This window comes from Clupea harengus, chromosome 4, assembly GCF_900700415.2.
Source record: "Clupea harengus chromosome 4, Ch_v2.0.2, whole genome shotgun sequence".
Lineage (NCBI taxonomy): Eukaryota > Metazoa > Chordata > Actinopteri > Clupeiformes > Clupeidae > Clupea > Clupea harengus.
Window position 1 is genome coordinate 9,049,789 of NC_045155.1, and position 71,535 is coordinate 9,121,323.

The following is a 71,535-nucleotide window of genomic DNA, read 5'->3' on the forward strand; positions in this document are numbered from 1 at the left end:
TAATCATTACAGTCTGAATATGTGAAATGTTATATCCCAAAAGGTTGAGTTAAACTGCATCCGCATGTGTTCTTACCCCCTATGACACTGAAAGACATAGCACATTAATGTTAAATAGTGAAACTTGGCACAGGGCACAGTCAAAACAAAGAGAACACTTTGCATTTTACATTATTCTTCAAGTAACCTTATTTCCCACTGAACCCTAAGCAAGTCTTCACATGTCTGCTCCAAGCAGCTAAGTTTACGTTGACCTTTCACACGTGTGGCACAGAACAAGTTTTCAAAGCCACTCAGGTTAGGAAAGACTAGCTGAAAGGCAATAGGCGGGCATCCAGTAACAACCCTGTAAACTTTATATTTATAAGCACAACAGACAGATGGCTCATGAGAAAGAAATCCCCAGAAGAAGCCCTCTATACACATCATTACAGAAATAGATACACAAATAAAAAAGAAGTAACTGCATTGCTATTTGCATGTGCGAAATCCCCCTCAGGAAACGCGTTCAGGAAAAGCCCATACAGGAAAACTCTTAGGAAAGCCCTAAGAAAACTGCTGTAGAGGAAGTAGCTTTTTACCATCACACAAATCATCCCTCCACACCCTGCTGTCTGCCGCCTGTACCCCCCCCTTCCTCTGAAGCCGGGCTTCAGGATGTGCTGAAGGACAACTGTGCTTAACATGAATGTTCTGTCTCTCACACACACATACAACCATGTGAACACAATCACGACTGGACATCTATACACTTGTTGTCATAACCACTAGCTTTTTTACACCCGCATCACTGGGTGCACGTATTCACTCTTTAATGAGAAAACACAAATATATGCACCCACAGAAATTAAAACACACCCCACTTAACACTACTTCTCACATGTTTAGCTGGACTCTCACAAACTATGCAGCCTCCTGTGCCTCTAACCCTAATACACACAAAAGCATTCCCAAGCCACACTCACACCTCCCACTGCCACCCCATATCCCCCCCCCCCCCACCCCACACACACACACACACACACACACACACACACCTCACACACTCCCCATAGCAAATAACCTCCTCATTGCACACACACACACACTCCTTATTTCACACACATCTCTGAGTGGTTGCTTGAGTCTGCAGTGCCTTGTGAGTGATTGTTATGTCTTCCTTATGCTACACAGATAGGGCATGAGATGGGTCTCGCCCACTGCTTATCTCTCGAGTGAAAAAAGCCAGTCCACTCTGTATCGCCAGCCCAAACTCAACATGTGCAGTACAAAACACATTTCCAGAATCCTCTACATGTGTGTGTGTGTGTGTGTGTGTGTGTGTGTGTGTGTGTGTGTGTGTGTGTGTGTGTGTGTGTGTGTGTGTGTGTGTGTCTGTGTGATCAGTAATCTCGCTTTCGCAGTGAAACTCTTTAACCTGAGGGTATAGAAATTCCTCAGTTCTCTATTAGTGGGACGGGGAATCTGCAGGGCAGGCTCGGGCTTGCCTCTGCCTAGCTAGGCATGGATGGGACAGGATGGAGGTTCTGGCCTTAGAACCCCCTGTCAGGGAGGGCAAAAACATGGCCTTATAGAACACTTCTCAAAACACAAGACTGCAAAGTGTCGGTCAAGCTTTCCTAAAACTTATCTTTTTTTTCATGTCTATAAAAGCCATTCCCTCTTTTCTTTTTTCTTGCTCTTTCTTTCATGCACTCACTCATTCATTCTCTTTCTTTCTCTTTCGCTCCAGGCTGAGGTATTCTGAGAGGATAAGGTATGAAGGCACATAGGCCTGCTCCACTCTGCATGACAATACAGCGCACTGCCGAACAATGGGGTGAGGCATTCAAGGGGAGTTCAAGTCAATGCAAGCCCAAAAGAAAGGATCAAAGATCTGAGGGAAGACAGACACCATAGGAACATTAAAGGAGGTGGGAAGGTCCATAAGGTGCCTCCGCATGTGTGTGATTCATGGACAGGCTGGCGGGGATAAAGGTGGCAGCCTTCTATTCAGAGAATCTGTCTTTAAAAACCACAGTTTGCACACTGGGTCCCAAAACACATCGCATCTCAATGCAGACTCTTTTATATCCCCTTAAGGTTCACATCAGTGCAGCTTGATGTGCCTCTGTTTGTTCACACATGTGAGCAACTGGGAGTGTTTGTGTACTTGTGTACACACACTACGTATGGGTGTTCAGTGTGTGTGTGTGTGTGTGTGTGTGTGTGTGTGTGTGTGTGTGTGTTTTCTGCAATGCCCCCAGTATGCACCCTCAAGTCTGCACATGCAGCCACTGCCGCCCCAGCTGAGGCACAGCTGTGTTGTCTCTGTCTCTCTCTCACACACATACACACAAAAGCTTAAGGTCTTTCTCTCTCTCTTTTTCACTCACCCTCACACACACACACTTGAACATAGCCACACAGGTTTACAGTCTCTTTCAATAGCCCACCCATACATGCACACACCATCGGTCACAGCTTTGACATAGATGAAAGGCCTAGACTCCAACAGCAGTTCCACAGGTTGCCCGCACCCAGGAGGGTGGATCTACCAACACACACCCACACATACACACACAATCACCCGCAGTCACAGAGCTGAAGGTGTATGACCCACATCAGAAGCGGCGTGTGATTTCCTGCAATAGGAAACAGGCCCAAACTCAGAGGAGTCCAACACAAAAGGGTCGCCAACAGCCAGTGAGATTCCCAGTAGATAACCACACGTACCAGATTTCAGATGTCGCACACCTACACCTTCCCTAGTAGACTACAGATCTCCTAGACTAGAGGACTCAATCACTCTCTGTCTCCCCTGTAAGCGCTCTCACTGAGAGAGGGATCTGCAACTGGTCAACTACAGGCAAAGCAGTACTGATAACTGCTCGAGTGCATCCATACTGAGTGAATACAATTTGTGTGGATGAATGTGCTGTGTGACTAGTTCATGGGTCAGTTTGTAAATCTGAGTTTGAGTAGGTGAGAAAGAAAGAGAGAAAGAAACTATATGCACATCTTTGCATCCAGGCAGAGATGGGTATTCCTGAGTCGGGCATGTTCATATGTCCATCACCAGTTTAAAATAAGCACCGCTGTGATATGGGAATGACATTGGGCTGAGTTCAGGACACGAGTGTTTACTCAGTGCATCTCGTGGTTTGGAGAACAGAGGCTATAAGGAGATGCTGGGTCCGATACGTAGGGACCTGGAGGCGTGTGTCTCACAAAAAAAGCTTTGTGACAAACACTTCATCTGTATAAGGCCAGAGGAATCCAGCCTACTCCCCCCATCTCTGCGGCGCAGTGAAGTCACAGAACACTTATGCACTTCTATCCTGGGAGGGACCTCTGGTCCAAAATAGCCAGCAGTACTTCCAGCAGTGCAGGAAGACAAACACAGACAAGGCAACTCTCAGACCACGGCCACTAATCAGAGACTAAACTGATAAGAGTCAATTGATCTGTCTCATACAGTTACCCAATACAAAATCAATAAAGAAATCTATTACTCTTGCCTCACTCCATTAGTAAGCAATTTGGCAAATCTTGTTGTTTGTCTGAAACGTAAGGGACACATTGATTACCCTAAAATTCCAACCGCTCAAGAATTGCTAGACAATGTACAAAATGTATGCAACTCCAAACTATTACGTAGTTCAATCATTAAATCGTTTAATATTATGTAATTATAGACATTTGCCATGTGTTCAGTATTCAGGCATTTGGTAAGCCTATGACTTTTAAATTGGTGTCTGTGTTATTCAATTCATGATGTGGGGGCTAAAGCACATACTGGGAAACTGATGTCATGGTGGCGGATGCAGTGCTGAGAGCAGTCTTGGCAGAGGCCTTCCATCCGCGAGCTGGAGGAGCCGGAGGAACCAGCTTGGGTGAATCATCTCAGCCTTAGTTCAAGTGTGAGGGCCGGCTATGGGAACAGCAGCTGTTGCCTGACTAAGAGCGTCCCCTCCCCACTGTTTCCCAGAGAAACCACAGCTGGAATCATGGGAACTTCACTAATGGCCTCCCGCTCCAGCCATCGCCGAAAACATGACTAGTGGCTAATGATGGACGATAAAGTGTCCCTATACTTAGTCATTGATGTACCTACACTGGTGTCAAGGGTGATAAGGGGTCAAGGGGAGGAGTGGAGAAGGCAGTAGTAGGAAGAGTGTTTTATGGCGCAGGTCAGTTAAACGCCTAATAAAGGCTTTGTGTGGTTTCTTTCAAGGGTTTTGTTAGGGCTGATTGATACTTAGGAGCCTGGGATTCCTGCTGGTCACTGGAGGGGAGGTGAATGGGGGGGGGGGGGTCTGGTCTAAAGCTGTAAGAGATGGGTCGGCAGGCCTAACAGCTCTGTTTGACTCCTGACGATAAAAACAGATGCTCGCAGTTCCAGATAATTCAATTATGGTCCCATTGTGTCACTCATGGTGGTCCCTAGACACAAGGGGCAGCCATGTCATGTTACCAATCCCAGCGAAGATGCTGGCGTGGGCAGGCTGGGGGAGTCTGGGGTTTGGGATTACCATGCCATGGACACTAGTTGGAGAAGACTTCTCATCATCATGTTATCTAAAGGACTTAGGCAGGGGGTCAATGGGTTATGAGGTTTTGGATCTGATGCACAGCGCATTGTCCAGAAAACGTTTCCCCCACCTCGCACTGACCCAAGCCCCCAACAGGTGCTACTCTCCAGGCTGGGCCACACTATCATCAGAGGGGAACGGAAGCCTGGACCTGGAAAAGTGCAGTCATCAACACCTCTGCCTTCACTGACAGCTATTTATACCATGTCTGCCAGGACTGTACTGGCTGAAGTCTGTTACACCAGAAACAAACAGTTCAAACACAATTTCCAACATCAGTCCAGTGAGATATGCAAGCTCGAGAGAGATAACCTCTCACAGATGTGCACATTCCAGCTCGACCTCATAACTGCCCTATATGAATCCCTCTGCGCCGTCACTCCCGACCGGATTCTCCAGTAGCGCAGGACCTTGGAGCTCAGCTGGACCCCAGGGTCTGCGTTAGGTGAAACACTCATTCAGAGGCTGATGTGGAGGTTGAGGCTCAGGAGAGTGTTTTCACTTGTTTTAAACGGTTATGGTTTTGTTAAACACATGGGATCATAGAAAAACAGAGAAAACATGTCCGATGTCTTAAATAAACCATACAGCAACATTAAGTCTACATGCTAAACTCTGCAAAATCTTGTCAACGTTTAACTTTCAGCCTGAATAAATATAGCCTAGATCATGGAGTAGATGTCGGAGAATTGGAGGTAAAGTTTCCGGACTTAATCTTAGTGTTAAAATTCTCAGATGTAGGCTTCCGCATTACCTGCGGAAACAACTCCTTTGAGTTAACTTCTTACAATCATAACATGAATGAATGATGAATGTGTTGAAATCAAGAAGCTGCAGCCATTAAGTTGGTGAAGTTTACGGACAAGCAGACGCCAGTAGGAGCAGCTATGAATAGTCTGGTTTCTAAGGACAAAATTAGATCCGAAAAGCTTTAGCCGAGAAAGATTACAGTTGAGGTAAGAAGAAATTGGGATTGGAGGTGTTTCTGTTGCAGAGGTTGGGTGCACAAAGCCCACAACCCTAAACACGTTCTTCTACGGAGAGGCTCAAAAGTTTCAGTATACGTCTTTTTCATCCATCTTAAACCTCTCTAATAGCCCTTCAGATTCGATAGGCCTACCTGTTGCCTATGTGAACACCATATTTGCACATCATATTCACGTAATTGTAAAAGTTCGGAGAGTTGTAATACAGCATTTTGCTTGAGGTAATAGAGTAGGTTAATGCACTTACATTGGTCAGATGAAACGTAAATATCAAAGAGATGAGGAGTCCGGACACTTTGTGGACATTCGTCCGAGTGCCCATTTTCTCCAGAGTTCGCTCAAGACCCACGCGCTAGAAGGAAAAAATCGAGGTCCCGCAATCACGAACTAATTTATAACACTTTCTTCTAAGGCAAGGCCGCAGTCTCTTTTCTGCCCCAGTCCCAGTAGGACTTCATTAAACTTTGCAGAAATCCAAGTGCAAAGAACCTATCTTTCATGTAATACCAAAATAACGCTGTGCAGTCTTTAAATAGTTATTCACCTCCCTCTCCCGTCTCAACTCTCTTCCCAACTCCGAAACTTCGACATACAATGCCAGCGCAAGACACTAGAAGTCCAGTGCAGTCGGGATGGGATCCGCGAGCGCTGGCCGCAGTAAAAAGCGGAATGGAATTCAGGGAGCGCGAGATGCCCCGCGAGGAGACACCACCTACTTCCTAGCAAGGGTTACTGATATTGACAAATAGGGCCAAGCAGTTATTTCTTTTTGGACAGAAGCGGGTGAATATTTATGCAACAGTTTGAAATTAAATAGCAAAGGCTTACCACTTCCAAGATAATTTTACTAATCTGTGACTACTCTAGATTCACGCTATATAAAAATGTATTTCACAGGAAGTGTACGGGGAGACTGTTATATTTTTAAGCTAGGGCGAAGTTTTATGTACTCTATTTGGCTGGAACTTTAAATTCCTCGATTATGCACATGTCCATAATTCAGTTCACTTTTTTGTCTTGAGAGGCAGGCTGCCTAGAAGAGAAATCGGATAGCCTACATTAGGCAGGAGGCACACGTTAACGTTGCAGCAGCGCTCTCTGGCGATTGCTTATATTTGTAATATAATATTACAGTCGCATACTCCTGAGCAATGGAACTACCACGCTGACCTCATATGTGCCTGTGATGAGTGAAGACATACAGAAATAGAATTACCATTCGCAGTCGGCACCGTCATCCTCACTGAACCCAGACACATAGAACCTGAATACCGAACTGTCTCAGACAAAGATGTCGGTCTGGATATGTTACAAAGAAGTCATGACATGAGTTGTATTTCATAATCAAAAGAAAAAGGTCAAAACTCTAATAAGGGAGTTAGTGTAACAATTGATACCAAGGTTAGCCCTATTCCAGTGCTGAAATGTGTTACACTTGAAAGAAAAAACTGATAGCCAAGGCCTCCTTGAAGTAGTTTCACAACAAACATATAATCAGAAAAAAAAACAAGCTGAGGATTGCACTCAAAGTTTTAGCCTTATTTGTCTCCCAGAGGACCATGGAGTGTAAGCCCCAGACGCTGTAGGTCAGTTGTGTAACACTCCCAGACTGAACGCTTCTCTCCCACTCGGCAACCCAAACAGAGCAGCACATAAACAAGCCACCCAACCCCCCTGTGCCTGTGAAGTTACCCACGTGTGTCTGTACCGGGTCTGTTTATGTGTCCAATCAGAGCCATAATTGGAATGAAGCGTGCCTGACTCTCAGAGTACACAGAGCAGCTGCCTTCAGTTAGAGACAGACAGAGAGGAACTGCAGCAGGCCTAGTGTGGTCTTATCATGAGATGAGAAAGTTTAACTTGGTTAGCTAAGTCTGAATGAATGGGACGTGTGAGCATCAGTGTGAAGCCACATAAGGCCTGACTGACATGCCTTTCAACCCTGTCTAGTGATGACCTTGGCCTTGGCCTCAACACTACTCAGTTCTACATTACAAAAGACTGTCACCTGTTATAACATGTTCATAACTGTGATTTGGCAATTAGGAATTCCCAAAAATTACAGCATCACAGATTACAGCTATTTTTGTATTTCTCTTGTGTATGAGAATTGGTGAATTTGTGTGTGTGTGTGTCTGAGTCTGAGTCTGTGTGGGCATACAGTATGTGTGTTAATGTAATGTTCTCTTATACTTGACAAACAAGGCGGTCACATTTTTTGAGCAAGTGATAACGTTTACTGAAAGTACTCTGAGATTATGTGCACACAGCCTTATCGTTCATCAACTTCACGAGGTTCTGCCCCATGTGTGTGTCTTACAGCCAAGCTACCCGTCACTGTCGCACTGCTCTCATAAACATACCATAATGTTGTACGCACCGTAAACATTACATCGCTCCTTTTTTTTCTTTTCGTTTCACAGCAAAACTATACTTGAACTTACATTATCACTTGCACTGAACATTATCCATAACTGATTTGCTTGCTTTCTTTAGTACAAAGTTGCCTGGCAAGCATAACTCAACGATACACACATTTCCTTCTAAATGCAAATGCGCAATTCAAAATTCAAATATCACATTGTTTCAGTCTTGTGTAGGAACGTTCACAGTCAGTCAAACTGCCAAATAACAGTCAAATGCATTTATTGATGCGCTATAAAAGTAGTTTGGAAAGGTAATTCAAATACATTCATTGGTAAAACTCAATATAAACGGTTTTGAAGACAGAACAGTCATTTTCAGACTTTCAACTAAACTCATAAATGCACTCAGTGTGAACAGTGTTAAAGATGGAACACTCTACTCATAGTCGTTGAGGTATGATGGGGGCTGCCGATTCACCTTGGGTCCTATGGTGCTGCAACAACAGCAGTGTCATCCTTATCAGGATCTGTTGAGGTGTCCCGTGTCTCAACACTGATCCTTTTGAAGAAGGAGGAGTTCCTTGTAATGGTGTGTCCATTTTGATAGTGATGTCAATAGTTTCACTTTCAATAGTTGTGGTGAGTATTGGGACCTTGGTGTGGATTTTGCACTGAAATATTAGTTCTGCAGGTGATGCTCCTGTGGTGCTGTGTGGTGTAGAGTGATACTCAAGGAGGAATGCGTTGAGTGTCTGTTTCCAAGGGATGCTGTCAGTCTCTGCTACATGGATGGCTTTCCCAAGCGTGCAGACGAAGCGTTCCGCTGTGGAATTTGCTTGGGGCCAGAGGGGTGTTATTTTCTGGTGATGGAAACCTAGATGGATTGCAAACTTAGAGAGCTGTTCACTGTTAAACGGGGGGCCATTATCTGGCTTTAGGACTCTAGGGATTCCAAACTTGGAGAACACAACTTATCTAAGGCTGGGATGACTGTGTTAGCTGAAGTGGATCACACAATTTCCAACTACTGGGTAATGTGTGTATTCGTCTATAATAACTAACAGGTATTCTCCAGTAGGGAGTGGGCCCAAGAAATCTACACTAACATTATGCCATGCTGCTTCTGGTAGTTCAGACATTTTCAGTGGTTCTGACTGTCATGGGTGTGTTGGTCTAGCAGGCTAGGGTTAGTGATCGGTGGTCTGTAGTGAGGGTGAAAGGGTTGCCGTAGAGGTATAAGTGGAAGTGTTCACAACTCCACACAATGGTCAGTGTGAGTAACGTCTTTCTACGTCGCTAAGTGCACGACTGCCGTATGATATGGTGCACCTCTCCCCATCTTTGTTCTATTGGTAGAGAATGGCACCCAGGCCGACTGGGCTGGCATCCACTACGAGCTTTGTCTCTTTACTTGGGAGGAAGTATGACATAAATGTGTTGCTGGTCAGGTTATCTTTGATTGCCTGTAGAGCGTTGGCTTGTTTTGGGGCAATACTGTGTTCTTCCTGGTTAGCTAATGAAGTGGTGCTGAGATTGAGACAGAGTCTCTAATAAAGCGGGAGCAGTGATTGGCCATCCCGAGCAAACTCCAGATTTCAGACGGGTCTTGCAGGTCTCTGGCTTGCTGGATGGCGGCGACTTTTTTGGGGTCAGCCGAGATTCCGCCTGTTAATACTCACCAAACACTTCCCTGTGCAGCAGCTCTCACCAAGTGATATAACTGTCCAACTGTCATTCGTGACATACGTACATCTTGGTGTAGGAACAGAGTAAATACAACAAGATCGTTGTTTGTTAAATGGGTGTACCTAAGAAGATTGGCTGAGATTACGCAAATACATTTTAAGGAAAAAATGCACAATGTCTTGCTAATTATTGCATATTTTTTTCAGTGTAAATCCCTTCATGTTTCACTGACTCTCATGTTCACAGTGACATTTCCCAGCACGTTTGCAACATTGTTTAAATAATCACTGTCTGTTAAAATACATATGACCAAAAATGTTTTATATATACAGTTCTTATATATACCTTTACATTATGTTTTCTTAATGCAACAAGCAGTCTTGATAACAGAACCATTGTCATAATATGGCAAAATTAAGGAATGAAGGAATTTAAAATCTCCAACATAATTTCTTCGGTTTATAAAACAGTCGTCAAGATAGGGATGTGGCAAGTTTGCCATACATCATCTCGCACAAACAGCATTAAACACCCCTCTTAAGCATATGTAATTCGTTGGAAATTGAACTACTTCAAGAGATGCAAGCTGAAGGTTTTGCCATGCCCTTTACAGTCCCCCAACCTAAACATTGAAAATCTTTTGCAAGGAAGAATGGTTGAAAGTTCCCCAAACAAGAATTGAAAGACACTTGCTACAAAAAAAGTATATATAAGCTGTGACCTACCAAAGGGGGTGTTACTAAGTATTGACCATGCAGGGTGCCCAAACGTTTCCTTTTTTGTTATATTGAAACTGTAAAAGATGGACATACAAACATAATCTTGTTTAAAATATTAAAGAAATGTGTCATCATCACTTTATGCCTTTTGGAAATCAGGTCATCTTTTACTTAGCTTAGCTATTCACAGTAACAGAACGTTTGCATGCCACTATATACTAGATTAGGTAATAATGAGGTCAGATAAGAATTAGAAATGTACAAAGCAAAGATGTTTTTACTTCTACCTCTTTGTCTTTCACACACATATACACATACACCTCTTGATATGGTCCCAATGCTGCTATAGTGGTTAATTGCCAGTCGCATTTATCATTTCTAAGAAAAAGCTTATCCTGGAAGAAGGGGTTGCGTCACCATGGGATTCCAGTGTGTTCCGGAGGGTGGGCTTAGGAGTATGCATTGAGAGTTTCATACCTTCGAGATCTGCCGCAGCACAACACATTTTCTCCAAAAGCATACTTGTGCTGGTCAGCATTTACTCATACCATGTCCTCTGCTTCCACAAGAATATTCTGCTTTGCCCAGAACTCTTGGCCTCTTTGGTTAGCCACAACACCGCTGGCAGCCTCTAGGAACTTACCATCACTCATTCGTCCACTGCACAAACTGAACTCCAGTTCTCGCAGCCTAACGACTACCCACGCTTTGAGGTAAGACCTATAATAGTCATACCCGACATCAGAGTACATAATTTGTCGGTACTGGATACGTCTTTGGGTAAAAATTAGAATGTTGATCTATTTAGTAAAGATGTTGACAGAGCAAAACCCAAGTTTCAGCTTTTTGATTTCCATAGACTTATATAAATGTTAAATAAAACTAAATATACTACAGCCGTGTTAGTTATCACAGCAATACAAATCATTTTGCAGACATATATCTCAAAATCAAAGATTTTTTTTAATTGTCACAATCTTGCTGTGGTTTTTCCTTTTAATAGGATTCCTTTTCCTAGAAGGGGATTTGTGTGTGATTAGTTGAGTCTCAGTCTTTCTATTCACTATTGTGTGTGTGTGTGTGTGTTTGTCTAAGCACCTTTGTAGAGGAATGTAGCCACACACACACACACACACACACACACACACACACACACACACACACACACACACAAACACACACACACACACACAAACAAAATAGTGAAGTTAGAAACTTAATGTGTTAGCTTAGTGTTTAGCTGGGTCCCCTTGTCAGCATTTTACAAACTACACTGTCAGAATGTATGAACAACAACAGTTGTCAATGTAATATTCAGTTACCCAAAACACATCTGAAATTTGTCAACCAGAATATGAGATTTCAATTGGCAAGAAGAGGGAAAACACACTACCAAGTGTGGAAAGCCTGAGATGAACCAGTACTCACAAGTGACTAGGACATTGACTGGAAATATCACTTTAATTTGGTTAAAGTTTTAGACACAGTTTTCACTCAGTCACACTAAATGGCCTCAGTTTCCTTGTCTACCTCCTACAAACTAAGCTGATTATCCATACAAAACATCCATGCTTTGAAATAGCTCAGAGTTAGAGGCGGTAATCCTTTCTACTCTAAATAACACAGGATTTAGCGCAGAACTTTAGAAAATGACAGAAATTATCTGTTATAATGTGGACCATTATTTAACAATCTGAATACACAACACACAATATCACTATGGACCTTGACAACATTCACTGCAAAAGCACAATATTTTAAAAAGGTTTAAAGATGCAGTCTGTGATTCTGGCAAAAGGTTGTTCATATTTGCTCTCAACAGCCAATTAAATTAACATTTACTTGCCACAGTCATCTTCAGCTCCATTCTTCCATACCACTAGGGAGCACAATTTCACTTCTGACTCAAATGTAGCAACGAGCCAAATCACCGCTTCTCTTTGGCACTCAAACCATTTATTCAGACGGAAGACAACTGATTTAGAAGGCGTGGGGTCTTACACACAGGCACAGTTTACAGGGAAAGGTTGGACACAGATGTTGATACACGAGCAAACTATACGAGGCATCATACATAACTCACAGACTCCTAACAGAAGACTTAACCTAAAGCACGAATTAAACATTACACTTACACATTCCACCTTACAGCTACTTCACTCATGGAATTATAGGTGACCTGACCATACCCGGAGAACAAACATAGGAGTGTGAAAAGAATGTGTTTCACTTGTGGAGGAATAGAACGCTCCATTTTTTTTAACTTCAGAGCCTCAATCTATTTTTAGAGTGCTAGATTGAATTTGTGAACCGTCCCAAGTAAGCATGGCTATCATGCAGACTATCAGCTAGCTCAAAAGTTTGAGCGCTTAAATCGATACCTACAGGGCCTGTTTGCCTCAACTAAGTTAATGTAACATAAATATCGATTGATGGTGGACACTAATGGTGGCCTAGATATCTTTCAATCCTTTAATGTTTTCATGTAGCCTTCAGCCTCCACCACCTTGGCCAAACCTTTTGTTTATTTCTGCGAAGGGAAAGAAGGTAGGGGTGTGTCCCCAATCTGCTTGGTGTAAGGAGTATAAAATCATTTAGCTTGATAGCCGACAGCTAGTCAGGCTTACACATAGCCCCTTTAACTCAGAGTAAGTGGTAAACCTCCAAATATAAGAGCCCTATGGCTTCCTTCTCCTGACAAAACAAAGCCACACGGCTTTGAGGGGGTTTACCACGTACTCTGAGTTAGCCAGGTATGTCACTAAACCATGTACTTGTAATACCCCCCAGGTTTTCCAACTTTACTGATGGAATTGCGATTACCTTTTCGGTAGCACACAGATTAGTGTAAATATTTCATACAAGAAAAAGAACAAGCTGCAAGTTTGGTATGTCATGATAGGCACCACTTGGTTGGCACCACATAGAAACATAAACAGAGTATAAGAGTGGTTTAGTACTTGTATTGGTTAGGAAGGTTTCAAACCATGTTTGTTTGTTTCTGCAGGTCTGAAGAGAGAGTACCTGTTACATTTGTAAGTCAGGATGGAGAAAGGGTCAAAGTCAAAGGTTGTGTAGGAGACACACTGCTGAAAGTTGTTATTGATCAAAAACTGGACATTAATGGTTTTGGTATGTGCTCCCCCCTGCCCCCGACTCACACACACATACACAATCCTCTTGACAGGACCATAAACTCTCTGGCATGCTTGTGTGTGTGTATGTCTATGTGCATGTGAATATACATACTTAGGTGCATGCGAGGGAACACTGGCCTGCTCCACGTGTCACCTCGTCCTGGATGACTCCACCTACAAGCAGCTGGGCATCGTCACAGACGAGGAGATGGACCTACTGGACCTGGCCTATGGACTCACAGACACGTGAGTGAGAAGCAAACACGTAGCAGCCATAGCATCTTGGGCCGCATCCGTCAGTCTCTCTCACGCAACGAGCATTTCACGCAGTTTTCAAAATAACCATTCAACGTGAACACTAAAATGACTTACAATTGTGATAGCTATATATACACCACCTTCCCACCTTGTGTGTTGTGTGTTACACACAAGGTGGGAAGGTGGTGTATATATAGCTATCACAATTGATTATATACAGCTTTTCAGTTGTAGCCTATTTTTATTTGTCCTTCATTGAAATGTTCCAAAACTGCATGTTTTATGAAAAAATCTATATTACTTCTACCAACCACGTATGTGCTTTCTTTTAATACGTTACAAAGAAAGAAGGCTTGCTGGGAAATGCACTGGAAATTCTGACGTTACTGGGTTCCCTGTATATCTTATATCTAGATGTCTGTTTATGAAACTATTCTATTCTACTTGGTTCCCATTTGTTTAAAGTTGTGTTTCCCACTACTTTCAGGTCTCGTCTGGGTTGCCAGGTCTGCCTGACTAAGGAGCTGAATGGAATGACTGTGCGCGTGCCAGATGGTGTGAATGATATCCGACAGACGGATGGTGCCGGCTCCTCCTGAAACTGCCTGACCCATGACCTCTGGGATTATATGATATCTCAGCACCTTCATTATAAGAGCATCCCAGTTAAATGCAGCTGTTGTTTCATGATTAGATGATGACAGGCATGACACAACACTAGTCCATGTTAATAAAGCCATGTAACCTCTGCTTTTCATAAATATATTAATATTGAATCAAAATATCCATCTGGAGTAGTTTGTGTCCCAACATACAACACATGCCATCTAGAGAGCAGCTGACCAGGAGAGATTGGGCACATATTAAACTTAAACTCTGTTAATATATAATTCAAGATCTCTTTCAATACATATACTTTATCAATGTATATGGATGAAGAGAAAGGCCAGCTCTAAAATATCATAAGTCTGTGTGAACTTGAACACCAATTTGAACAGTGCTTGTCAACACAGTTGAAGTCAGAATTCCTGTTGGTATATGATTAGCATTGCAGGTGTGAATTCACACCCTCTACACACACCATTAAATGAATATGGTATTTGTATGTCCCACATACACTGTGCTCTACTCTAACATCCTGTGTGTATAAATGGAAACAGCAACTCTTCTCCACATTACGCCTCTGATGCGCATCTGTGACGCAATTCATTGGGAGCAACATGCCTTGTGCTTTCAAGTTAAGGCCTGAGGTGTTCTTTTCCTCTCAGACAAATTAAAACCCACAAATATATAGTCCTTAAGAATGATAAATGCCATTCATATACAAATATGTGTCAGAACTGTTAGCCTATTTCCTTTCCATCCTGCCAGAAATTCTTAACACATTGTAGATGTCTGAACAGGCTGACGACTTATATATAAGCACTTATGAAAAGTTTTTTTCCAGAGTTTGTTACTTAGAATCTCATGTGAACGCCTCTAAAACTACTCTGTCAGTGTTATTCACTATGGCATCATAGTCTTAGGGGATACATTCTTTGGGCCATATTTACGAATGGTGTTCAGGCCTAGGCTATCTCTCAGACACGTCTAATGTGACTAATTAAATGAGGATATGGTGTTCAAAATGAATCACCGTATTACGAAGGGTGATTATCCAAGAGGCATTTAAATGTTAGTCACCCGTGAATAAAATTACAATGAGACGTCTGGGGGGACTTATTCAATAAGTGTTAAATTCAGTTGTCTGGCTAGAAGGCAAAATGGATGCGTTGCGAATAGGCTGCTCGAGTTTGCTCAAGAGCACATAGAAGACCATTGTCACCTCTGATGGCAGGGTATTCACCGATAGGAGCAACTCAAAGAGTTTAGTTAAATAAATGTATTTGTCTGCAGACATTATGGTCTTTATTAGGGATGAGAATTGATAAGATTTTAACGATTCCGAGTCCATCACGATTCTTTCTTATCGATTCGATTCCTTATCGATTCTCTTATCGATTATTTTTGGGCAAGGAAAAAAAAGTACAAACGAGTTTATTTACATTAATTTTGTTTTATATAATATTCTCTGAATAGACGTTGCACAGCATATACAGTATGTATGTATACATTTACATGTTTTAAATAACCAAAAACAAACCTAAGAATAGGTCAACAAACTCTCAAAGTAGGGTCCAGAGACCCATAGCCTAGGGATCCTTTTCCTTGATGGGGTGCATGGGGGTCCCAACAAATTAGTTTTGACTATAATTCCAACCATAAGTAACAGAATGTATGACTGATTTGGTAATGGGTTTCATACATTTTTTGTAATAAAACATCTAAACTCAAAAATCTCATCAGATGGGGGAGCCTGGAAAATAGTCTTATCAAATAGGGATCCCTCCCTGGTCTAATTTGTGGCAGTTTAGGTGACCTTGATATACCAGAGTTTGAGAACCGCTGTGCTAAATAATATTTGAACATGCCAATTACAATGCAATTTTTTTTTTTTTTTACAAATGTATTCACCTTGAACTAAAAATAAAACTGACATAAACAAAAAGTGAAAGCTGGTTTACACAATGAAACAAATGGCACTAACACAATAGACTGTTAGAGTTTACCTTCAATATTAACAGATGAAGCGCTAACGTTAGCCGCGCTGCTGTTGCTTGGTTGAGATTCATTAAAGTTATCTTCACTCCATAGCGCTCAAAAACGCGACATTCCTGCAAAGTTATTGCATGCAGTATGGACAAATGTTTCGGAGTAATGGTAGTTCCCCCCCCCCTTTGACGAAAGAGACGTTTTGCAAGCACTGCAAGTGGCCCTGTGGTCGTCTTTTTGCGTGAAATATAACCACACTTTTGAACGCCTCTGCCTAGACGCCATGTTGGCTGCAGTCTAAAACAAAACAAAGCTGCGTGACATACCTAAACTGCACTTACATCGATACCAGAATCAAAAAAAGGCATCTATAGCGGAATCGGGGGGGGGGGGGGGGGGGGGGGGGGAATCGAAAAATTAATATTTCATTTTTTTTTTTTTTTTTTTAAGTATTGATAGCGGAATCGAAAAGGATTTTGGCTAACGATTCCAAGGAATCGGTCATGGGTCGATTCCCATCCCTAGTCTTTATGACTAAAAAAGGTTATTCAGGATGAAAAGACTATCCTACTAATTACCAAGAATGTTCCAAAATAAACATAAGAAAAGTTAACAACTCTTTGGGTATAGGCGTAGGTGGTCTTCATCTTCAATTTATTATTTCACTGGGTCTTGAATGTGGGGATCTTTCATAACTTGAGTCTAATGATGCTGATGTTGCGAATGTATTCAACAGAAGAGTACTCCTTAAATATATTTTCATTTAAGACGCCCTACGTTAAAAAGCCTACAAAAAAAGATAACAAATTTGCTAAATGACTTGCTTCATGCATCCTCAATCTATTCTGAGGAGTTAACTCACCTGGGCAATGTCTCGTGCACCCCTGAGGTGCGTTCAATTTCAGCAAACAGAGGCCATCATGTTTACTTTGAACTTTTTAATTTGAACGTGTGAACACTCCAAATTGTTCGATGGAGCGGTAACCCTTGCTCCAGCCTTCATGTGTGTTCACCAATAACTACCTGCTCAGACTGATTGTGGGTGTTCGCAATTGACTCAAAGCAAACGAAAAACTGTTTGAAAAGGTTGGCGAAGGTTTTTGAACGCACCTCAGTAGGCTCCCTGATCACGCGCGCAATACCTTTGGCAGAGAGATGAGAAACTGCATCAGCTGCGTGCTGGAAGGTCAAGATTGGCTCGAAGTCATGATGTCTGAAAATCCTTTTGCAATTACTTGCAAGATATGCCGTCAATTCTTCATATTAGCGGGTATGTCAGAATTATCAATTGATATTTTAGCTTTAGTGCCAATGCATGTGCAATATGCGTTTTAACTCCCACCAACGCTGCATAAAAATTAAAGTGAGGGCAGAGCTAAGTTGTTATCGTTAGCTAGCTAGCGCCCTTGTCAGCAAGCTAGCTGGGTTAGGACGTTAGTAAAGTTGCTTACAGTAGCTAGCTTACTCGACACGCTTTCCTTCATGTATGGGGTAAATACGAGGTGTAGTTTTGTTATAAAGTTAAGGAAGTCAGAAATATTTTGTCGTTTTTGTCAATAATTGAACTGATTTCTGCAGTGGGAACTGAAGTGCAGTGGGAAAATAATGTTAGTAGCAACTGTAGCAGCTAGTAACTTACACAAGAAAGCCCATATTCACTCCTTAAATAGATATTTACATAATTAAACTCTGTTTTTTCTGTCAGTGCAATACGTGCAAGAACTCGATATCACTGTTAATTGGAAATGTGTTTGTGCAACGATGTTATATATATATCTATTGCAGAGGAAGAAGAAGGCAATCTCCCACACCTTCTCCAGTGTGGTCATGTGTATTGTGCTTCCTGTCTGAACTTGCTGAAGTCACCATCAAATACAATCACGTGCCCGAACTGCAAGGTGATCACAACGTCAATCAACCTACTTATGCACACACTACCTGCTGACTGCTGCATCTCTGTAAAGGGTTTTTGAAGTAGCCAGTTTAGGTACCTTGTCCTGTAAACATTTCTAGGGCCCGTTTAAAGTTAAAAGGAAACTTTGGGATTTTTTTAACCTAATTGACGTTTGAAGCCGGTTCAATATTGAGTTAGAACACTATAATCAGCAACCTCAAAACGGCCATACAATGTAATCCCATGGGGCAAGCATCTGCGTCAAAGTAAACTGCTTGTTTTCGCCCTGTACAGGCTCATAGTGTTTGAGTGTGTCTGACAACATGGAAAGAATCCCCACAGAGATAGACCTGTGTCATGAGTTCTCAATAAATGTAAAGAAACTAGAAAATTACTTTCTACAGTTTCTGTAGAAACTGACTGTAGAAAGGTAGACAGACACAGGATCTGTAGGGATCCTTTCTGTGTAGTCAGACACTTATTACATAATGTCATAATGTCAGACACTTATTACATAATAAGTGTCAATGGCGGAATAGGATTACGTTGTGTAGCCATTTTGAAGTTGCCGGTTATAGTGTTCAAACTCAAACCTGGACTGATTACAATGTTTTTTGTCCCTTGTAAAATTTTGACTCAAAAAGATGGAAAAGGCCCAGGTTTTAAAAAAATCCCAGTTTCCCTTTAAACTTGTTATTCAGGCAAACTAAACAATAGTCAGTTTTACATTAGAAAGGCTATTATCACTCAACAAATAAAAATAAAACTAGACTAAATGTTGTGTTGTGTCTAAGTGGGAAACTAGTGTGAACGAAGATGGAGTTGATGGACTGCAGGTGGACGGCAAGACCATTGGCCTCATTTACACAACCAAAATTAGGAAGAGGTAAGCTGAGGACAAGCTTGAAGGGATCTCTATAGCTACATTCAGACTGCAGGTTCAAAGATATTTGATGATTCTTGTAGAGTCATTGTGTTCCCAACTCTGAAATTGCTCGTCTTTATATCTGGTAGTAGAATTTTTTTCTTATTGTGATAATGAGACCTCGGCCTGAACTGTCAGCATAGAATCACGTGATCTGATCCGATGTCTGTGAGACACAATAGAATACATTGAAAGCACATCTGACTAAATATAAGCAATACATCAGTTTTTTGACATCAGCTTCGACCTGCAGTACGAATACGCTGTCTATGATAATGTTGCCATTGATATGGTATTGTCTTCAGAGCACAGGTGATGAGCACTGAACCGTTATTTGCAATAAAGAAGCATATCTTGTGACAGTGTCTGTGACTTCCGATACCAGTTTTTGCAATTTACGTGCAATCACATTCTTTAGTTTGTTACATTGAAGCAAAAGTACATCTGAATTGAAACGCGTACAATTCCTGTGGCCACACATGAACAGAATAACATCTGCATTGACTTACACACCCATCATTTGCTCTCATACTGAGACAGTCACATGCTTGTAGTCAGTGATGGTGTTTTTTGTGCAGCCGAGAAGACAGACAGAAAGCCATCACTGAAAAGGGCTTAGCTGTCATTGAATCGGGACTCAAGGAGAAGGTAATGCATACCTTCACATACACACCTTATTGACACAGATAGGCACATCAGCACCATGCACAATCACTGTTAACCCACTTAGAAGCATGCTTAGATCCATTTCAAGGTAGACTATCTCAGATACACATCAAACCAGACACTTTACTCATGGTTTTCTTACAGTCTTGTGTGTGAGATGTGCGTGTGTGTGCGTCTCTTGCAGGAAGCGGCTCTTAAAATGGCAGTGGATGATGCCCTCACTGAAGCAATTCAAAATCAGTGTCATTTGCAGAGTATTTATGAGGTAGCATTTAAAATCTTGCTAATGTTAAAATATGAAGCCCTTAATTTTGTCTCAAGATTGCAGATCTAAAGTCCCTGTGTTTTTGTGCCTTTGTGTGCAGTCTCTGGTTGATGGGCTGCAGATTCAGGTGAGGGCTGAAAAAAAGCGCCTGCTGGCAGAGATCTCCGAGGTGACTAAGAAAGCCATCAACCTAGTGCAGAAGAGGTATGAATGCACCTTGGCGAGTTGACAATATAGAACATTTTAGATGTTAAGGGGAAAAAGTGCTCCTCAAGTGTCTCCTTCCTAATCATTGATATATAAAATTTAACAAAGGATACGTATGTGGTTTGACAGCATTCTGTGTCTGTTTTTGTGATAGAAAAAGGATCCCCTATTTCTGGACAAACTAGGCATAAGCATTCCAAGTTAATTTGTTTCAATGTATCGGTAGGCACCTGCGGCTTATAGACATGTGCGGCTTATTTATGTTCAAAATAATATATTTTTTTAAATTCAGTGGGTGCGTCTTATATTCAGGCGCGCTCAATAGTCCGGAAATTACGGTACATGATCATTCCAGTCATACCACCGTATCGTATTTAGTGCACTCTCAAATTAGCGTGAGTTAAGCGTGGTGCAGTGACATCAGGCCTGTAGAACCTCATGAACGTGGGGGCATGGTGGTGCAGCGGTTAGCGTCGCCACTTTGCAACTGGCTGACCCGGATTTGATTCTCGATCGCTGCAGGTTGACTTTATGTCGCTTTGGATAAAAGCTTCTGCTAAATACCTGACCTTTAACGTTGTTGGGGATGACCAGCAGGCGGCAGCAGGCACCTCTTGTATTGATACCCCCCTAATTAAGGCGTTGTTTACACGGAGTCTAGTTTGCCTGAATCCGGAGAGAAATGTCTCTGGATCGACCTTTCGTCTACACGAACATGGCGGATCCGCACACTGAATCCGCACTCTTTGGAATCAGGGGTCCAAAGTGTGTAGATTTGAATCTGTTCGCGGATTGGTGTTCGTCTGCACGCCGATCCGCAACCCTTTCTAATCTGATGATGTCATTGCCCCACGTGATCGCCTCGCAACCTCAGGCTGAACCCTTATTAACCCCACTGCGTCACTTCATAAAAGCAACAACATGAACTAAATTTATATGACGTGGCGCCTTTTTCGTGACTTACATTTTTCTACTGTGCTTAGTTGTTTGTATTGGGATAGTGTGCTGCTCTACCTACATGTGGATAGTTTTTCGTGGTCTTACTTAACCAGTTGGACGTAATTTTTGAGATCAGCCAGAACAACGAACACGACCGGCATTATTTAATAACTGAATGGGTTGCCATGGCGAGTGTGGCAGCCTGTTTTAGTAGCTCTCCAGCTTAAAAAAAATGTCTTCCTATTACCTTGCTGCTATTACACGTGAATTTCTCTAACAGGATTAATACAAGTTTATCTATCTATCTATCTAAATCGATGTTGTTGGAAAGGGATGACATTAACAAGACACACTTTAATCTATCTATTAATCTATTTGCATCAGACCATTTTACAAAACCGGTTTAAAGTGTCAGCAATAGCCTATATGAGCAAATCTGACGTGAAAAGATTTTTATTATAGATGGAAGTTTCAAAACGGTCTATAATAAAGATGAATGTTACGTTAGCTCTAGTCCTGTCAGACAACCATAGCGATAGCTACTAGCTAGCGTTAACGTTACTTCAGAGGTACAGTACGTGAAGAACAAAGCCCTCAACAATAGCCTACATTTGTTGTTAGTGATAAAACCATGAAATTAAAAGCAATTGTAAACCATGAAACATCCAGGACCCACACCACTTGCATTGTGGTCTCCCGTGCTCAAGCTCAGCCTCTCCATAAAGCACAGGCATTTAAACAACTCACAGACATGTCATGTTGCACATTGCTTTGTTGCACTGTTCTAAACTCTTTATTATCAATACAAAATAGAATTGTAGAATAGAGCCCAAGTAATTGCCTTTACAGTCCAGTGTGACATGGTGCTTTGTGATGGGCTTACCTTTGTGAGGTCCAGACCAGGAAAGTAATAACTGATCCGATTTTTTTAATGATAGGGTCAGGAATGCTAATTGGTTGTAGTGAGACTTAAGAATCACCAAACATTAGAATAACTGAAAGACTCATGTTCCTCGCTCTGGATATCAGAGCTAGTGGGGGGAACACGCCAGCGTGTCCACTCCCTGTGGAGCCTTCGTGTCGTTCCGTGAGAAGAGCAGGGGACATGGTGCGTGCTCCCTGGAGGCACACAGCTCCACTGATGGGGAACCGTAACGCGACCAGATCTGTTTCGCCACGTCTGGGTGAAGTCTCCACTCCCCATTATGAGGGTGGTCCTGGGAGAGTAGATCGGCTCCCTGGCTTGACACCACCGGCACATGCATCGATCCTGAGTGAGAAAAGGTTGACATCACTCCAGAGAATCAGTCTGTGTGCTAGCCTGTGTAGTTGCAGGAAGCGTAAGCCTGCCTGCTTGTTTATGTAAGCCACTACACTACAGTTGATAGTTCTGAGCACCAATTTTGATGTGACGCACGCACGGTTACTGGCGACCTCAGCTTAACAGGAGGAGCAATGCTGCCCTCTTGTGGAGGAAAGCATGGCCTCTCTGTGACGGCTGATGGTGCGTGTGTGACCTGCTCTGCTGGAAAGCTTATGTGGACGTGCACTGGGTAAGAGAGAGGTGTTCTGAAGTGCCTGGTTGCACTGTTGGGTACATTTCTATTGCTGCTGAGTACTGTGTGTTTGTGCTTTTGACAGTGGAGGGGGGTATAAGGAACCAAACAGTCCCAATCCTGTGGGTTCTGAGCCACAACGGCAGGCTCTCAGGACTAACCCCCAAGCTGTGGGAGAGGGTCGTGCCTCAAACAGCAAACACGCTTTTCCTTCCCCAGCAGCGAGCCCACTTGGCCCTTCCGCCTGGGCAAGTGCGAGATGGTGCTGGCTGACAATGAAATATGTCTATTATATGACGTACCCACCCCAGTCCCCACCCTTGAGTTGACGGATAGCCTCCCTTCAAACCATCGACTCCTCAGACTTGAGTTGTTCAGTGTGTTTGTTTGTGTGTGTGTTTCAGGAAGATGGCGTTGGTGTCAGGGTTGGGTGAGCTGGATCACTTGTTCTCTGAGAGTCGCTGTATGCTGCAGGAGGTAGAGCAAAAGAAGAAAAGTCTAGAGAATGCAATTGCGAAGGCCAGAAACTTAAACTCGCCTGTGCTCGAGGAGTACTGCGATACTGAACAGGTAAACAAGTATTCTGCACACACCAGGGTGTGATGGTACACAAAAGTAACAGTTTTGTATGCTTGGTTTTAGAGTCATGGTTAGGTAACTCTTGGATCAACAGGATGGAACAAACTGCCAAAGACAGAATATGCCATCATTGACATGGTTCTGTGCTTCATTGCTCTGCTTATCATTATAATAGTGACCTTATGAGCACATTTAGTATACCTATCAAGCTGTTGTACAACAAATACTCTGAATGCTGGATTCTCTCCGTTTATTTCTACCATCAATCTGGTATGGGTCATTGAGTGTATATATTTAATGTTTTATCATTTGTGATGTTTGAATGAATTAATCAGCTTGAATGTAATTCTTGTTCTTTCTCCGCCCTCCCCCCATGCAGATGGGTCCCAGCTGGGCTCTGCTCTAGGTTTTTTCCTGTTTTTCCTTGCCACCAAGTTCTTACCCTAGGGCAGACCTGGGCAAAGTGCGGCCCAAGGGCAATTTGCGGCCCTTTGGCTCTCCCTGTGCGGCCCGCGGAGGTCAATTGTAAATTAGGAATCAAACGTAAAACCTGTACTTATTATACGGCTCTTCAGAATGTTCCAAAAAGTTCCTTTGATTTGAATGGGCCATCCCAACGTTCGCAGGTCTGTAATTTCTTTATATTCACTGCTGCGAAAAATGTATGACTGCTGTCATTGGCAACGGGTTTTGTGCTTATAATTCACATCTTTCATATCATTCCGCAACGCAAGTAGTCCGGTAATTTAACGTAACTGAAAGTCATTGAAACTTGAAGACAGAAGGTGGGTTGCTTCGCATTTGCGTGAAGAACTAAACGGCAACAAAATCATTAAAAAGAGGTATTTTGGAGAAATGTCTTCTATTGTTTTGGCAAGTAACCGTATAATAAACGGGAGGTTTTTATTTTATTTCCGTAGGCCTACATTCGTGCGTGTGTGCGTCACTGCGACCATTTGCGCTGATAAAAATTGATATTACTATTAATTTGTATACTATTGCATTGCAAGCTTGCTCTCGTGTGTGTGTGTGTGCGCCATGTGTATTGATCGTCTGGGAACACCTTTAATACTGCAAAAACATGCTCATTTTCAAAATCGTTTTGGTGAATGTTGATTAAATAATGTTGGCGTTTTTACTAGCCTATGCCTGCACCAATTTTTTTTGATAGCCTAAATGTAAGATCTACTCTTACCAGTAGCAGTTAATCAAAACCATACAATGTAATGTTTTTTTTATAAAGAGATACAACTTATATTGAGCAGAATTGAGTTCAGCCTATTGGTCCGGCCCTCCACAACAGTCCCACTATCTCATGTGGCCCCTTGGGGAAATTAATTGCCCACCCCTGCCCTAGGGGGTTCAGGCTCCAATTTGAAAGTTTAAGCAGTGTGGTCCATTTCTTTTTTTAAATATGCTAAAAGGCAGCAGTGTACTTTTGTTTTTTACTGATGGGCCTTTATTCAGCTATCGATGTCTCATTCCAGTCCCCTGATAAGCACAGGTGCTAGAATTGCCTATAAGATTTATTTTGGCCAAGCTTACCAGAATGGCATTTGTGTAACTTTGTGTCACTCAGGTGCTGGAGGCTCTGCGTGCTCCTCTGGATGTGCAGGCTTTTGATCTGAAATGCCTGACCCAGGACTCAGGACTCCGGTAACACCCTACACGCGCACATACATTACTAAACCTTCTCACCCCTTCCATTGAGAAATACATACGCGTCTAAAGCCTAATTTACAATGGTTCCCATCTAGTAGTGCCATTGCTTAGTAGTGTGTAGTGCTAATCTTGCACGTTCCTCCACTGTAGGCTATTCACAGTTGCCAGCTCTACATTTTCTTTCTGTAATATCGATCAAACTGACTAAACTTTAGTTTCTTTTGACTGCTAAGCAAGCCAGTTTGGCTGCTTTTATTGCATGAAATTATAATCATTTTGTTTTGAAGTGTGATTTTGTTGTGAAGTTGCTATTGTAGTCTACACTATGGCGGGTAGGTTTGGATATTATCTATTCTTCTGGAGTAGACTATGTCCATTCATTGTATTGTCTATGTTTGAATTCTGCATATTCAAATGCCATTTTAATTAATTGACTGAGATAGCCTAAAAAGTAAATCCCAGACCTAGCTTTAACATCTTATCTCATCTCATCTGTTATCCGTCAACGTGTGTAGTCCTGAAATAAACACTTGAACAGCTCAGTTTGGGTTGATGTAAAAACAAAAGACTTTCCAGCATTAAGTTTACATGATCTCAACAGACTGGCTGATTTTTATTTTTTTTGTGGCAGTGCACCATTAATCAGTGCTTACATCATCATACTTTTCTTTTCAGCCGGATATGAAGCAAAGTGAAAATGGGTGTTTAAGTCTGTTTAATAGGGGTTGCCCATGATTTTAATGCGGCTCAACTTTGACCTAATTATAAAAATTAATTTAAAAAAAATTATAAATAAAAACGACAACTTCAACTTCAACACCCACACTAATCCTTTTCCACATGTCTGCGTCTCTGTTGTAGCTGCAGTCTTGATGCAGGGAAACTGGAGCAGTCTCTCAGCATCAGCCAGGGCAGCATCACCTGGTGAGTCTCGTGTCTGTGTGCATTAAGGATAGGCAATAGTACTTGTGTTCAAGCAGTCTGGTAGTTGTCTCAATGAGTTGTTTACTAAGCGGTAACGTAGTTAGACTGGCTCAGGGCCATGTTCACCAGATCATTTAATTAATTATTGCTATGGACACAACACTCGGTCAATTAACAACTAATAGTTCAGTAAATAAATTGAGATGTCAAATTTGAATATGAAAACAATTTCATTTAAGCTTAGAAATCAATATTTGAATTTTGTAAAACTCTGTTAGCAGTTTTTATTCATAGTATGCCTCCCTCTAACAAAAGAATTGCAAGCCTCTTCACACCAGTCCAGTTGAATATGCACTTACCGTTGGAACAAACTTCACTACGAGAAGTGTCATGTGTCATTGTCAAAGGATTTTCAGATTCTTGTAACTGAAATTGTTGGATATGTTTAAAAACTGGATAACTCATTTACAGTTGAAATTATTTTAACTCACTTTTGTAAAGTTGTGTACCATAATTGTGTAGATTCGACCTCCCTGTTGAGCTTTGATGTGCTATAACTTAACTTAATGCTCCACTTTTAACAGTAACATATTTCTTTGCATTTACAGTTTGCTGTTTGCTGGTCTTTTGTATTCAACCCAGTTTCACTGCAGTACATTTTTCAATTTAATGCACATTCTGTATTTGTCTGTATGGTGTGCTTGTGTGTGTCCAGTATGTCTAAGGAGTGTGTGGCTCCAACCTCCAGGAGATTGTCTGGAAGCTCAGTGGAATCTCGTCGCAGCCGCTCTCGGCCACAGACCCCCTCACCCCCCTCTGCCTCTGACTGGGTGCAGGAATACCAGGGGCCTCCACAAGTTCAGTCCATCTCCAGCCCCAATATCATTATCGAGGAGATCATTGAGGACAGCCCTGCAGGTATGGAAACAAAGGGGAATATACGAGTAATTTGCAGCCCATACAGAGGTATTGTGTTACTATGTGTGGTTTTGTGTGTGTGTGTGTGTGTGTGTGTGTGTTGTGTGTGCCTGCATGGTGTGTGCTACAGTCTCTGTACAGCGAATCCCATCCCCGGTACCAAAGCAACAGGAGAGTCAGAAGAAGCGCAAAGGGCGGCCGCTTCTAGATCTGCCAGTCTACGAAGAGAAAGGTGTCCACACACACAACATATAGATTTCCAGACTGTGTATACATGTCATTATGTTCTCTGTGCTATTTCTTAAAAAAATGTAAAAAGGAAATATTACTTTGGTAAAGATAAAGTGTTCCAGCCTTTCTGTACACATTGTTTGATGGGTCATTTCATTAGGCGTTAACACAGATTTACATTTAATGGGTCTGGGAAGCTGTCTAAGCACTGGTGTGGATTTCAATCTGAAAATGTTCGTTTTAGTCTTTTTATATCATTAAGCAATGAATTCCTTCTTTCTGGAAATGTTTAGAATGTTGCAATAAATGTATTTCCCAAGAAGGGGAAGATGATCTAAATATCTTATTTAAGCAAGATGACCTTTTTTAGATTCCACATAAAAGCCACAGTATATCTGGGACTTAACACATTCCTTTTAGACCATCTCTGATACGACACTAGAAACTTTTTGTTCATTTATTGTGCATTATTTAAGTTTTCTATACTTTGTTTTGGGCTAATATGTTTGTTTTGTTTTGTTTGCATGTACACATATATTTACATGTATGTGTTTTTATTATAATTATTATTATTATTATTATTATTATTATTATTAAGGAATGTTTTGACAGTGCCATCTAAGGACTTTCTTTAGAAATTGCTCCCTGTAGGCTGACATATTTGCTGACATTATATATCCTAACTCTATGGGGTCATTACAGGTTCCTTTTCAGTTGATTCACTCGGTACTGCACATATAGGTAAGAGATAATGTATAGTCCGGCGGTCATTATCGAAAAATTCTTTTTTCTTGCTTCGTCCTGAAGGGATTATTGTATTATTATTATGCGCTTACTTGCCAAAAGTAAGAAGACATTCCTCCAAAATACTCCTTTTAATGATTTTATTGCCGTTTCGTGATTTCCTCCTTTTACCGTAATTTCCGGACTATTGAGCGCACCTGAATATAAGCCTCACCCACTGAAATTAAAAATAATTATTATTTTTAACATAAATATGCCGCACATGTCTATAAGCCGCAGGTGCCTACCGGTACATTGAAACAAATTAACTTTACACAGGCTAAAATGAAAGTAATAGAATAGTGATGCATATAATTCGTTTTGCCAGTTACGATAAGTGCACTGTTGCTTTAAGAGAGCACAGTTGCAAGAGTCAATCAGAAGCTAGAACGTTAGATTGAAGACAACGAGATAGAAGAAAGATGCTAGTTTGAAACCAGTGAGCTAAAGAACTTGAAAAGACTGGATTTGTATTGTTGTAAACTTTTTTTTTATGGTCTAAAGTGTTTTGAGTTGAGTTCTGTCTACGCCGGTAGACTGTGGTTATTTTGACATTAGTTAAGTTATTGAGAGATACTGAGAAATCGTGTGGAGCTAAGCATCCATGCGGCTGCATCCATGCTAGCATCCTAGCTCCACAAAGCCACCGTAAACACAAAGACACCGTATACAGTCACAGGTATAATAATCCATAAATTAGCCGCGTCATTGTTTAAGCCGCGAGGTTCAAAGCGTGGGAAAAAAGTAGCGGCTTATAGTCCGGAAATTACGGTAATGATTTTATTGCCGTTTTGTGATTTCCGCTAAGAAAAAATTGTTCTTCACGCAAATAGAACTTTAAAGTTTCAGGTGTTGCGTACTAACTCATTACTTGCTGACTTCAAGTTACAATGACTTTCCGTTACATTAAATGACCGGACTGCTTGCGGAATGATATGAAACATGTGAATTAGAAGCACAAAACCCGTTGCCAATGACAGCGGTCATTAGCGGTGAATATAAAGAAATATCAGACCTGCGAACGTTGGGGTGGCCCATTCAAATCAACGGAACTTTTTGGATCATTCTGAAGAGCCGTATAATAATATGGGATATCAAGCCCTTGCATGTCTGGCTGAAGACACATGGTGACATAGGGAGGCCACGCCTGCCTACACAAGCCAGGTCATCGTGGTCTAATCCTCAATTCAAACTCACTTCACCTCGCAGTGAACACCTCAACCTTTCACTGCCTGTCTAGCTCACTAGCTGGCTTTAAAAGTAGCAAGTTAGCCATTTCTCTCAAAGCAGTTAAACTGTTCTGAACAGGATTTCTTCTACGACATCCTCTGTTGGTGCATCGACTGGAAGCCATCCCCACCTCCAGCCCAGAGGATTCTTCCTGCCTCAGACTCCTACCAGCATGAAACAGTGCTTGCCACTCTTTACGGATTTCATAACTGAGTTAACATCTTCCTGGAATAAGCCGCTGTCTAACCATGCCTCGGTGCCTGGTTATGCACAGTTCCTGAATCATGATGGAGCTGAGGAGTCAGTGCTGTTGCACCCTCCTCCTGTGGAGCCGTCTCTCACCAGGGGATTCCGGGCCCAGCGACTTTTCCTTTGAAACCTTGCTGGTTTTCTTCTTCATAACTGGAGAAGATTTAGGACCATTATGTTCTGATCAGGACGGACAACTCAAAAGTGGTCTTATGTAAACTCGGTCCTTCCCACTTCTGAAACTTTCTCACTCTCTCCTGACCTCTCTCCAGGGCCAACGTCAATCTCTTTGCATCCAAAGATAATCAGTCTCCTGGCAGACGAGCCTTGGTCTCTTACGCTTCGCAGGGACCTCTTGTCTCAGGCTGGGGGCAGATAATTCATCCCCGTCCAGAGCTGTGGCACCTACACCTGTCAGGTGTAGTGGCTAAGGGGTTGTCTCCTAATGTGATTGCCACTATTCAAAGAAAGTGCTAGAACCTCTTCTACTACAGACCCCTATTCTTATAAGTGGCGTGCATTCAAGCACTGGCCTCATTTCTTTTCAGTTGAAATTTTTTTTGTGTGGATGTTTTCAGCCTGTCATATTGGCATTGATAAGCTGTTGCCAGGAGCCCACCCGCTTGCTGTGCTCTTTCTAAAGGGCGTTCGTCGCTGGAAGCCCATTTCTAGATCATCTGTGCCATCTTGGGACCTGCCTACTGTTCTGGACGCTCTGTGCGGTTCTCCTTTTGAACCATTAGTCTGAGGACATAAAGTTCTTATCCTACAAGACTGCTCTTCTCACTTTGGCTTCAGCATGTGTCTGATATTCAGGGCTTATCTGTACATCCTTTGTGCACCCCGTTTGGACCTGGTGACACAAAGGTGACTATCTATGTACCTAAGGTCTTGCCTTATTGGTCTTATAGGTCTATGGCTTTTGCCTTATTTGACTTCTTTCACTTTCTCTCCATCTGGGCGTCGCGTACATATATTTCCCGCACCCAGGAGTTTCAGTCACGTGACCTGCTCTTTGTCAGTTTTTCTAATCTAGTTTGATTTGTACGCTTTTACCGCTTGGACGTGGTGGCCCCGTCAGTGGCTTCTTCCATCCTCTCTACTAGATTGGTTGAGTGCTAATGTTCTGTTCAGCCTCATCTCAGCTGTGATTACAGGTCCCATACCATCTGTGTTGTATTGAGTGAATCAACTGAAAGGGAATGTAAGGTTATGTATATGACCACTGTTCCTTGAAGGAGAGGAACAAGGTGCAGCACTAGTTTGCCCCAGCAGCTAGTGCTCGGTGATGAATGCTGGTTTGAACTGAGAAGTAACCGGTGGTGTCCTGGCTTATGTAGGCAGGTGTGGCCTCCGTATGTCACCACGCATCATCTGCTTTTTAGGCATGAATAGAGATGTGTTCAGCCAGACATGCGACGGAGTGATATCCCCTACTATCTGTGTTGTACTTCATTCTTCTCCTTCAGGGAACATTGGTTATACGCATAACCTTATGTTTTTTATATTTCTTTCCTAAAATGGCATAATAGTTTGTCTTCAATTACTAGGGTTAGTTGTCTTGGATTAACATAAATGAAGGCCTACTTTTTTCTGGAAATTGTTAGTTTTACCAATTTTTTTTTTTACATTTCTGTTTGTAGCGCGCCTGTTCTGGGTAGTTGTGACTCATGTGGTCAACCCAGCTGATTTCTACGTGCGCTACGTGTCTGAGCAAAGGGCAGGCGCTCAGCTAAGCAGGAAGATCAACTCCTTCTGCATGGGGAGCAATTGCATGTTCCTTCCTGAGCATATAATCAGAAATGGTAAGTGTGTGGCCACGTATGTACTGAAACAGGGTTGTCGAGCAGGTTTACAAATACAGCGGAATAAGTTTCAACCAGAACGGCGCTTAAAGAAAATGCAGACCTCCGCCAAGGCCAAATGCCCTACCTCACAATGTTAAGAAAGTGAAAATAATTCCAAACTTAAATTGGGTTTTCCTTATCCATGCTACACCCCTCCACCAGGTTGAATGAAAATTGACCTTGTACTTTTTACATAATCCTGCTGACAGAGAGACTAACAAACAGCAACAAAAACATAGCGTCCTTGGCGGAGGTAATAAACATAACGTCCATAAAGCTTAATATTCAATATGGAAATTGTATTAATACCTATAGTAATATGCATAGTGTGGAAATTTCTGTGCATCCAAAACTGAGTGGTGATTTTTTTTTTTGTGCTTGGTGTGTGTGTGTGTACATGTTGATGTGACTGTCTGCATAGGTGACCTGCTGTTTGTACGCTGGAAAGCTGGCGTGTGGTGCAGAACTCAGGTGATTGATCTGTACCAGGTGAGGGGTGTGGAGACTGTGAGGCAGTGCGTGGCTGCAGACATCAGCAAGCTTAAAGTCTTCTTCCTGGACTATGGCTTTACTAAGGGCATTACAGTTACAAGGTGTGTATTTGTGTGTGTGTGTGTGTGACAGAGTTCCTATTTATAAGGTATAGTATTCTAGCATATATTATGTGAGACATGTGGTTTGTTACCCAGCAAACCACCACCTGTCCCATTCAGCAAGAGGGGAGATGTGCTGTGAATCAGTAATTGGTAGCTCGTCTTGTAGAAATCAGTGTAAAAAATGTTTTTCCTCAAGTGAAGATGAAATGGCCGGGTGTGAGTTAATGAGTGAGTTAGGTAATGAGCCTTTAGTAAGTTAACAAAGTGTTTTGTTTAGTGCTGTCAAACGATTAAAATATTGAATCGCGATTAATCGCATTTATGTCATGGTTAACTCAAAATTAATCGTGATTAATCGCAAATTTTTATCTATTCTAAATGTCCCTTCGTTTATTTATTTTTTTCATCATTTTATTTTTATTTGAATGCCCTTATCAACATGGAAAAGTGGATTGGCTTGCTTAATGCAAATGTTTTATTTTATTGAAAGCCAACATTGCCAAACAGGGCGGTACAAAATAAAATTATAAAGTGCACGTTTCAGGTAAACAAGGACTCAGCCTATAGTGCAGTTAAACCATGGCTTAATATTTTCTTTTAGCAGTCAGGCCTCTTATTTCAGAAACAATGAACCGTAACAGTTAGGTTACCAATAAAAGGTAAGCCTACTACTTCTTTGCTTTCAGCCAGCTGCCTGTTGACATTTTCAGACAACGGTGAAGCTCGCTTCTTTTGCACAACACAACTTTTAAAAGTAAACTTTCCATTCAGAAGCCTTTTATCATCGATTTTGCCGTATCGCGCTCACCATTCACTCAAACCGCAACGTTAGCCTACTACACAGTTTGCGAGGCCAAAAAGAACGTTAATCTAAAAAAAAAAAATGAACGCCGTTAAAATGGGTTTGCGTTAACGCTGTTAATAACGCGTTAAACTGACAGCACTAGTTTTGTTGTTTTGGATTGGGAACTATAACATGGAAATGTATTCTAGAATGTAATATTTTTGTTATTGGCTATCCACTACAGTTCATTTCTGTGCCACCTGTCTCTCTCTCCCACTCTGTCAGTGGTGACGTGCTGTTGGAGCTGAATGAGTGCCTGAGGAGACCCGATCGACCCGCTCAATCTGAGATGAGCCGCTGGCCTCCACAAGCCATCAGGTGCTGCCTCAATGGTATCGTTCCTGCCCAGGTAGGTGTTTCTGTAATGTATACAGTTCCCGGTTCAATAATAAAGTACATTTCCATGTTAATAGCACCACTTTCATAAACACATGCAGCCATGCCCTAACCCTAAGTACATAGCACAGGTGCGTGTGTGTGTGTGTGTGTGCATGTGTCTGTGTTAATTTGTGCATTGTGCGTGACAGTTGAGTGGCTGGAGCAGTGAAAGCTGTAAGGAGATTAGAAATGTGACTGGCTCGTCAGCTGTGCGGATGCAAGTGTATGGTGAAGACAGAGGGACGCTGCTAGTAGACCTGAAGAAAGCCCCCATGGACCACACCAACAGCCTCATGCCCATCTCACTTAGAGATCACCTGGTGTTCATGGAGTTTGCCCGGTAAATAGAATAGGCTTTCTCCAGACTAAATCACGAGTAGACAATACTTTGTAGCTGATAGACATATTCATGTTTGATCGTATTTGGTGTGGCTTGTGTACAGTAGTTCATCTGTACAGTAGTTCATCTGTATTCTATATATGTACATGTGCAACATATGTGTGGCTGGCGTGTGTAGGTTCCGTGGTCCTGTGACTGCTAGTGCTACCAGGTGTAGGCCTCTGCAGTACTACCCTCCTGTTCTGCCTAAACCAAAGACCGAGTTCTACGCCCTCGTTTCTCACATCAATACACCCTCTGACTTCTTCATCCAGCTGGTGAGAGGCCCACTCCCACACAGCCATCTTACACTCTTCTCTTCTCTACACATCTTCTTGCATACAGGCACGCCCTCATTTACGGGCCACAATTTGCCCTAGTGTGTTTATACTTACTGAAACACATGCTTAAACAAGATTCAGGTGAGTCTTGCTCTATGTAGCCTGTTGGGGGAATAAAGCACAGAAGAGATCATCGAGGGTGCTCCACTAATTTTCTAGTTTGACATCCACAGTTACACATAATAACAACAGGAATAACTCAAATAACTAGTCTAAATAACTTTTATGATGTACATTTATTGTTGTTGAAGAATGATGATGTTTTTTTTTATTTAAGTTCAGTGGTTGCTGGCGTGGGTGTTTGGTTGTATATGCGTGTAATTACCTGTGTTGTGTGTACATATCTTTAGACTGAAAACATGGAGTTTCCCCTCCTGGCGTCGAAGCTGCAGGCGTTTTATGGGGCATGCTCGGACGGAATCTCCCAGCAGCTGCACTGCCCTATGCAAGAGCAGGCCTGTGTGGCACTCAATGAGGACAATGTGTGGTACAGAGCTCTTATCATAGGTATGTGTGTGTCCTTCTAACTCTGCTTCTTTCACATCAAACTTGATCTTTGCTCCTAGTATACTCTACGTTTGTGTCCTGTACCCAGCAGTTCTTTGAGATAGTGCTCTTCCTTATGATACTATAGGCCACTGTGGTCAGTTAATAGTGTTTGATTTGTGATTTGGTTGTCATTTGTAATTTGGCTTGATTTGTGAACCCCACCAGTGTTTTTTGGAACGCAAACCAAGAGTTATTGCCAGGGGCAGAGCTGAAACCTGGAGCTGAATTTGATTCTTGCACTAGCACACCATTACAGCCTGGCCTTAGCAAGCCAGTCCAGCTAAAGATGATTCTGCCAAGGTTAATTAAGAATGCATTAGGAATGACCGAAAATAAAATGGGGGAGGCTGTGGGTCTATTTTGAGTCCATTCTGAATTTGTAATCATCTGATAAAAACCACGGAAATGTCTGCACGATTATTAAACTGTCTCAGACTGTCTCTCTCTCAAACTGTCTCTCGTTTGCATGTAACTTTTCTTATGACCGTTTACACTTGAATGCATTTTTCTGTCTGTTTTCAGTTCTGTTAATTGAGATAACCGTCATATGAGTGTTCTGGTGTGGCAGGTTTCCAGGGAATGCTAATGGCAGAGGTGCATTTGGTGGATATTGGGAGCAAAAGGGTGGTGCCAGTGAGCGATCTGAGAGTCATTAAAGATGACTTCCTGTCCCTGCCCGCCATGGTGAGGAAGAGTGTCACGTGCATTAAAATACATTGTTTACACACACGCACACAAGCACGCACATGAACTGTACTTTCACAGTGCACACTAAATACTAACACCACTTTCAAATTCTGTCCTGAAGTTACACAAACCTGTGGCCATGCACACATTTGTTAAAGTCTACATGCAATGCAAATGCACACAGGAGCATTTTAAGTTACCAGTGATCATTTATTGATTATGATTTATTTTGTTTATTGTTTATTTACTCATTAAATCATCTAATGTTACAGCACTTTCAGAACAAAACAACAATTTAAAATGTCCAGTATATGGATATATATTTTTTGTGGGCGGGGGTTAGCTGTAAACTAAATGATGCGACTGTACTGTGATGAAACATATATATGTTGGTGTTAATTTTGCCAGAATTACCATTTTTATAAAAATGAGCAGGTTTTAGGCTCAACGCGCCTCCTACTGTTTAACTGTTGAACAACTGTTAGTTGTCCCTTCTGTCCACTCTTGAGCATTTTTCAAACTCATCAGTGGGTGGAGTATAATTACACTGTAAAACTGGTGTAACACAATTACTCCACCCACATTACATGGTCTCTGACCAAAAGAAGTACACACTACAGTCATGTTGTATTGGATATCTACATAATTCAAATCTATCTTGATGAACTATTGTTAACTTTCCTATAATCAACTAATGTTAGCTTCAGTGATCATCGATCCAGATGTATGTTTAAATCCTTCTAACATGTCTGATACATTTCAGGTGCAGTACTGTGTTACTGTGTCTCTACTTCAGAAACTTCACACCTTAATGAGTACATCACCACTTATAATCTTACACTTCCCCTCCTTTTCCCATCTCTCTCTCTCCCACTCCCTTTTCCCATCTCTCTCTCTCTCTCTCTCTCTCTCTCTCTCTCCCACTCCCTTTTCACATCTCTCTCTTCTCTCTCTCTCTCTCTCTCTCTCTCTCTCTCTCTCTCTCTTCCACTCCCTTTTCCCATCTCTTTCTCTCTCTCTCTCTCTCTCTCTCCCACTCCCTTTTCACATCTCTCTCTCTCTCTCTCTCTCTCTCTTCCACTCCCTTTTCCCATCTCTTTCTCTCTCTCTCTCTCTCTCTCTCTCTCTCCCACTCCCTTTTCCCATCTCTCTCTCTCTCTCCCACTTCCTGTCTCTTGCTCTCGGTCTCTCAGGCTGTATGGTGTCGTCTGGCAGATATAGAGTGTGATGGAGATTATTGGAGTGATCCAAGTATTAAGAGGTTCCAGAACTTGGCTGAAAAGAAACTGGTCACTGTTGTGATACAGAGTGAGTGTGTTTTTTCCTATGTTCAGGAATTGCTGAGACTTACACTCTGTGTAATGCTTGTCATATCACATACATTCAATCACTGCACTGGGTTAGCATTAGATCTGCTTTTCATTTTTTAACTTGAGCACAAAATTCTTGTCTGTGTAACAGAATGTTGCCACTGAGCGTTATATGGCCCAAAATGTGACAGACACAGGCAGGGGCGGAGATCCCATTTCATTGTAGGGGGGGACAATACATGGTAAAAATTTCGGAGAGTAATTCCGGGGGGGGGGGGGGACATGAAAAAATTGCTTTCACGAGAGCTAGCATAACTTAGCTGCTAAATACCGAATTCTCAATAACATTTACAAACAGAAATCCTCTAAACGGCATTAAATGTACTAACACAAAATTGATGCTCAAAATAAGTTCTAAAACAGTTCAATTTGACCTATCAATAAGCCCCACCACCAATATTTACTGTTCCTAACTCGGACAAGTTATCAGAGCTGACTAGAGTTTACAATGGCAGCTATCAGTGTCAAAACGATATCCCAAGAGGCTCTAGACAACTTTTGGAGACAAAATAACCTGATTTCGTCTAGAAGCCATCAAAAGGGCCTTCATACTGCAATGGAGGGATATGCATAACATTTAAAACTAGATATGGTGGATAACAAACTTACATTTGAGGCGAGAATATACAGATTACACAATACAAGAGGGAGAAGCCTCATCTCACGGCCATCACGATTGCAGATAAATATATCTAATACCAGCATTGTTCATGCACCGCAGGGAAAGATCAAATTAATTTACCTTCAGTTAATTTAACTAATCTGGAGAGGCACTGAGATGTAGACCTACCTTTATTAACTAGCATTAACCTGCCCCTGACAGGACAGTGTCCTAACTGTCTAGCTAGCTATCGTAACGGTGTTAATTACCGGCGTGTGTTATCAGCAAACGTTCACGTTGTCATGTCAATCCATTATTACATTTATGTATACTTGTGCATATCGATTGGAACTTCATAAAAGGAGTTTAGAAAAAACTTCTTCATTACATGTTCTTAACTACGTCAATAGGAGAGAGGAGGAAACAGTCTCACTGTCTGACCGTGTACTTGGCTAATTGACTGAAACACAGAGCTGCCGGTAGCCCGGCCCGTTGGAGACAGTATGTGAACCAAACCACTTTGAGGAATAGGGGGATCATGATTTTTCAACACTTAAAAAACACATTGTTTTACGTTTATAATTAGCACCGCTTGTGTCGTCGTGCATTTATTTTTATATTACTATATTTAAAAAAAAATATATTTTTGTTTCCAATGATTGTTGGGGGGGAGAACTTTATGGTAGGGGGACACGTCCCCCCCCGGGATCTCCGCCTATGGACACAGGGCGTCTTTATACCGTATGCAAAGATAGTCACAGCAGTCCGAACATTGGCGGTTATGCACTCGTTGATAATATGCAATATTAGCCGCAGTAGTGTGGAGGCACTACCGAGGTGCATTTGTGGTAAATACTTTTTCTTTTATCAATGTCACGACACTCCTGTTGTTTGACTGCACGCAGCAAATACGCTTGTGTAGTATCCAGTGTCCAGAATCCCAGCTGTTATTGGGTATAAAAGTCCTGTAGTTAGGACTTTCGAGCCTTAATTTCTTTCCGTCGTGCAAAATCCAGGGTGGTATAATTACCTGCCTTATCAAATGATAATGTGACCCGATTTTCGACTTTAATTTTGAATGTGTTTTGTATGTTTGGGCATGTAGAGTTCTTGTCCTGCCATGGGCCTTCGCCAGTCTGTCTGTTTGAGGCGGATGACCAGAGGGAATCCAGGAGCATTGCACATATTCTTATTGCCGAAGCATTAGTCAAGAGGTGAATGCACACACACACACACATTTTTCGCAGAGAGACAAGCTAGGGCAGTGGTTCATACATAAACGCATGTGCATATGCATGGTTACTACTAATGCACTGGTCAGTATAATAAGGTAAATAATCACACACACACACATACACCAAAATGCTGTCCAAAAGTTGCACAAATGCATACACAATGTACACAGACACTCATTTATATCACTGCTGTGTTGACATCTAACTTATGCAGTCCGAAGAATTTGCCCCCCGTAACCCCAGAGGTGTCAGTGTGGGACCCACCCCTCGAGAGTGTGGAGGCAGAGCCCAGCACCATGGAGTCAGGAGATTCTATTCAGCTGAGTCCCACAATTACTATCCCAGCCAATCAGAAGGACATAAGAGTGAGAGTCACTCATGTCATATCACCAGCTAACATCTATGTCCAGCTCGTCCAGTATGACGGACAGCTCAAGAGGTACCAATGGGAATGTACATTAAAGTATTTCTTGGGACCAACATGATTTGTGGTTTAAAAGACTTTTCCCTCACAAATTTAATTGAACCGTATTGTAATTCTAACGTTATTCTTAACACTCTTTTGTGCAAACTTCTTGTGAGTAGTGGTAGCGAAAGGTTTCAGTGATGACTCTTGACAGCCCAGTTATGCTTTACGCCGTTTCCTCGTTAGGCAGCAGGAACGGCTGCAGCATGAGTTTGGCACATCAGCACAGATGAGTGTGGATTGGGAGGCGGGGATGTCTTGTGCTGCCCTCATCAACACAGTCTGGGAGAGAGGAGAAGTGTCTGGCATCATATCCAGCAACATGGCAGAGGTCTCTTTCAAACATGGACCCTTAATATTGTTGGGTGGGTCGATGAATTGTTTTTGTGTTTGTCTAATATTTATCTGTGTGTGCAGGTTCTGCGTTGTGATTTTGGGAACAGTGTCAGGGTGTCTGTAGACAACCTCAGGCCCCTCCCTCCTCAGATGATTGGCTCATTTCTTCTTGACTGTTGTCTCAGCGGAATAAGGTGGGGACATCTTTGAGCTTTGCTCTGATACACATGTATGTAATCCTCTCTTGAGTTAGTCGAGGGGGACAGTTCATAGAACAACTAATGTTTGTTTGTGCCTGTATGACTCAGACTTTGATACATTGTTTTTGTCCATTCATGTTAGACTGTTAGTTTTGGAATATTTAGGAGGCTAGGCTGTGTTTACTGTCTGAGTTCAGCAGCTAAGAGTTCTATCCTTGTTAACGCTGTTAAAATGATTAGCCGACTTATGTACGCAATGTATTTCAGAAGCATTTTTTATATATATTTTTTAATTCTCGGTACATCCAGATAGCAATGAATTAATGAATCTGTGGCAGTCGCAGGGCTGTAAAAAGCCTATCCAATTATTTAATCCGGTCCGAATAAAACGATTGGATGGCCTACCTGCCTGTCTACCTACCTACCTGCCTACTTGTGCAATCGTAGGGTGTTTCTTTAAGTCAAAGAAGGATTCTTGCTTCAAGCTTCTTGCTTCTTGCTGCATTTCAAAGATGCTACATCATCGAATCCCGCCAATGGACTGTTGATGTCTAGGAACCTGTGAATTCTACAATGGACAGTCCTTCCTTCAGAGAATTTTCAAGGATGCAGTTGGAGTATCCTCTGCGTTCTTAAAGCACCCACAATCCTATGTGCTCTCGTCAGAGTCTTTTAAATAAAAAGTAGCTTGGAATTCAATGGCGGGACCTTTTCAATGACACACACCATGCACACTCACTAGTCTGTTCCATTGTTTGTTCTCCAAATGCTAGCATGGAGTCTTGCCTAGCCTCTGAAGGAGTCTTTGAAATGCTGTAATTACTGTCAGATATGTAATTGTGATACCGTTTCTGAAGAACAGTCACTGCAGCCACATCACCCATATGATGCCACATGCACAGCCTCACCTGTTAGTCAATGCAGACCTGTTTATAATCAACAAGTCAAGAAAACTGGCCTTTTCGTTCTTCTTGTATATGTATAGTTTATGGTAATTTTATATAAATTACTTGTTACTTGTTCATTTGGAACACAATGAAATGTAATTACTTGCGTGCAACTTGTAAAGAGATAATGAATGTAATGGCTTGATTGTTTATGCTGTGTGTAAGGAAAAGGCATTTATCATTTCCCAGAAGAGAGAACCGATTATGCAGAACATAAATAATAAGTTGCAGATCTTCAACTCGACGTATGTTATCTTGTCCGGGAACATCTGCTCCTTGTCCTGTCGTACTGCGACCTTCCCGTCCTCTGCCTCCACTTCCTCGGACCCTGCTGGTCGCCCTCCCTCTCGCATGATCTCCTCTGCTTCACCTTGCACCCGGACATGTCCTCTTTGAATAGACAATGTGCTTGGCTCTGGAGTGTGGTCATAATTGGAAACAATGCTCATCGTGGAAGCTCTAACATGCAAAACAATGTATTATATATAACAATGTATGGAGGGAGGTCTGAAGGAAGGACCTGGGACTTTTTTTCAATTGTATACTTTCAAAATCTAGTTTACTCTTGCTGGTTTCTCCAACATTGCCTACCCTACCTTTAATGCTTGTTTAACTCCCTTATTATCGCTCTCTTGCTAACCCCTATGTCCTCTCCCCTATCACTCTTTCAGGCCGGCTGGGGGACTTAAGTGGACAGCAACATCTTGTGACCTCATTTCATTTTACCTGACTGGAGCCATGGCTCTGATGACTGTCAAGGTGTGTGTGTGTGTGTGTCTCTGTGTGTGTGTGTGTGTGTGTGTGTGTGTGTGTGTGTGTGTGTGTGTGTGTGTGTGTGTTCTGTAAAGCCCAGTCTGAAAAGAGGATTTTCCCCATCAACACTGGACAGCAGTAAATGTCTGTGTGTGTTTTGTCCATGTGTCCAGGAGCCACCTCCTGCTTGTCCAGTTGGAGTGTCTCTGTTCTGCTCCAACCAGGCAGGGCAGAATGTCAGCATGGCAGACTTCCTCATCAGTGAAGGCCTGGCACTTCCGAAGAGGAAATATAGGTCTGTGTGTGTCTATAGATGTGTGTATAAAGGGGATCTAATAAAAGGCAAACTCAATAGTCAGGTATGGCTTCACGAACCTGCCTTGTAGTCTCTATGTTTAGATATTCTTTAGATTTAAAGACCTTCAACTTTTCCTAGTGTTGCTTGGGAAATTAGAATGAGTTTTTTTCTGGCTGTTGTTTAAATCATGATATTTATAATCTGCTGCTATACTTTGGAAGGGTAGAAATAGGGTAGTTGCCGAATCTCCTTTAGTGACGTATTACCATACGTGTGTGTCTGTGGGTGTGTGAATTCCAAAGGGAGGTAACCTTTGGGGAGCCAAAGCCAATGGAAGCTCTTCCAGCGTTGGAGGAGACCCACGATGAGTCTCTCCCAGAGGACTTGAATACACACACAGATGATCACGCCTCAGAGGCACCCCCGAGCACCGAGGCCTACCCTCCTCCTGAACCAGCAGCACATCTGGGGCACACACGCATGAGCATCACCGCAGTAGGGGAGGATGGAGTCATCTACGGCATGACCTCACAAGCAGGTGTGTGTGCGTGTGTGTGTGTGTGTGTGTGTGTGTGTGTGTAAATAAATGAGTCCTCTTATGTGTGTTCCTGAATGTCTGCCACTGTCAGTCAGTTAATTATTATTAAACTTCACAGTGCTTGATGTTACTTGGTGCAAACTTCACTGTGTAAGAGCTGTCATATACTACCTTATTGTTTGTTTGTGTTTGTAGAGATTGAGTTTGAGCATCTGAAGAAGCGTCTGCAGCAGCACATCAAAGCCACGCCAGTGCTAAAGCATCACAACTGGCGCGATGTCCAAGGCTGCATCATCAAGGGAACAGATATGCTGTGGCATCGGGGTCGAGTGGTGGAGCTTATCGGAGGACAAGTCAAGGTGTGTGACTAAGGGGATGGAAGGAACACACGGTTTGTTGTCTTAAATTAGACGGATGACAGTAGAGGTCATTTTCCAAACAATACGCGCACAGGAAAAACCATGGAATGTGTAATGTGGGACATGGATGTCTGTGTGACAGGGAGCAGTATTGTAATTTTCTCACACTCACTATGTGTGTCACAGGTGCAGTATGTGGATCTGGGTCTGGTCGAGAACATTCCAGTGTGTCACGTGTATCCCATGGTAGTGTGTGAGGACGTGCCCCAGCTGTGTGTGCCCCTCCGACTCCACAAGGGCAAACCGGTGTGTGTTTGCATCTTCACATTCACATTTATCTCTCGATGGATATTATGCGATATCATGGATATTATGATGGATCCATCTTATCGTATAACCATCATGTGTGATTCTATATGTTTTTCTCAATCTGTGCAGGTGGGAAGGCATTGGCACCTTGATGCTGTTGCCCTGATGAAGGAGCTGGTGCTTGGCAGACGTGTCAATGTTCAGATTATGGTAACAGTGAACATGAATGAGTATAAACGCAAGACATACTAGCAGAGACGTTATAAGAGGAGACAAATCACTGACGGAAAAATTAAGGGTGGAAATAGGAGGGAATCCGTTACGCTAAACATGGCAGATTCGTAACTGCAAGTCCTGCCCTGTATTATAAAGAGCCAATCACATTTAGGAAAAACGGTGTAACTGATGTTTTGCCTCCCCTGCATGTTCTGTTTATTTCCAGTGTTGCCATAGTAATAGCCATGTTGCGAAATTTGGTGCATGTGCAGTGAGCAAGTCAACACGAAGAATAAAGTATTTTTTAAGCTTTTTTGGATGGGTTGAACAGAAAGACACCTTGTATAATTGCAAGCATGTCAGACATGCACCCAGACATGTATGTCTCATGTGCTCATTTAAACACAGATCAACAGTTTCCTCTCTCTCCTGCTGTCTTTCAGGAGCTGCCTGCAGAACCACGGGAGTGTGTTCCCATTGAGATCCTTTTTGAGGGAATGACCATGAGCAGAATCATGGCACACCATCATCCCGCCTGCATTAACATCTCAGCTATTGACCTTGAGGTATGTAGGTGGAACCCATTCGCAGGCTGCATCCAAATTTCACAATATTATGAATTTAATTTGATTTTAAGGACTCCTTGTCTACACATTCAAGTAAAATACGGATATCTGGTCTACATTCTGGTGAAAAATCAAGCCTTGCTTTATTCATGTTGGTCAAGGATTTGTTGACATAATGAACATTGAATGAAGAATTTTTTGTCGATGAATTATAAACAGAAGCAAGTCTTTCGTAGTTTATATCTGTTATCAGTAATAGCTGTTTCTGTAAAGGTTGTGTTATATAATCTAATAGGGGTGGGGGACCCTACAGTATGAAAACCACTGCCCTGGCTACGTAGGAAGTCAACATTTAATACCATTGTTATTAGTTAGAGGAAGCATTATGGAGTTTTGAGCTGAAACTGGCTTACCCAGAAGCATTGCAAACAGCCCAGTTTGCACTGATAAAAGCTTGCTAACATGCTTTTTTTTTTATTTTTGCGGGGTGTTCTGACCCAAACCACAGAACTACATAGTGCATAGGCTGAGTGGCTAGCGGGAACGACAGGTGTGCTTACTGTATCTGTCCTTCACATGACTGTATCCCATCAAAATGAATTACCAAAAGTAGTTACTCATTAACATATTTTCAAAAAGTGTTGCGTTAACTCTAGCCTAATAGATTGTTTTACCCTTGGTGTAGTTTTAGACCCTCGAGCCAAGAAATATTGTGCTGGACCGAGCATATCCATTAGTTTGTCAACTACCGTATAGCAACAAATGCTAAAATTGTGATTTGGCTTGGTGTTGGTGGTTGTTTGTGTGTAGGAGCAGGTGTTCAGTCCACTGGTCGATCTAGATGACTGGAACTTGGACACCAAGGTAGGCTATCCAGAGGCGGGGTGGGGAGGAGGTTGAAATAAACAAATGATTAAATGTGTTGTAGCATATATGTGTTATGTCCAGTGTCATCTCATCGTCAGTGTGTATGTGTTCTACAGGGCTTGCTGGACCCCCCTCTATTGTCAGGGACTTTCGCTGATCCTCCTCTCCCCAAAGTAGGCCAACGCTTCCCTGTGAAAATCAAACATCTGTGCACTCCCAACAAGGTACCCAATGCCTAGATAAGTGCCAAACAACTCAGCCAACCTCTGCTTGTCCCTTACACGCTATTGTACTGTAGTGCTACTTAGTGCCTTCCTACACACCCTACACAGTAATATGTGTATTTTCTTACGTTTTTGTGGTTGCAGGTATACCTGAGTGTACAGGAGAATGTGAGCCACGAGGAGGGTGAGGCTTCTCTAGAAGAAGTCCTGGAGTGTGTCAATGCAGATGTGAAGTCACTGTCTCTCCTCACTGATTTCCCCATCGGTACGCACAAAAACACAATCAAGTATACGCTCACACTGATTCAGATACTTCAGCAATACACAACCCTCTGCACTGAAACTTAGACTGAAACTTAATGTATTATTTATGTTTGATTTGCTGTATTTTTTCAGGGGGGGCATGTCTGGCTGAGTACAGTGATGGCAGTTTCTACAGAGCTGAGCTGACAGGCTTTGTGTCCATCAGTCCAGAAATAAAGATGCTCATCAGACACGTGGACTTTGGCTCAGATGACACTGTGTCCATACACAAGTGAGAATTATCAAACATACGGATGTGTATACACACATGCAAATACACCACAAAAAACACAGTTCACTTTTTTACTCTTTACTCTTGTTTGTGTGTGTGTCCTTGCAGGCTGCGCTGTCTCCCAGAGTGTCTGCTTGATTTTCCTCGTAAGGCAGTGTGTGTGCGTTTGGGTGGTTTTCAGCCTCCACGTTTGTGTTCTGAGTCCAAGCGCCTCCCTTATGCTCCTGAGTGGAGTGTGAAAGCGCTGCTAGAGATGATGAACCTGTTGCAGCAGAAAGGTGTTTTTCGTGCCTTGATAACAGTGAGTCTCCTCTTTGATTTCATGTCTGGTGTGAGCCTCATACACACTCACCCCACTTCCAAAGAGCTGTTGTTGAAGCTCTGATGTGTAAGCATGTGTGTCCCCTGTGTGTGCTTGTGTGCACACTTTTGTATTAAGTAGTGACATGTGGTCAGACTGTAATTGAACTGTTGAAGTTTTTTAATGATAACAATGTGTGCTTTCAGGCTGCGGGTGAGGAAACCATTGCCTACCTCTACAGTCCAGATGGTACTCTGTTGCACAACTCACTGGTGAAGAGAGGCCTCGCCGACTTAGAGTGACCAAGACACCTCCATATTGTTTTTTTCTTAGTAATAACAATGGTATTAACAATCACAAAAGTATACCAAGTATGAGCAGAGAACAAGTTTAGTTGTTAGTTGCCATTTTTGTTTAGTTGTTAGTGTAGTTCTAATTTAGGGTTTAATCAGGAAGCTGAAACAAGGAAGCAGCACTGTTGAGTTGAGCTTAATGCTCGTGATTTTTCTGTTGTGAATTATGCCTTAAGAGTTGTCAGGTTTTGTAATAAACCGAATTGCATTCATTATTCTATGGTTCCTTGAGAGAAAAGATCTTCTGCCATGGTGTCCTGTCACAATCTAGGCCCAATTCCAATAAACAGCGGAAGTAATTGTCCTTAATAACGCTCCTGCACACAAGGCATGAGCGATCTCTGCCAGTTTATTGCCAATGTCTTCATGCTGCAATGGCCTGACTATTTTGTGGTTCCATGCAGCAAGTTAATTGTTGCCATTTTCAGTGTGGTTTTGTCATCATGGTTTGTGGTCCCCTTAGAGAGGTTTAGGGGCAAACCAACGTTAATTCACTAATATGCTGGTAATTACATAATGCCATGGGCGCTGAATGCAAATTTTGTTGTGTTCATTTAAATGTTTAACTTAATCAGGAGTTCAAAAGGCAGACAGTTAGTAAACATCGTAATACCTGAAAACATAATCTCTTCTTCAATCATGTTGTAACATCCACTTAACTCCCAAAAAAGAGCAGCTACATCTAGTTGCTAAAACGTGGTGGCCATTCCTGACTTGTTTCACTCTACCCTCTTTGACCAATAGATGGGGCAAGAGAGCTTTGTCATGAGAGACTATGCCTAGGCCCAGAACATAATATTTTAGCAATATTGACATATACATTATGTAAAACAACAGCCTGCTGATCAAGCCTGATGAGAATTCCAGAATGTTTGATGATAGTGTGGCTTATTCAGAAAAACTGCCCTGAATGCTCATTTTTTCCATACCTGCTTTCTTTATTCAGAAATGTCATGACCACATTGTCAACAAAAGTCAAAACAGTCTTAATGTCCTCTGATTCATGCATGCAACAGACACGTTGCTATAAACCAAGAGACATTCTCCTACAAAACAATGTAAATTGAGATCGCCATTACTGTCATTGTCATTATCGCTACCCCCACTAGTAGACAGATTTGTACATGTATTACCAGCTTGGGTTGCATGTAGTTTCCATTGCCTCAAGAACCCTGGAGAACACAGTAGGGGGTCAGATTCCTGTTTTGGTATCACTGTTATGTAGGCCAAGAAAACAAAATGAAAGCACTCTGAACTATGTAACTGGGTCTAACATAAGAGAAAGTGGGGCTTGATGCTGGGTTTTGGTTCTGCTGTGTATACACATCTACACTATTGCCGGGACTTCTATTAAGGAAACAATTAAATCGTTCAGGTCTTGTAGTATTACTACTCCTAATAATCATGTGGTATCTGAGTGAGTGGTGCTTGGGTGATTCAGATTACTTGAGTGAATCAGTGGTTTGTCTTTAGGAAGACTGAGAACTGGGCCATGTTGAAATGTTTTTCACCTTGCACTCACACGTAGGCTCTCCCGAGTGCTGTAGCCATCATATTGAGACTGCGGTTCTGTAGAGAGTTCCCATCCTGTGAGCTCAACAGAATATCAATTACAACACCATAGCCACAAGTGGGGTGAAAGAAGCTCACGGTGAGTGAACCTGAAAAGTTGATGGAGACCTGAGAGTGGATCATTTCGATTTTGCCATTACAGTGTCACACAAAAAAAACACTGGACTTAATCTCAGGTGGAGCAATGACATGGAGTTGAGCTCGATAATGGGAACTCTTGGATGGTACTGATGTTCTGCAACCTCAGAACCTTGAGGAGTCAAGACAGAACCCAACAGAGAGTGCCATCAGTACACACATCCAGTGGGGAGGACCTTGGCCCGCTGAGGCACAGACTACATTCCACCGCAGAAAGTGACATCATGAGGACTGCAGAACTGACTTGCTACGATGGAACTGAATCCTTCCATGGCTCCCATTCAGCACACTGCTCTATTCCATAGCTGGAGCTCCACAAAGACAGCCCTGAATGTAGCGTTATCATTGGGGAGAAAAGTGTAAGAGCTGCACTCACAAGATGCCAGAATTGCCACACTGAGATTTGGAAAATACCAGTCTGTCACTCGAATGAAGGAGGACTGCTGACCCAACAGGCACCGTCAGAGCAGTAAATACTCGACGGCCTTTGTGGGTGACGTGTAGCTCTACACCAGGCACGGCTACCCTCAGCTACACACAAGGGGCTCGAGAAGCTTGCCCTTATTGCATTCATTGGGTTGTAAATGCCTAGCTGTCTCCATGGGCACATCCGATTGGTTGCCACTGCATCTCTCTGTGTCCTTAGATTGAGCGATGAGGGGGGCGCCAGAGACACTAGATTCCACAGGCTGATGCGAGTGAGAAGAGGGAGAAGTCTGTTTGCCAGGGACGGAGGCTACATGGCTTCACCACAGCCCAGCAACACACTCTGATCTTCCACCAAGACTAGCTTGCTGTCTAGTGACCCCTTGCTCTGTTAAGGGCATTTGGGGCAATCTTACCCCCACACTCCAACAGAGTCTACTCCAGGTGACCAGTGATAGCTGCCATTGCCAGGATAGAGAACCCTTTGGATGGGAGCTATGCAACTAGGCTTTCTGTGGGAAAGAGTTAGGGATAGGTTAACTAACTGAGTGTGCGAAATAATTGGTCTGCAAGCTATTGGCACCCTCAATCTAATGTGCTCCTGGTTTAAAGCAAATCATGTAATAGTCTATAATATAAATTCTATATAATCACTTGATAGAAGGCTTGTGATTGACTTAAAGAAAAATTAAAGGGGACTGTAACCAGCTCTGGGCCTACTTTACCTAGTCCCTCAACAGGAACTCCATAACAGTTCATGAATATATTACCCTTTTGCTTCAGGTAGAACACAAGACTGCGGATGTGCTTGCCTCTGTCGTGTTCCCTAATTATTCAATGTGTGGTGCCCCGAGTTAGAAGCGTGACATGAGAGGTCTGTGAATTAGCCCATCATTAGTGGATAATTACGGGGGATATGCTAAGAACCCTGGCCCGGATTACTGCAAGGGCCTATCGGGCACAGGCCCAGGGGCCGAGCGATCACAGGGGCCCTTAAAGCAATAAACAAAGGGCTACACGGGCCCCCAGCCTGAATGCAAGCGGTCTAGAGCTATGTTGATCATTAAAGGCTTTTACTGCTTTAAATGTGTGTTTTGCACCATATGTGAGGTCCTATACGTCCTTGAATGTCTATAGTCTGTGTGTCAGTGACAGGGGCACTGCCAGGAATTCTGGGCCCCTGACGTAATTTTCAGTTTGGCCTTCCCCCAGAGAGATTATCAGGGTCCCATCCAGCCAACGCCCTATGAATCGTACTCACCTTTTATGCCTTTAAGGCACCTATGGTCAGTGAGTACTGTCTGTGACAATGTGTTAATGTATTTCTGAGCAACAACAAGTCAAATTCCTTTTAGGCCTACATGCCTTGTGCTTGCTGAATGAAGGAATTCAATTTCTGATTCAGATTATAAGGGTTCCTGAGGGCCTCTAACAGTGATAGGACATCTTCAGATTTCAAATACCCTTTTCCCCATAAAAGTCTGGTAAATTAACGTTGTATAACCTACTTAGTTGTATTGTGGTTATACCTGAATATCCATCGAAGGAAACTGCATTTTTTAAATCAAATATCAGATTGTATATGTTGCTGATGCTATAAGTATGCAAATTATTTTATTTTATCTTGAAACAACAATGATGGCCATTATTAATTTGGTATGATATCACATGTTTGTGTCTATTGGCACAGATGTATCACTTTGCAGTATGCACTATGCATCAGTTTGCCACTTTATGAGGTATGTTGTTATAGGCAACTAGTTTTGGTATCATCTTCAAATTAATTTTCATGGTAGTTGGCCATGTGAAGCACAGATAAGCTCTCCTGTCGTTACCAGTAGTTCTGTGTTCCGGGCTGGAACACGCAGCTAAAATGTAAGAAAAGCAGCAGGACATTGCCAGCTATATCACTAAAAGACACTAGTTAACATGTTAGCTTTTATCAGTGCTATTGATTTCATAATCCGTCCATGCAAGCACCCATGGTGTCACCCGCAATTCACCTTCATTATTCAGTGACCACTCATTGCCCTGACGTGGTTATTGATATTTGCACCGGGGCGCAACAGAATGAATATGGGCATTCGTAGACATTCAAACTGCAGTGGAATACAAAAATAACTGCAGCTTTGAGGGGCGGAAAATGAAAAATAAAATCACCGAGTCTGTGGAAATCAATAGGCTTATAGACTATGTAGACTGAATGTTAAAACGTGTGTTCCTCACATTATCATGCCTAGACTATGTTAAAGTGGTAGCCTACAGTAGGTTTGAATAAAACTGCCACATATACTGCAAACCACCGCATTTGTGTTTGGAGAGTATGACAGATGCAATAACACCATTGTTTAGCTATATACTGTAGTTGGTGTGGTGATCAGATCTATTAGTTTTAGAAATACTGACTTTTAGAAAGACCCATAAATTAGACCTGGTCTGGTTTTCCCTACATGTAACTTATCCGGGCATCTTTATCTCGCAATAGTGTAGGATATTTTGATAGTGGATAAATTAAGTAGAAAGAGTTGGGAGCACAGAGCTTTCCGAGTGTTGAGTATAAACCACGGTGGTGGCGGTAGAGGTCTACGAGTGATTGCCGGGGCTTCCAGACATCAATTCGTCACACAGACGGCAGAGCCGCTATCTGGGCGGAGTAAAGAAACAGTCTTCTCAACAGCCAGTCCAATTCCAGTCGCGAATGAGCAGAGACGACCTGGGCGAGTGGAGCACACGGCGTGCTGGAAACTGCAGGGAGTGGAGCATAGCTTTGATGAAGAAACAACTATTTGGGCACTGCAGGAATACTAACCGTGTGGTTGTTTTTGTCTTTCACCCCCCTTGCAGCAATTTGCAGTTACCGTCGTATGCCGTTTCACAAAACAGTCTAGCCTACGCCTAACTTCTGTATCCAGCGAGAGTATTTCCGTTTCTTTTTTAAATTGTCTTTAAAGCGGAATGAATGACAAAGACAAAGGTTGATACCAGTTCTCCCTCTCATTTTGTCTCGCCTAAGAAAAAGGGGCTTAGACACAAAATGGAAAGCGGGAGCGAGAGCGGCGACAGTGGGCAGTCGCAAACCCTCAAGCCGCACCAATTCGAGCAGCAGCCGGTGGTGCAGCCGCTACAAGTGAACGAGAAAAAGAAAATCAATCGAGCTCCTTCTCCGGCAAGACCGAAAGATGTTCCCGGGTGGTCCCTCACTAAAATCAGAGGAGGCATCGGGACGCCAACGCTCAGTGTGAAACCAGGTTCCATTCACATTGGGAGCCGGGTATCTAGACGCAGCCCGGTGAGTGGTAAAGACATTAAGTCAGAGAAAGGGAAACTACCGGGGAAATCCATGCTCTCTGTCGCTAGCGCCCCGAAGAGCAGTGGCAAATCTGCGAAGGTCGGTCGAAGGAAAATATCGGATGCCAGTAACGCTTCCGATGATTTGAGCAAAGACTCGGGTTGCGCCACTGGAAAGCTTTCACCTACAGACAGTAGCTCCGAGCTCTCTGATTGCGCTTCGGAGGAAAATAAACTTTCCACGGACGCCTTGAGCAGTGACACTGAATCCAGCAGCCGAGGTGGGGCAGCGGAGAGTGAGAAATCTGGTAAAGACCACTTTTTTGGGCGGCCCGGGAAACTTGTCCGGGGGGATGATGCCAAGACACCACTGGAAAAGGACCGTCTCTCTATTGGCATGGAGACCGGGGAAGGTAGCATCTCTCCCGGTGACGAGAGGTCTGTTACCTCCTTCGACAGTCGGATGCTTGCTAGTACTTCACTGGCATTTTCTGACCTGACAGAAGAGTTCATTGACGGTACTCATGAGAAATTTGTCAGAGAAATCGAAGAACTGCGTTCAGAAAACGACTACTTAAAAGTAAGAATTGTAAACATTGAACACATCAGTGTTTTCATCAGTGGCTATTACGCCTGGCACCCTTGAGACATTGCCAAATATTTGGGCAGCCAGCCTCTTAATTTTTTTCAGTTCAGATACAATTGCAGTCATACTTGATTACAATTACAACAGTTATATGATTATGAACCCCATTCCTTCTCATGCATAACTTGACACACATTTACTGTCATCTGTTTTAATAGCCAGTCCAAGCCCTCCTTGTCGTTTTTCCTGTTTTCTGATTTTGTGTGGATTTGTCAGCAACAATTTATAATTTGTATGGTCAAGAGGGATATGTTTTAACAGTTACTAAAGATTACAACCTTTAGTGATGGACTAAGTTGATAGATATATGATAGTGTAGTGTATTATTTTCAAGAAGGCGATTTCATTTCGCTTATTAATTTTCCATGCCTGCTAGACAGACCGGTATTGAATAGAACAGCTCGTGGCGGGAGGCGACTGTTTTTCCTTGGCGCTCCTCCCTCTTAGGTCGGGATTAGGCTATAGAGGCTTGACTAATTGCTTTGTACAAAGATAATATACGTGTCATAACAGCCAGTTATATATCTAACCCTAGGTGGTCCTAATTATGACCTTCGTGATCTTTCTGGGGATGTGATATGGTTGATGCTGCAAAATAGGTGGCTTCATTAGCTTTCTATCCTACATGAAATGTAACTGGTAAGCAGTTTATCCAATACTGTTGACCGCGTTACTCTGGTGTTAACTGCATGTCCTTTATGCCACCAACTGATAGTTACCCATTATTAACTGTCAGATTTCTGCTCATGTCCCTCAGTGTGGGGCGTGTCTGTTCTCAATGCTTTTGCAATATAAACCATATACTCTCACATATCAGAACAATAATGACGGAAATGACTGTTAGGCTAGCCCGTCATGCAGACCCCTTTAATGTCAGCCGTTCAGATTTACCTGGTAATTACTTCATAGCCATGCCTTTGGGAATCGTTTATTAATCGCCGCTCCAATTACAGGTAAAAACCAGGTCACGGTTAGCGTGGATCTATACATCCATTCTCCGTGATCCCATCTACACGCTCACTTGAATAATGCAGCTGTTTTACCAGGCTTCCCCGTGCTGTGCAGATGCTGCTGCAATCCAGCGCACCCGCGCCCACCTCTCCACTCCATTGTTTATACGCGCGCGCAGCACGTGACACTCTCTGCAGTGGGTGACCTACATTCTAGGGAACAGTGACAGCACGCGGTAGCCCACCGCATCTCAGACAGCGAGGTTACATTTACACACGCTTTATCCCCGTCGAACTTATAAATACTTTATTCGCGAATTACTACGACTGTGCTGTAAGGTTAGTTGGATACCAAATAATGCTTCCTCTAACAGTATATTTAAGGCAGCGATGCTTTGGCATAATCCCTGGACACCTTCGGTAGGCTATAATTGAGATGTCATTGGCAGTTCCAGTTGGGTTAATGTACATTATAGTAACAAAGTGGCGTGACAGCTGAAAACTCATGTTGAAGAAAAAATGAGATCAGCTTAATTTGAGGTCAGTCACATAGTCAGTGTTAGTGACAGCACAATTAAAATGAAATCTGCCTCCTTTGCCTTTTATCGACTGTTCAATTTATGCTTTACTCAAGCATGTACGTGCCATAATTAAAATAAGTGATGAGTGTTGTCCCAGTAAGAATGCTTCGATGCCAACAAGTGATACATAATTGCAATCTGCTGATGTGTGTCTAGGAACAAAAGTGATGGGCTTAGCAATAATTACAGCCTCAGAGTGCTAACATGTTCAGGTTTTCTGTGTCACCAGTGTTGAGTCTCCAGTGATGGTGTCTTGGATGGATAATTATAGTCGTCATGATGAGGATACCATTATCACTATTACCATCTTTGTACTGATGACATAGGTCCCCCACCCACTCTCACGTTCACCTGTCCTGACACACAGGGCTCTGTGTAGGAGGTGCTGCTTTAGAAAGAGTTTGAACCCAGGTTTTTGAAGTAGCTCATGAATAGACCTGTGTAGCGAGAGCAACATGACAGGCTTATAACATGTGCTGGAAACATCCTCCATGCCTTTAGAGCGCAGTTCTATTTACATCTTTGGGAGAGATAAGAGAGAGTGCGCGTTCTAGATCAGCTTGAGCTTTGCCAGTGAAGGGAGAATGTTAATTGATGTTGTAAGTCGAATTAGTTTGGCTTGTTGACTCCACCCTAGGAGGATCTCCTGTGACTGTTGTGCTTACTGCCTATGTTTTGTGCGTTGCTGTTTGCCAAGTTTTCTTCTCTTGAGTTAAGGGTTTTTAATTGGATGATGTCAAGGAAACATAGCATGCCAACTGATACATCATCACCCCGGCTGTCGTTATTCACAAAATAAATAGTTGGCCTGGTGAGAATTAAAGCGTCACATTTGTTAAAAACAAATAATTGACAGGGCACAGACATTGCACATTTGAAGCCCCATGAAACGTAAACACATTTCAGACATGCGAGTGTGTGCTGGTCTTAAATTAACCTGTGTGTATTCCAATCTGCTGTTTGCAGGATGAGATTGAGGAGCTGCGCTCAGAGATGCTGGAGATGAGGGACATGTACCTGGAGGAGGACGTGTACCAGCTGCAGGACCTGAGACAGCAGCTGGACCAGGCCAACAAGACCTGCCGCATCCTGCAGTACCGCCTGCGCAAGGCCGAGCGGCGCAGCCTGCGCGTGGCCCAGACCGGACAGGTGGACGGGGAGCTCATCTGCACCCTGGAGCAGGATGTCAAAGTGAGTGAGAGAGAAGTAGAGAGCAAAAAGGACAGAGAGTATGGGAGTGAGGTTGTCTTTACTGTTGAGGGCCTGTGTTTTTAGCGTATTTGTGGGATTAAGTGGTGTTCTAGGCTCCTGTGTATTTCTGATGATGGCTGGATATTGCTGAACAGACCATTGTATGGGACAAACCATGGAATGTTTGCAAACACAGTGTGATTTGTATTTTCCCAGTTCATTCTGCTGCTTTGCATAGTTTTTGCATATTTCCTTGAACGTGACATACACGTGCCACCAACTGACATCATTTCCATTTTATGCTGCTTTCATTGTGTTTGAATGAGATCATCATCTCAAAAACTGAGCTGAGAAGAAAGAGGTCGAAAGTTGAGAATTAGTGTTTCAGCATGTTCACTTTCAGTATCACACACACACACACACACACACACACACAGACACACACACACACACACACACACACACACACACCAACAAAGAAACCAGTGAGTTTCACCCACAGACAGGCAACCTCTAAACACTGGTGCTTTCAGCTCAGTCAGGGAAAGAGTATGGTTGCAGGTCATGAATTTTCAAAGTTTTGTCTGTGTTCACACAGCCTCGGTACACAATGGTGTCTTTCTCGCGTTCCCCTCAGTACTTGGGATGGAACCTAATGATGTCATCCCCCTAGAGCCATGTCCTGCTGTTGCGTCTCTCCGCAGAGATGGCTGAGCTTTGTACAGTATCAGATAAGGGGAGGGAGAGGAGGAGAAGAGAGACTTCCTGTCTTCTGTAAAGCTAACATTTGTGCCTCCCCGCTGCAAAGCTCCATAGGCTAAAACAGGCTACTCCTCTTCTTAACTGACTTCTAACACTTCAGGATAAACAGGCTACTCATCTTCTTAACTGAAAACCATAGCAGTAGCTCATCACAAAGTGGTTCAGGCAGTGGGTCAGTTAGTCACACAGTCCAGTAAGACAAAAGAGTTTTAAAAAACAACATCCACATCCTTGGGCTTAAGTATGCCAGTCAGATGCATTAGCTGGGAGCAGAAGTCTCCGAAACACTCAGCCAATTGTTTATCCAATGCTACCGGCAGAAAGGGGTCAGATTTCACTGGCCTCCTCTCTCAGTTGCGCCCCAGAGGCAGCTGTGGAGGAGCACCACTGGGGTATGCCGTGACGAACTGGCTGTGGGGGAAATGGAGCGGGGCTTTTAACTCCTCACATTGAGGTTAACCAAGCACAGCGCTCATTCCAGAGCTGCCTGTCTGACCTGCTTTGGAGACAGCGGTCGTCTCTACTGAGACGACACGACACATCCATGGCCAGCGCCCAACTGCTTTTTCAGAGGATACGAACTGACGCTTTTGAAAACTCTTATTAGCAAGGCTATGTTGTGTTGTTCTTTTCCTTTTGTGGTTTGTGTCATTTTTTTGGTTCTTTATCTTTAGTGGATAATTTGTGTTGTGGGCTGTGGTTGTATTCACATTGTTGTCCAATTAAATTGCCTTTGGAGGTCAGATGTGCTTGGCCTGTGGCAGGGGTGATAGGGGTGTTTGAGTTTCCCTGAGTCAGCCAGTAGTGGTTCCCACGTCCTGTTGCATCCTGTGTAACAGACTCTCTCCCTCTCCCTCTCCCTCTCCCTCTCCCTCTCTCTCTCTCTCTCTCTCTCTCTCTCTCTCTCTCTCTCTCTCTCCCTGTCTCTTTTTCTTTCTCAATTCAAGTTGGTCTAAAGTTGCTTTATTAGCATGGCTGTTTAGACAGTGTTGTCAAAGCACAAAGGCCAATAAAACAACACGTTGTTTTTGTCAGTGCCAGTGTCTCACACTATCTCTCTTCTCTCTTCCTCCCCCCCCCTCCCTCTCTCCCGCTCTCATGACTGAATTGGGCATGAGTGGTGATGATTGTTGGGGGATAGGAATGAGCTTTCTGAAGGACTGGATGTTGACTGGGATCCTTGTGTCATTTCCTGCCCTCAATTGCACTGTCCTCATTTCTGTGCCCATAAAAAGCACATCTGGGTCTTGGGGGAGGACAGGAGATGGTGTTGGAATGGAGGCTGTGTGTTGGCTGGCTGGCGGGGCTGTTTGTTCATGTTAGAGACCTGACCACACCTCTGGTACCCATGTGTGTGTGTGTGTGTGTGTGTGTGTGTGTGTGTGTGTGTGTGTGTGGAGACCTCATACAGCAACAGCTGAGCTGCAGTTCCTGAGTTGAAAGAGGAGAATATATTAGATACAGAGATAGCAGAGGGAGAGAGAAGGAGAGATGAAGGAAGGGTAGAAAGAGAGAAAGATACAAAGAGAGAAAGAGAGCTGTTTTGTGTGTGTGTGTGGATATCTCACCATCCAAACATCAGTTGAGCTGAATTCCCTGTAGTAAAGAGAGCAGGAATTATTCAAGCCTCCAGGCCTAGTTCTAGTTTGTAGTGAGGCCTGTGAAAATACCAAGGAAGAACAATCCTCTCCTGTACATGTGTCCCTTTCCCTTTTCAATCCATGCAGCAGATGCACGTAGCTCTGAAACAACCATCTACTAATGAGCCCTCTCCGTGAACCATACTCTACTGTCATATTAGGTAGAAGGGCAGACAGTCTTGAGGAATTTATATGAGGATTAGCTTACTACCACTGCCAGTTTGGTTGTTGTTTTTGGGACAGTGATATGTCCAGAAGAATTTCTGTCTTATACTTATTTTGACACACAATAGTCTGAACATTTGTTTGAACATGTTCGAACATCACACTTTTGAACATTATTAGCAGAGAGACATTTTTCTCCAAGTTCACTGTGAGTTAGCGTGGAGGAATCCTTATATAATGAATCACAAGCGAAAAAGAGCCCAACGAAAGAAGCAGAGAAGCGATGGTCAGAAACAAACTGGACTGGAGCATGCTGGATTTTTCTTTACCAAGGGCCCATATCTTGGCCATTTTTTAAATGGAAAGGTTTGTGTTGTCGGGTTATCGAAAGTGCAGTGAGGTCTTAGGGGAGCAGCTTGTGCTGAGGTTTAGGAAGATGGGAGACCTGTTAGAGCTCAGTGCCATTTTACGAAAGCAGGCTGATAAAATCAGCAGGGAAGTCGTTAAAAACAACTGTCAGGGGAGCGGACAGCTGTGGCAGCACTGACAAGCCAGTTCAGAGGAAGAACACGAACACACACACACATACGCACACACACACACACACACACACACACACACACACACACACACACACACACACACACACCAGAGAGAGAGAGACACACAAAAACACACAAAAGATCCTTTTCCTTCCTTCCTTCTTCTGCTCTCTTTTAGTCTCTTTCTCTCTCTCTCTCTCTCTCTCTCTCTCTCACACACACACACACACACACACACACACACACACACCCACACACACACACACACACACACACACACACACACACACACACACACACACACACACACACACACACAAACTCACATGCTAACCAAAAAGTACACTGAATGTTAAGTACCCTCACACACACTCAAGCATGCAAATGATTTCAGACAAGGACAAATGCAATCACTCAAACATGCACACAGGAACACACAAACACACACACACACACACACACACACAAACACACACACACACACACACACACATGAAAGAGGCCCTTTGATGGCTAAATGCTTCTCTTTGACTTCTGTTGTTTGTCAAGAAGGGAGAGGACTGGAGCCAGAACTACATGAGAATGATGGAAGCCAATAACTGACCTCATTGCCCACATACACACGCATGTACATGCACACACGCACACACACACAAGCACACACACACACACACACACACACACCCACACACACACTTACAAACATGCACACTCAATCTTCTCCGCATGAAAAGCTGATGCCATGACAGCATACCTTGTACTTCCAAGGATTGTCCGTCTGGTTGACTGACAGACTCACACACTATAAAAAACGCTTTAGGTGTTTCTACTTTGCATATCAAAGCAAAATGCTTTGGGGGTCTGTCGTATGTGAGTACACCAGGCAGGGCTGTTAGACTGGCAGGCAGAGGGAGGAGGGGGTGGGTGGGTGGGTGTGCAGGAATAGTTGCCAATTAATCTGCGTTAACAGGCACTTTTAGAGGTCCATTAATAAAGGGGTTTGTCTCGCTGAGCCGAGGCTCCATCACCATAAAGCACCAGCACAAGGGTGAAGAACAGAGGCTGGAAAAGCCCAGACTGGGAATGAAAGTTAGCATTGATTTTGCTGTGTGGGCTGTCTGCCCACCTCTGACCTGTGGAGAGAGAGAGAGAGGGAGAGAAAGAGACAGAGGGAGGGAAAGAAAGAGAGACGAGAATGATAGGAAAATAGGGAGTTCATGGAGTACACTGAAGTGATTTGTGTAGTAATGTAATGATGCATTGTAAATTCTAAATGTGTACTGTGAAGTGTACTTGTCAGTAGAGGACTTGAAGAAAGACAGATACAATTCATACTGGAATACAAGGAGAGAAATGGAAGTGTGCCTTACTGAATTTCTCCTGAAGGTTGTCACCCCCACACATACACAATTATTTATCAATTGCAGCAGCAGCAGACTTATTTATTCTTCAGTGCAATCTTACAGGAAGCCTGCATATCAACATTATACAGCCATTATACATTACTTTTATGTCTTGTACTTTGCACAAACATTTTATTGAATCTGACTAAGGCCCTGAAAACCGAAAATAATTACCCTCTGTGAAATGTGCGGCCATAATACCCATGACAATCATGATGTCAGCAGTGGATTTGGCCAGAGAGTGAATGATGAGGATGTGAGTGTGAGAATGGGAAAATCTCATGTGTGCATGTTAGAATAACTCAATAATAAGTGTTCACAGGGCTCCCTCTGGGGTCGATGGCTGTGATGAGAAAAAGATGGACAGAAAGCGGATGGATCTGAATTAGAGTGTGCTATACTGGGGCCAGTCAGACAGTCTGTCTACAGAGAGGCATTGAGGGGCCAGCTGCACCCTAGCATCCTTTCACAGATGCAGAGAGAGAGAGAGAGAAGAGGGGGAGAGAGAGATACCCATGTTCCACCTACCCTCTCCTCCCCTGCCCCCAATCTCCCTCTCTCTAACAATGAAAATTGTCTGATGACTGACAAGAGTGACAGTTTGAGTGATGACAGCAGTATGAAGCATTTTGGCAGCTAATGCCTTGGCAGGTCTTCTTACAAAGATAAAATATCAATGCAGATTGTATTGCCACAGTCTGATGACAAAGCTTACATTCCCCGATGTAGTTCTTTATCCATTGCATGCATGGATATTGGTGTCCCTATGACAAATGTCAACACAGCGCTATTCAAATGCCATTAGAAGGATAAGATTAGATAGGATTAGGATATTTAATATAAAAAAGACACTTAGGAGCTGTTACATTTTGCGAGCACATTAACAGCCTTCCTTAAATCTGGATCTGGTTTCTGCATCAAAATCCCCTTAATAATCTCTCAGCCTCATAGGGATGTATAACTCATACACCCATAAACCTGTCCAATTAAAAACCTCACTAGAGCAATAATCCATTTAACGAAAGACAATATCACGATTACGAGCCTCCATTTTTTATCACTATATTCAGAAATATCCAGGAGTTCTTGAGAGGACAAGTAGAATGAGAACACTTGAGAACACGTTTGGCTCAAATAGTACAATTAAAATCCACCATTCACGCATACTCTGTAATGACCAGATTGATTAGCTGATTGAATGGAAAAAAAGGACTTTAAATGAATGGACTGTGATACAAACGTCCAAACCAGCATATTGTCCCCTCTTTGTCTTCTTTTTTCTAAAGATCAGTGTGTTTCTGTCTTCTCTAGGTTGCAAAAGACGTGTCCATCCGCCTGCACAACGAGCTGGAGTCGGTGGAGAAGAAGAGAATCAGGCTGGAGCAGGAGAACGAGGAGCTGAGAGTCCAGCTGCAGGACCTGGAGGTGGCCAAGCAGGTCCTCCAGACAGAGATGGAGAAGACCAGAGAGGTGAGAGCCAACAGGATGGCACTTGGCTGGGCCGGGGAAAAAGAGAGAGAGAGAGAGAGAGAGCGAGAGAGAGAGAGAGAAAGAAGCCAAACTGTCTATTATTGTAGATTAATGGCCTTTTGTGTGTGTGTGTGTGTGTGTGTGTGTGTGTGTGTGTGTGTGTTTGTCTTGGAGAGACAGAGTGCTCATAGTGGAACCCTCTGGCCGAACCAAGCATGACTGGAGGCGGCGTTAGGGTGGACAGGGTAATATATTCAAAGCCTTGTCCTTGCTTGAGTTGTCTGCCTTTGGCAGCCAGCAGGTAGTTGACTCTTCTGTGTAAATGTCATCGCGTACATAAGTACAAGTACATAAATTCACTTCTTGACACTGCCTCACGGTGCGCCATCCAAAAAGGAGGGCTTGGCTGGAGGTCTTGGAAATGATAGCTTCAACAGTGGCTATAGCCAATGAAGAGGGAGCAGAGCTGGACCAGTCCAGTCAGGTGGATTACTCCACCGACAATCCCTGCCTTGAGGCCTCTTCCACTGACAGTATGACTAAGTGTCTGTCACGCTTGCATTGTAGCCTATTTACCACTGGCTTTAAGAACACACGGGGTGACTGGACAGTGTAGGTGCCAGTCTGGTTGGCACAGTTAGCTATCTGTTCTCTGGTTGGCGAAGTGCCCTGTGCTTGGGGTTGAGCTGCCCCTTTGTGTTGAGCTGCCCTGGATGAGGAGGGAATTCTTGGCATAGCTGGTCCTCTCCTGGTGTGAGGAGCCCTGTGTGTCTTTGGGCCTTTCTGTCTCTGCTGCAGAGGTCTGTGTTTTTAACAGAGCTACCCTCCGACGTGAGGCATGTCTCACTAGACTTCCCCCTGAGATGTTGTATTTACAGAAGCCTTTGAGGAGAGAAAAAAACAGTTGAGAACATTGGAGAGAAGATAGAGGAGAAAGATAGAAAGCGAGAGAGGCCAAGGGCAGGGAAAGAGAGAGAGAGAGGGAAAGAGAGAGAGGGAACAGTGAGAGTATTAAGAGTCTCATATGGATGGCTGAGCAAAAGCCAGCCTCCTGTGTGAATTATTGATTTCTTGTGCGCTGCATTAAATTTGACTGAGACTGTCACCTCTAACCAGGGGGGTGGGGAGGGGGGTGGCGGTGGCTGGTCAGAGGATCAGATTGTTAGTGATCATGAATACCCCCCGCCCCACCAAAAGACACAGAGCAACCATAGGATGATGAGAAGACAGAACAGCCATACCGGTAAAAGAGCACATAGGCTGACATGTCTGGAAGAACTCCATACCATATGGTTACAAATTACCCTCTCTTGTTCTTTCTGCCGTAAAATGAACCCTAAGTGACCTCTAAACCGTTCAGTCCTCAATGACATCGGCCTCAGGGAATCCACACGACCTGCTCGAGTGTAGCCCTCCTGTGTGGAACATCAGTCTCCCGCCAGTGGCCATATAAAAGACTGCTGATCGAGGGATTTCTTTTCCGTTAACCATTCCTCTGTTCCTTCTTCTAACGCACCCCGTTTATCTCTCTCTTTCTCGCTCTTTTTCTCTCTCTCTCTCCCTCTCTCGCTCTCTCTCTCTCTCTCTCTGTACACCTCCTTTCATTAAAAAATAAAAAAGCCAATCAGTCCTTTTTCATAGCCACTGTAACCCTGTGAAGGTGGTAGGGTTGGAGCCATGTTGAGGCAGGGGGTTTGAGGTGGGGGACTGCTGCTGAAACCCCACCCCCCAGTATGATGAATCGAGTCGAAGGCATGTCTCTCTGTGTGGGGTCCCCATGGAGGGGAGTGGTGTGGCTGCTGGTGATGTGGGGAGGGGTAAATTGGAGAGGAAAATGTCCTTGATTGTGAACGGCAATGACGAGAGAAGGCACGGCAAAGGCCGGAGGCGATTTCTTTTTTGCCCTAACCTTCGATTTTTCGTTCCTTTCAGCCCTTTTGCTTTCATTCAAATTAAGTTCTGTGCATATATTAGCCATTACAGCTTTTGTTCATCCGCAGGGATCCACTAGCTGTCAATGTGTCTGTGTGTGTGTGTGTGTGTGTGTGTGTGTGTGTGTGTGTTTGTAAATCTGTGTACATATGCACGTGCGCGTGCGCTAGTTCATGTGATTTATAGCATAATGATTGTGGCCTTAGCATGGCCCAGTTGTAGAACCATCCTTTTAATGAGCGACAGAAGACCTGATGCATCCTCTATGTCCACCCTCACAGCCCTCACAATACACACACACACACACACACACACACACACACACACACACACACACACACACACATACTAAATTTATCGTTACTTCCAAAGGAAATGCCTCTCAAAGGCTGTTCCCCAGCATGTATTTATGACCTTCAGGAAGAGGTATCCTTTGTTTTCCATGTATGGGGAAGTGTGTGCTGTAGTTGAGATGGAGAGAAAGAGAGATAGAGAGAGAAAGAGAGAGAGAGAGAGAGAGAGAGAGAGAGAGAGAGGGGGAGGCCCAGAGATGGAAGGGGAAGGTTAGTAGAGCAGGGGCTGGGGCTGGGGCTGGGTCTTTATCAATGCTGCGCTCCATACCGCTCATTGGGCTTTTATCTACAGACCCAGCTGGCTGCGCTTCCATCCCAGCCACATTAGTGTTAGATATGCACTGATCCTTTCTGTGTCTTAACAAGGACAGCACTCCTGTGTTGTTATTATGGTAGACTCACTGACATCCTAGGACTGGTTCAGACCTCATCCTCTCTCTCTCTCTCTCTCTCTCTCTCTCTCTCTCTCTCTCTCTCTCTCTCTCTCTTTCTCTCTCTCTCTCTCTCTTTCAAGGGTCATTACGTGAATGTTAAAAAGTCCTTTGTGCCTGAAGTTTCATATGCAATGCCCAGGTCCCCAAATCAGCTGAATTATGCACAGCCCTAGAGGAGAAAAGTGTTTTTTTCTCACTTGGTTGCATTGCTGTCACCCTTGCTCCACAACACTAGGAGCAAATGCTTGGGATCTGCTTTTGTATAACATGCCTAAACAGCCACCCAACCTGCCGGTCTTTCAGCAGTGTTTACCAGTCCATGCCTGTGTGGTTCAGCCCAGAAGTGGACCTGAAGTGTCCATTCAGAAGCATGTGTTCTGGTTATAAAGCCCCCCGGAATGATAACCGACTGCAGATAGACCTCTGGATCAGGTCTAGTCCGACAGAATCCAGAATTGATTGAGATAACCCAGATGACTATTATAGATAAAGAATCATTCTTAACATCCCTCAACAAAACAAAGTAGCCACGGGCTATAAGAGAGAGACAGAAGATTCACGGAACATCGATTTGAGAGGTTGTTGTGTAATTGTGAATTCTAAATCCAAACTAATGAGACACAAAGACATCCAGAATTGCATCGATATGGCTTGAAAGAAAAGACAATGGTATTTAACTCTATGTAATACCTACTCTCTTTATCAAAAAAAGCAGGCCACAGGATTTCATTAAGCACAAGATTACATCAGATACTTAATCAGATACGTCAATAAGTTCCATGCTACGTCTCGTTGTTAAGACAGACAGACTAATGATGAAAACGCAGACTTAATACTGTCTGTCCTATTAGCTGCTTTCATGGGATGGGCAGCTGTGTGTATAGAGGGATGGTTTGCTCAGAGTCTTTTGTGTTGTGTAAACAAACAGGCTAAGACTGGGAGATATGAGCAGCTGTTATGAGACGAGCCCACATGAAAGACAACCACGATGGACATTCCCTGCTCTGTTTGATGTCCGTGGCCTCAGCCATAGATTGAAGCCTCTCACCACAGGACTTGAATGAAGCATGTGGTTAGGCTGAAAATAAGACGTGGAGTTAGGTGCCGAGGCCACTGGTGAAGCAGCAGCATTAGCCCTGACAGAAGCCCGAGTCTGGCACGAGTCTGGAGAGGTTGAGTACCAGACTATCTGCTATCAGGGACTGTCCATAATTGAGGAGAACTCAAGCTGCAATATGTTTATCACTGATTACAATTTGAATTGAATTGGATGTTTGGATTTAATGGATAACATCACATGTCTTAAATATAAAAAGCTGTGATGCAGCTTTAGAAAATCTGAACTTCACATGAAACCATGTACCTGCAGTCACAAGCACACTTAATCTGGCAAATCATGTTGGTGTTGGGGATTGCTTACGAATATACTTCATGAACTGGCTTGCAAAGGAAGCAGTTCTAAGGAGAATGGTACTGTCAGGGGACTGCACAGAAAGAACTAGCGTTGTCACGAGCATTGTTTAGTAGAGTACAGAACAGCATGTGCCATTACCTATGAAGCACAGACAAAGGTTTATTACAGCAGAATCAAACTAACTCGCTCTGGGATTAATTCTTTTCAGCCATCACGGATTTCTTGCTGTTTTTAGACCCGGAGGAAGTATGAGGTAATTTCATGCTTCAGTAAAAGTACATGTGAAATGGAGAGGCGACGGGTCAAGTGTGGGCAGACTGTAAGATAATGACCCAAGGGTGTGTGTGTGTGTGTGTGTGTGTGTGTGTGTGTGTGTTTGTGTGCGTGTACGTGTGCGTGTGTGTGTGTGTGTGTGTGTGTGTGTGTGTGTGTGTGTGTGTGTGTGTGTGTGTGTGTGTGTGTGTGTGTGTGTGTGTGTGTTTGGGGGGTGAGCCATAGGAGCACAGGGTAGAGCTTTGAGAAACCCAGAGAGGAAAAGACCAAAGGCTTGTGCTGTCTGCATTACACACAGCCCAGAGCCTTAAACTACTACGACTAGTAACCCCCAGAGCACTCCAGTTGAACCAGGAAAAGAGGAGAGAGAGAAGGAGTTTAAAAGGGTCTGTGAAAAGGTGTTTGCTCTCTCTCTCTCTCTTCTCCCCCCTCTCTCTGTCTCTCTCTCTCTCTCTTTCTCTGCGTCCTTCAGGGCATGCCTCTTTGCTTCGTATCAGACACTCTGGCCTGTTTTCTTTTTTTTTTCAATCATTTTTTTCACCCTCATCCTATAGACATTAAAAGGATAACTGTTGTTTTGAAAGCATCAGATTATCTCCCCTTCGGGGTCTGACAAGGGTCTGGGAGCAGTGGGGATTTAGTGCTCTCTTAATGGAGGCTCTGAGGTAAAAGAGCGCCTTGATGTCAGCCGCAGTGGACGGTAGTGCGTCTACCGGGAGCCATTGTTGTCTGGGAAGAAACATCTAATGTGGAGATTGCGAGAGGAGAGAGGTGATGTGAGTGTAACCGCATGTGTGTGTGTGTGTCTGTGTGTGTGTGTGTGTGTTTGAGTATGTGGTGGTAGTGGTCATGGTAGATGTTTTTAGGGGGACAGGGTCAAATAAAAGGGTAGATGTCTATATAGGTAGCTTGAGGTTGGAGGGGGTGTAGTATGAGAGGCTATTTTATGGCTAGCTAGACCGTTCAGAGCTTTGAAGTGGGGCTAATTGCTCTTCTGTGTGCACCCGTGTGTGTGTGTGTGTGTGTGGATATGTGAATGATAATGAGTGTGTGTGTGTATGTGATGAAGAACGGCTCACCACTTGAGATTACCCATGAATTATACATCCATACCTCAGGCTTAACTGTGCCAGCGATAATGACATGAATGGTACATGCATGATGGCTGGCGAGGCGTTGGCACTGAGTGCTCTCTGCCGATCCATTTAACCCACAACGGGCACCTTGTTGTCTCCCAATTTTAAAGTGCAGAGCTCCAAGCTGTTTCATCTTTTGACTGGTAATAAAAAAAGGGAAACTCTGTGTTTGATTGATGAGGCCTTTCGCGTTTATCCCTTTCCTCAAGGAACGGTGCACGGAGTACATCGACTGGAGGTTAATATGTCTGATTGTGACAACGCTGCAGTCTTGGCAGGTCGTTTGTAAGTCTCTCCGAGAAACACACATAAATTACACATAACACATCCACACACATACACACACACACACACACACACACACACACACACACACACACACACACACACAGTGACACACTCTCTCTCTCTCTCTCTCTCTCACACACACACACATCTTGATTTCACAGATGTATGCATACGTGTACCGTTACCTCATTTCTCACAGCTGCAAATTCTATTTTGAGTGTAAAAGGCTCCTCGTGGGGCTGTTCCTTGGATACACGACTGTAAACTCCCAAACACAGATCATCATGCCTTGTACAAACAGCCCTTTGTGCTCGTGTGTTTTCCCCATGGCTCTTCTTCACATAGATACCATAACTCTGTCAACTTCACTGTGTGTCCTAGCATTATTACCCAAGCTGGGAGCTAGATGGAAGTGTCCAGAAAGATGCAAATGTTGCAGTGGTTCTCCAGATTCTGAGCACCGCCTGTTCTGTAGTGCAGTCAAGTGTGGAGGGCTAATGCAGGGTAAGATGTCCTAACACATTTCTTATACCCAATCCCTATCCATACAGTTCATGTTTACATACAGCTCGGCCAATGTAATCAAAGAAATAATATCAGAATCAACCTGCAAATCTTTTTTTTCCTGTATCCACTGACAGCGCAGTCATATCCATCAAACGCTTGCATTGATCTTTCACCTTCCCTGTTTCGTAAGATTAAAGGACGTTTGTTCCACCGATTAAACCATCATCGACGCTCTCGTCCTGTCACATTCACTGAGCCCCTAGGATGTCTCCGTCGTTAGGGTCTGTCAGGTTACTGGTGTCTCTCTCTGACAGGCGGGTCAGTGCACTCGGATTCCCACGCATTCCAATGGGCTCACTCCGGCGCTTCAGCTCGTTAAGGGCCGCTCAGTCCCAGATCTAATAGGAGGGGCTGTGAGCGTGTGCGACAAGGACTTTGGTTACATAAGTTGTCAGAGGAGAGCTGTGCCGGACCTCCTGAGTGGAATCTGTCTCACCGCATAAGCCTGTCAGTGTGAGACGGGGAGGGACACATGCGATGGGGTGGGAATGGAAGAGGGATTTTAGCTGGGATTTGGTGGACTGTGTGAGGATAGCACTTTGTGTGTGTGTGTGTGTGTGTGTGTGTGTGTGTGTGTGTGTGTGTGTGTGTGTGTGTGTGTGTGTGTGTGTGTGTGCGTGTGTGTGTTTAAGACTGGAAGACCCTGACCGTGTTAAACAAAGCCTTTCCACGAAGCTGACATCATTTTTTAGATTCTTCTGGCAGGTTTCACCAAGTGTCACCAAGCACCGTTTATCACGTAACAGTCACTTTCTTTTTACAGCAGCAGTGTAGTCCTCGCGTTGAGATCTACAAGGACACATTTGTTATCCCATTTCTGTCTATTTGTGTGTGTTGTGTGTTGTGCACATTATCACATGTACCCCTGCGTCCCCCTACCTTGTCACACACAGGGTGTTATTAGATCAGTCTGTCATTAGCCATTAGCCGCTAGTCCCATCAGTAGGGAAACAGGCTATGATCACCTTATGTAAGGATTACATAAACCTGCCCTGACAAAGGCACCACAGTCCATCCTTACTCAGACCTGTCACAAGTGGCCAGGCCTTTCCATTTCAACACATCCTGCTAGCCCTGGCAGTTCCAGGTCAGGCCTGGACGTACAGTGGTCAATCCACAAAGTGGACCGTAATAGTGAAGAGATGGAGAAGCGAGATTAAGTGCAAAATCATATCAGGACAATTATGGCTTTATTGGTTGCCCTAGCCAAGAAGAGATTCCATTACCGTTGCTCCTCTTCGTAACCTGTCAAACACAGTCATTGATCGAGCGAGTGGGTGGAAGAACGAAACGGAGAGAGAAAGAGGGGAGGGACGAAAGAAAAAAAGAAGAATGAGAGGAGGAGAGTGAAAGAGAAGGGCAGAAGGGATGGGATGGGATGAGAGGAGGTGGAGGTAATGAGATAGAAAGTGAGATATGACATGAGAGGGGCACAGACAGGGCCATCAGTGGAGCGAGGAGACGCTCTCTCATCAGCACCTAATGTCATCTATCAGTCAGTGGGCCAACAGGAACATAGTTCCGTTTAAAGGGTCACCTCTCTCATCTAACAGAGAGCCGTTTTGTGTAGAGCCTCCTGCTACACAGAAACCCACAGAGCAGCATGCAGCACATGGCTGCTGATTTCCCTCATAAACCTGCAGGATGCGCAGCAAGAGAACATCAAGTTCATCCCTGTGTGCGCCCTGCGTGGGAAGGTTTACCTGGAACATGGACTTGATAATCCAACCACTTTAAGGCATGTCTTGTTGTAAAGCTGACGAAAAACCTCCATACACAAAACTAGACTAAAACTAAAACTAGCAGTGAAAAAGACTGAAATTAAAATTAAAAAGACGTGAAAACTAAATAATAACTACGATGCAATACAAGCTATATCTATAATAACTCATGTGTGTACACATGGTCCTAGGGCACGTTGTATGATACATTTGCCCCCTAAACGGGTAAAACCAGCCATCTCCAAGTGATTAAAACGTCAACTGCAAGAGGCTCAAAGCCAATTAAAGTGAAGTGCTGAATCTCCTTAACACCTCCTCTGGATGGGGGTTACAGAGATAAGTTTAGAGGTGTTATAACCAGGGTGCCATAAGTAGACTCTGGAGGTTTTCTTGAACAGGACCGGGGTGAGGAGAAACATTGAGACCTGAGAAGAAAAACACAATCCTTACCCAAATGCCTCAGCTGTAGCACACATCTAAATTGGATTGTGCTTGTGTTGTTGTCTTTCTCCAACAGAACAAAGCAGTGGTTTCTATTGTTTGCAAATATAGTTACTTGTCAGGCCTGACCAATGAGGATGCACTGTAATATCACAGTTTTTAGGGAGGGGAAAAAAAGAGATCAGGGCATCAAGCTTTGCTTAAAGGCAGATTATTCCATCAGTTTTGTAGGTCAGTCTTTGAGCGTGACCGTTGGGCCTTGGCCATGCCCACTGAACCTTTGAGTGACCAGCTGGCTGCTCAGATCTGATCCACTGATCTGAACATTTGATTTCCCTGCTGACTGGCACAGAAACCCCCACCTCCCTGACCGCCATGTTCGGTTGAGTGGCAAAAAAGTTACGGCCTCATTGGGCCCTTTTTAGCAGCCAAGAAGAAAGACTATGCCATATAAAAACTCTTAAGCAGTATGCAAGTGTACTTGCATAGGCTTTCTTTCATATTGAATGGGATGAGATTTGGAACCCCCCTCCTCCCCCATCTCTCTATTAGTGTATCTGCTCAATTCACCCTTGTTATTTATCCCCCAAGGAATCATTGCGCTCGGTGCTGAAAATTGGTGAGAGGTTAGTGTGCACGAGACGTGTGAGCGGGTTTGTCAAGTGCACCGTCATGGGAATGTGCACATGGCAGTGGCGGTGAATGTTTGAGTGTGTTTGTGGGTGGGCAAGCGAGCACGAGTGTAATGACAGCAGCAGACACTTCAATATCTGAGATTTCTTCTCCCTTGGACCGTGTCCAGTTCTGTCGCCATCTGTTTCTAGTGTGAGAACTGAACCGTTTTGCGCCCCCTTTTTTCTCTTTTGTTTCCTTGGCACAAGACACCAAATAGCATAGCCTGGCCCTTGGATGAAGGTGTTTTTACTTCCTGTTCCAAATCTGTTCCAAATGTTATATATAAACAAAGTGATGAAGTTGGAATGCCACAACAAACCAAGCATACGCACCAGGCCACCTAACAGTGCCCCGTGTTGAGTTTTCCGTAAGCAAGCTGCTACGTTAATGAGCGTCAAGTGCTTGCGATTCGGTTAATGAGTGAAGGGGCAAAGCATGTGCTCGCTGATTGAATTCCGCTGAAAGGGGCGGAGAGGAGGGAGACACAAAGCCTCGTTCATGTGGCAGCTGGGAGATTTAGTTGGCTGCTTCGGCCTCGGCCGTTTCTCTCTCCCCTGGCTCGCTGTTGTACCCTCCTAGCCTCTCACGGGTTACCTAGCAGTGAAAACAGACTGGAGTTATTCTTAACAACATTAAATAAGGTGTCACAATGCAGGCTACGGGCTATTTACGTTGCTAGAGGGTGTCTGTTTACAAAAGCTCTCTTCCACAGTTGAAATGCTGATCCTGGAGCTTTGCTACAGTATGTTTGTTATATATTGCTATACAGTAATAATATTACTATACTATATTATGCCATTAATATTACTACCACTCATACTTGCTATATAGTATATACTACTGTATACTTTACTATATACTAATAAGGGAAACACTGTATATCATGGACATTTCTGACAGGAAGGTGGATGATTGAACCCAATAAAAACCTTGATGAGAATCAGTGGGTCTTGTAGTGTTTGAATAACTGGTCCTCAACGTATTTTTTCTCTCTCCTTGTCTTATTGTTGGCCACAGTGCATCATCTTTTCCTCATTTCCTTGACAACATTTGCATTAGAGTCTGATGAGGTTCCCTTCATCCAGTCGTAGGGGTCAGGGACTCTTCATTCGTATTCAAGGTCCTTCTTTATCTGAAGCTGTGTTTGTTGAGATTGTCGGGCACCTCCTGGATCCAGTAGGTACTCCGCAGCACCTGTGTGCAGTCCCACTCAGCCTCCCCTCCCTCAGAAACCACGGGAGCAGTTCTTGTGCTGATTGCTATTGCATTGGGGTTAATGAGAAACAGTCTGCCGGAGTCATGTTTGATGATTAAGCCACACCTGTGTACAATTACAATATGTTCAATGCAGCTGCACATTTATGTTACAGAGCATGTGGTCTCTTTTATTGTGGTCTCTCTTTCTCTCTCTCTCTCTTTCTCTCTCTCTCTCTCTCTCTCTCTCACACACACACACACACACACTCACTTTCTCATGCACAGACACACACACTCTTTTGTGTCTCCTTCTCTTTCTTTGTCACTGACTGTTTCCACATTCGCTAATGTTCCACCATTAGTCAGTGCATTGCAGTGCTCCTGGTATTATATGACTCACATAGATGTCCTCTGGTTTTGTACTGTGGAAGTGCCTGGACTTGCTGCTGTGGAAGTAATGATCTTTTAAATGAAAAGTGGACCGTCGCAAAGAAAATAAAACCTTAAAACTGAAAAAATGAAGACCTTTCACAGAAAATGTAAATTGAAACAGATATTTTCTGTAGGGAGGTCAATGTGTGAGTTATTTGAATTCCACGAAGAAGAGGATATATGCACGCATTGAATTCTGTGTCAGACCTTCCAGAGAATGTGACATCGTGACATGGGAATGTCACAATCTGAATGGGAACCAACTGATGGAATTACCATCATGCATGCAAAATGTCATACGCAGTCTCGTTGTCCTTCTCAAAAAAACCACACACCCAAAATGTCCAATGAGGAGACAGACAACCACAAACCCCTTCCCCCAAAGCAACACTAGTTTCAGACCCGTCTGAATTTCTCATCAAATCTCAATGACAATAAGGACAGGCATGGCAGGGAT

At 43.3% G+C, this 71,535-nt stretch overlaps 4 protein-coding genes across 15 annotated transcripts in view; 3 read left to right on the forward strand and 1 right to left on the reverse strand.

The window, feature by feature from the left end:
- The window catches only part of hspg2 (heparan sulfate proteoglycan 2), an 87,854-nt gene extending 81,602 nt beyond the window's left edge, over positions 1-6,252 (reverse strand). For 9 of the 10 annotated variants that reach the window (XM_031566067.2, XM_031566070.2, XM_031566069.2 and 6 more), the window contains exon 1: positions 5,808-6,252. In XM_031566067.2, the coding sequence (XP_031421927.1) occupies positions 5,808-5,882 (75 nt within the window). In that variant the 5' untranslated portion in view covers positions 5,883-6,252. The remainder of the gene's footprint in view (positions 1-5,807) is intronic. The other variant, XM_031566073.2, reaches the window with a different exon arrangement.
- Positions 6,253-10,681: 4,429 nt separating this feature from the next.
- LOC105906830 (adrenodoxin-like) lies at positions 10,682-14,508 on the forward strand. Its single transcript, XM_031566074.2, has 4 exons — positions 10,682-11,044; positions 13,339-13,463; positions 13,585-13,714; positions 14,214-14,508. Exons 1-4 carry the CDS (start codon positions 10,881-10,883, stop codon positions 14,323-14,325), a joined length of 531 nt encoding a protein of 176 aa, XP_031421934.1. The 5' UTR covers positions 10,682-10,880; the 3' UTR covers positions 14,326-14,508.
- Positions 14,509-17,365: 2,857 nt separating this feature from the next.
- rnf17 (ring finger protein 17) lies at positions 17,366-45,634 on the forward strand. 2 transcript variants are annotated; one of them, XM_031566076.2, is made up of 36 exons: positions 17,366-17,588; positions 18,104-18,216; positions 19,007-19,098; positions 19,716-19,785; positions 19,988-20,068; positions 20,169-20,272; positions 23,175-23,340; positions 24,929-25,005; positions 25,873-25,935; positions 26,684-26,853; positions 26,984-27,085; positions 30,990-31,151; positions 31,615-31,786; positions 32,859-32,982; positions 33,161-33,351; positions 33,530-33,668; positions 34,082-34,238; positions 34,849-34,964; positions 36,161-36,275; positions 38,044-38,152; positions 38,388-38,612; positions 38,826-38,970; positions 39,057-39,169; positions 40,794-40,881; positions 41,049-41,170; positions 41,476-41,711; positions 41,907-42,070; positions 42,257-42,376; positions 42,509-42,589; positions 43,039-43,161; positions 43,972-44,025; positions 44,145-44,252; positions 44,397-44,517; positions 44,649-44,787; positions 44,896-45,088; positions 45,295-45,634. In XM_031566076.2, exons 1-36 carry the CDS (start codon positions 17,474-17,476, stop codon positions 45,388-45,390), a joined length of 4,566 nt encoding a protein of 1,521 aa, XP_031421936.1. In that variant the 5' UTR covers positions 17,366-17,473; the 3' UTR covers positions 45,391-45,634. The 2 variants fall into 2 exon arrangements, with proteins under 2 accessions (XP_031421936.1, XP_031421935.1); XM_031566075.2 differs by having other exon boundaries at positions 17,367-17,588; positions 26,651-26,853.
- A 4,323-nt stretch (positions 45,635-49,957) lies between these two features.
- soga1 (suppressor of glucose, autophagy associated 1) overlaps positions 49,958-71,535 on the forward strand; it is a 43,517-nt gene continuing 21,939 nt past the window's right edge. For both annotated transcript variants that reach the window (XM_012834950.3, XM_031566077.2), the window contains exons 1-3: positions 49,958-51,445; positions 54,009-54,233; positions 60,057-60,215. In XM_012834950.3, the coding sequence (XP_012690404.2) occupies positions 50,537-51,445; positions 54,009-54,233; positions 60,057-60,215 (1,293 nt within the window). In that variant the 5' untranslated portion in view covers positions 49,958-50,536. The remainder of the gene's footprint in view (positions 51,446-54,008; positions 54,234-60,056; positions 60,216-71,535) is intronic.

Bases quoted from the DNA above. Each gene is read 5' to 3' on its own strand.
- LOC105906830 (XM_031566074.2), top strand. From the start codon at position 10,881: ATGTCCTCTGCTTCCACAAGAATATTCTGCTTTGCCCAGAACTCTTGG. The intron at 11,045-13,338 runs GTAAGACCTATA...TTGTTTCTGCAG, and splicing joins ACGACTACCCACGCTTTGAG to GTCTGAAGAGAGAGTACCTG. The intron at 13,464-13,584 runs GTATGTGCTCCC...ATACATACTTAG, and splicing joins ACTGGACATTAATGGTTTTG to GTGCATGCGAGGGAACACTG.
- rnf17 (XM_031566075.2), top strand. From the start codon at position 17,474: ATGAGAAACTGCATCAGCTGCGTGCTGGAAGGTCAAGATTGGCTCGAA. The intron at 19,099-19,715 runs GTAAGCTGAGGA...TTTTTTGTGCAG, and splicing joins ACAACCAAAATTAGGAAGAG to CCGAGAAGACAGACAGAAAG. The intron at 44,253-44,396 runs GTACCCAATGCC...TTGTGGTTGCAG, and splicing joins ATCTGTGCACTCCCAACAAG to GTATACCTGAGTGTACAGGA.